Here is a 60,948-nt window from a genome sequence, read left to right on the forward strand (position 1 = left end):
CAGATCAGTGTCACACTGTCTCCTGTCAATATGTCTTTTTGGTCTGAACTCAGTGTGGCCTTTGGTTGATTAGCTGTTAGTGTTTAAATAGGTTTGAGTGGAAAACTCAATCATCACTATAAATGAAACAACAACAAAATGAAAAACAACCTTGTAATTTTAATAGTGAACTCACTAGTGACACTGATGTGGAGGGAAACACTGAGTTGTGACGACTGGGGACGATCTGTTCTTCTCCCCTGACACTGGTACTGACTCACCTGGTCAGACAGAGTGGTGATGGTTTTAGAAGGTGAACCAGGACTCAGTTGTTGTTTATTTCTGTACCAACAGGATGTCCAGTCTGTGTAGTCTGATATGTCACACTGCAGAGTAACAGTCTCTCCAGAATAGAGGAGACCATTAGGAGAGACACTCACTGAGGCCGTGGGCAGATCTATATAAAACAGTTAAATGAAGACAAATAAGCACAATACATCCATGTGATTATTTTCAAAAGAAAAAATGAAAAGACTGGAGACAGATTCTACAATAGGCTTACAATTTGAGTGGCACTGACTCACTGAAACAGCATTTTAAGCATTGCAAGTGTCATTGCCTGCTGTTCATTGAGAACCCCTAAATACAATCAGCTGTTTGATATTTAACCTTGGTGCTGTCAATAGCAGGATTCCTATTGTGCTCTGCCTCCCATCACATTGCACACAAAATGTTATTTTTTTTAATCAATTTTCTAGTTTTGCTGTTTGGGGGCATTTTCTTTTGAAGCACATTTGAAACAGGGAGTATGATGTCTACAATAACTTTGTTGATACTGAAGCATTGTAGGCTGCATTTACAACGACCATCACCAGTGTGATAAATCAACTATTTACCTGTGCCTGCCTCCTGATAAACGTTGGTTCCATCAACTGCTAAGGTCCTTATATTGAAGCTATACATAATAACATGCCCAGCTGTAGTTAAATGTTTTGATAATCAGTCCCGTTTTATCTAGAACAACAACTATAAGTTCCAAGCCATTTGCAAAGTCAGCTTTCCACTTTGATGAATGTATCAAAATCTGGAAACAAATGTATATGACAATTATCCACCATTGATATAATATGTATTCATTATTAGAGAATGGCTTGATTGGGGCTTTTGTTATGGGAATTTTATTGAACTGATGTATTAATGATTTGTACAAATGTATAGGGGAAGGGATTACTAGTTCAGAGTGTCTAACTGCACCCGGGTGAGAATAGCCACACAGCAGCTAATTGGCTATTTTCACCCATCTAAATAAATGACGTTATGTTTAACGGATGGCTATGTGCATCAATGGCTCCGTAACGTAATTCGATAGCTACGGCTGCAGACCCCAAAGGATACTTGTCACTCAGCTCTGGCAGCTGCCTTTTCAGCGCTGTAGGTAGGGCGCATAGACTGTTTATAAAATGGACGACGCCCTTTCGCTCTTTTCCATTGGTGAAAAATGAAGCCGCCAGTGTCCCGATACGGCGCTGACATCTTGGACTTGCGTCTGCGCAGATAGCGATCTTGGGACCAGTTCTGCGCAGTAGTTATGCGCAGTAGCGAGCAGGAAGTAAAGCCGTAAAGCCGCGAAATCAACGGCCCCTCCCCTGTGCCCCGCCCTCACTCTCCCTTGCAGAATGCGCATACCGTAATCAATCGCAAGTCCAAGTACAGTACAACCTTTGCTTGTTAAACCTAGACGATATGTTATAGCCTAACTTACATCATGTTTAACCTTAATTTAGAATAGGCCTAATACAAAAATAATTGGTAACTTCTAGCTAACGATCACCTGCTAGCTATTAACGAGGCTTGTTGTCTTTTAGCTAACGTTAGCTAGCCCATTACATTTATTTAATTAAATAGCTTATAAATTTAACTTACCGAAAAAAATTCAAAGATCGATTGGAAATGCCAGATCGGTTAGCACAATGTACTGCAGAACAACCCATTAAGTCCGTGTGAAATTATATCAATTATAGAAATTTAGAGATTAAATGTAAAGCTCCAATCTCCTCAGTCCTCCGAAGGAGGATGGCGCTTCAGTGGCTCCTTGGCTCAGATAGCTGTCAATCAAAGCTGTGAATCACGACGTCACACCACCGTTTTTAGAGCATTAAATAACTAACTAAAAACCAACTTATTTTAAAAACAAACTCTTGAATTTACATTAGCGTGATACAAACTACAATAAATGACAGAAAAAAGATAATTGAAGGGTAATTTAATTGTTTAGTTGGTCTCGCGTCCCATTGAATAACATGGGGAGGGCGGGGTTTATGACCTATACTGGGACCACTCACCAGGGGGCGATCGAGACGTTTTGGCTTCACTTTTCAGGGCTTGTGCGGCACGCTTGGTAGGGCGTCAATCTCATATTCTCAATGCTGTGAGTTCGATCTTCACAGGAGGAACGACTTTTACTGCATTTCGTTGTACTGTACTTGTACTTGTTTAATGACAATACAGTTGAATCTAATCTAATCCCAAAAAAAAGAAAAGTTGATAGCTTCGTGCCTCAACGTTTAGAGGTGCCAAAGGAGGATTCAATTAAAAACTTAGGCTACGTTAAACACAAAATATAATCTTTTCAACAACATTGTGTTTTCTCAATGTTTGTATAATTAAACAAAAATTATCCAATGTGCAAACTACTATGGTTAGCTATGCCCAGCAAATTTTGTAAATGTTACATGTTAGCCATGTAATTTAACAAACGTTAAACGTTAAAGGATGAAGGCATACAGTCATTTTGCTATCTAGTAGCATTAGTGCTAGCTAGCTAGTTAGTTCTTACTGGCTACTCCCGGACAACTGGATGCAAATAGTATCTGCCGTAAATTCCTCCTCGGCGGTAAATAGATACTTGGGCTACTCCACCCCTGATGCCAATATCATTGTTGGCTACGGGCACCTGGGTGCAAATAGCATCTGCCTTATTAGCTTAAGTATTGAGTTTAATGGGAAAGTACTGAGTCATGGTGTTTAGACAATAAGAGGAATGTCAAATGTGCTGACAGAGTTGCAAATGTGGGATAGAAAGAACATAATGTGTTGATGTAACCCATTTAGCGGACGGAGGTAAGGATATATCTATGTATTTTATGATAGGATCGGGGAAGACACACACAAGAAGATATAAGGAAGGGATAAGGAACGTGTTGTTTTTACCAGATACCTATGAAAACTCGTACTCCCACCCAGTCTTGTATAAGTAGTGAATGTACAATTAGTGCTGGAAATAATTGGACACTGCCACAAGTTTTTTTTTTATTGTGGCTGTTTGCCAAAATATATTCAAGTTACAGTTAAATAATAAATATGGGCTTAAAGTGCAGTCACTCTGCTATAATTTAAGGTATTCACATCCAAATTGGAAGAAGGATTTAGGAATTACAGCTTTTTAATATGTAGCATCCATGGAAGACAACTGGACATCCAGGGAAGACAACTGTGGTGGATGATGATAGGATCCTTTCCTTGGTTAAGAAAATTCCTTCACAGCATCAAGTGAAGAACACTCGCCAGGAGGTAAGCATTCATTATCCATGTCTACCGTGAAGAGAAGACTTCACTAGAGCAAATACAGAGGGTTCGCCACAAGGTGCAAACCATTAATACGCCGCAAGAATAGAAAGGCCAGATTAGACTTTGCCACAAAACATGTAAAAAAGCCAGTCCAGTGCTGGAATAGTATTAATTGGACAGAGGAAAGTAAGATCAGCCTGAAAGAGAATGATGGGAAGAAAAAAGTACGGAGAAGGCTTGGATTGGCTCATGATCCGAAGCATACCACATCATCTGTAAAACATGGTAGGGGCGGTGTGGTGGCATGGACATGCATGGCTTCCATTGGCACTGGGTCACTAGTGATTATTGATGATGTGACAGAAGACAGAAGCAGCCAGATTAATTCTGAAGTGAATAGGGATATATTGTCTGCTCAGATTCAGCCAAATTCAGCAAAGTTGATTGGATAGCTCTTCACTTCACAAAGACACAAGGACCCATAAACAAACAACAACTGAAGACAGCTGCAGTAAAGGCCTGGCAAAGCATCACAAAGGAGGAAACACAGTCATTGCATGCAAAGGATTCTCAAGAAAGTATTAAATATGTACATTTTATTTGTTAATTTGTACATTACAATTGAGCCCCTGAAATAAGAGGACTGTGTATGGAAATGGTTGCAATTCCTAAACGTTTCGTATTATATTTTTGTTCAACCCCCTGATTTAAAGCTGAAAGTCTGCACTTCAGTAGCAAGTCGGTTGTTTAATTTCAAATACAATGTGGTGGCATACAGAGCCAAAATTAGGAAAATTGGGTCAGCGTCCAAATATCTCTGTACCTACCTTTTTAACGGTTTTATTAGATGGAATTGCCATCACAGCTTTACAATTTTATTTGTTATAAAACATAAAAAATATATACTGTCGTGGCCAAATGTTTTGAGATAGACACAAATATTTATTTTCACATATTCTACTGCTTCAGTGTCTTTAGAATTTTTTTGTCAGATGTTACTATGGTATACTGAAGTATAATTACAAGCATTTCATTAGTGTCAAAGGCTTTTATTGAAAATTACATGAAGTTTATGCAAAGAGTACATTTTTGCAGTGTTGACCCTCTGTAATCCGCCCTGCCATGCTGTCAATTAATTCTGGGCCACATTCTGGCAGATGGCAAGCCATTCCTGCATAATCAATGCTTGGAGTTTGTCAGAATTTGTGGGTTTTTGATTGTCCACCTGCCTCTTGAGGATTGACCACAAGTTCTCAATGGGATTAAGGTCTGGGGAGTTTCCTTGCCATGGACCCAAACTTTCAATGTTATCTTATTCATGGCTTAGTTCTTAGGAAAAATTGTGAGTGAGCCCACTCCCTTGGCTTAAAAGGGATCTTGAGACCATCCCCATACAGAGATGGTCTCAAGATGCTTTACTGTTGGCATGACACAGGACTGATGGTAGCGCTCACCTTGTCTTCTCCGGACAAGCTTTTTTCCGGATGCCCCAAATAAATCAGAAAAGGGATTCATCAGAGAAAATGGCTTTACCCCAGTCCTCAGCAGTCCAATCCCTGTACCTTTTGCAAAATATCAGTCTGTCCCTGATGTTTTTCCTGGAGATAAGTGGCTTCTTTGTTGCCCTTCTTGACACCAGTACATCCTCCAAAAGTCTTCGCCTCACTGAATCAACGTGCTTGCTGGACTTTCTTGGGCGCCCTGAAGCCTTCTTCACAACAATTTAACCTCTCTCCTTGAAGTTTTTGATGATTTGATGAATGATTGATTTAGGTGCATCTTACTAGCAGCAATTTCCTCCCTGTGAAGCCATTTTGTGCAAAGGGAACATGTTTCCTTGCATTTTACCATGATTAACAGAGGAAGAACAATGATTCCAAGCACCACCTTCCTTTTAAAGCTTCCAATCCCTTATTTTAACTCAATCAGCATGACAGAGTGATCTCCAGCCTTGTCCTCGTCAACACTCTCACCTGTGTTAACGAGAGAATCACTTTTGTGATTCCTTTTGTGGCAGGGCTGAAATGCAGTGGAAATGCTTTTTTGGGATTAAGTTCATTTTCATGGCAAAGAGGGACTGATCACTCTTCATAACATTCTGGATTTTATTCAAATTGCTATCATAAAAACTGAGGCAGCAGACTTTGTGAAAATGTATATTTGTGTCATTCTCAAAATCTTTTGCCACGACTGTATACCTGCTTTCTGGCATCCCTGTGAAAATCCCTTTATTAGTTGAACTAAAGATTCTACCTAGTTTACACCAGATGTGTTTGACATATAAGGGACATATAACTTACCTAGAACAGTGAGAGTAATGGCAGTACTTGGTTGTGAAGATGTGGGTCTAGACACTCTGTGTCCTTCACACCAGTACTGGCCCTGGTCAGACACAGATGTTATACTGATGGTGTACGAGGCTCCAGGGTTACTGGAACCAGACTGTGATACTACATTATCATTCCTGTCTTTGTACCACTTATATCTCCAGTCAGTGTAAGACCCAACTGAACAGGTCAGAGTGACTGTCTCTCCAGGATACACTGGGTTCAGATTGATAGTCAGTGTAGCTTTGGGCAGAGCTATAAAAACATACCACAGGTTATCTTACCTAGAGACATGATCAATTCAAAATTAAAGACAGTTTCACTAAGATTTACATATGGTCAGTTAGTGACACTCACCCGTGACACTGACGTGGAGAATGTTACTCTGTTTTAACCACTGGGGTCGACCTTTTTTCCAACCAGCACACTGGTACTGACCAGCTTGAGCAGGGAGAGATATAGTGATGGTTGCACTTGTCTGCCTGGGAAGCGGTTGGTTTTCTCTAAACCAGTAGTACCTCCAGTCTGAAATTTCAGGTATATGACACTGAAGCCTTACTGTCTCACCAGGGAAGAAAGGAGGTTGAGGAGAGGCAATCACTAAGGTTCTGTGGATAGCTGTGGAAATAGTTGATTCAAACACAAGATCACATTCATAAACTACACAGAAGTACATTTACATTTTACATTAGTAAAATACAAAGACAGACACTAAAACGTACTTTCTTTTGATTACTGTGAAGGCTTAGCTATGTGAAAGCTTACATATTTGTTGCTCATCTTGGTAGAGGAAATCAAATGATAATTTTTGATCAATATAACCTGTGCACATCTCCAAGTCTACGTTTAATTGTTTGATCACTTGAAGACAGTTCAGAGCAGTGCACAAACATTTCCAGTCACACTTGATTTAAAGTTACAATTCCAAAATATTCATGATTTTATCTTTATGGGCTTTAGTACATAGTGTCTTTGAAGATTTGTCCCAATTGCCTTGTGACACATTTATTGCAGATATGTGGGGGGTTCCTTGTGACACCCCACACACACACGCGCAGGCACACACACACCCTGATTAATCATTAATTAATTATCAGGACTTTTCCCCCCTCTAGCCTCTCTCTTTGGGCTTATTTACATTATGAGAGAGAAAATAAAACACTAACTAGACTTATCTTAGTGTGTGTAACCATTTCCATAGCATTTTAATATAAAATGTTATGTTCGAGACGTACAATGAAGGATTGTAAACATTAATCACAGGAAAGTCGAGCACTGCATGCGCAATGAAACTTGTCATCACATTTGCAAACCTCCAGGGCTCAATCAAAAATGTGGCGCATGCTACCTCGGAAGGTGGCTTTTCGAGCTATTGATATCTGCAAGTTTACACAACAAAATAGTCTAGTGTCTTGAGTCTTCAGTGATATGTCAGGGAAAATGTATTGTAATGTAAACAAGCCCGTTCTCTTGTCACAGGAAAAGAATGTGGTCAACGATGACATCACACACTGTGTTGTACGTCTACATTACCTCAAATAATGATATTTTAACACTGTCTAAATATCGGTTGGGAATCAGTATCAGATCACTTGTTTTGTAAAATGTAACGTAAAAAGCACAAAAAAGCATTGTCAGAGATGGAGGCATGATTATATTAATAAATATATACTATTACCTTGAGAGTGACCACAGTAGATGAGGGTATTCAGTACTACAACAAAGACAAAATAAGTAATTACATAACAGTAGTAATGCAGTAATGTTAAACTGTGTTGTAGTAAAAGAGTACTAATATTAACCTATAAAAATAGAAACTCAGTACTCACAGAGTAGAACAGAGAGCCAGGTGAGATCCATTCTGTCTTAGCGAAGAGTAACTCTCTGAACAATAGTTCTTACAAACCACACTGCTTCCTTTATGATGAGAGTACAACTAGAGTATGCCTTTTTACTTTCACAGAGACAGAGAGAAAATATACAAACTGGCAAAAAAGTTAATTAGCTAGAAGCTTTTGACCTGTAATTAAATCATCATCAAAAAGGATGATATCAAAACTTTCTCATCCACCATGCATTATATACAGTAGATGTAGATTTTATTAAGCTGTTCATTGCACCTTTGCTAAAATGTTCAGCGGTTGCAAGCTTAGCCAGCTAACCTGAGTTTACCCACAAAGGAAATTGACATATACAGCATCCCCCTCCCATCACACCCACACACACACACTAATGTGCACAAAAAAACATATCTCCAGATATCCATATACAGTATCTCACAGAAGTGAGTACGCCCCTCACATTTTTTAAATATTTGATTATATCTTTTCATGTGACAACATTGAAGAAATGACACTGTAAAGTAATTAATTAGTGAGTGTACAGCTTGTATAACAGTGTAATTGTGCTGTCCCCTCAAAATAACACAACACACAGCCATTAATGTCTAAACCGCTGGCAACAAAAGTGAGTACACCCCTAAGTGAAAATTTCCAAATTGGGCCCAAAGTGTCAATATTTTGTGTGGCCACCATTATTTTCAAGCACTGCCTCAACCCTCTTGGGCATGGAGTTCACCAGAGCTTCACAGGTTGCCACTGGAGTCCTCTTCCACTCCTCCATGACAACATCATGGAGCTGGTGGATGTTAGAGACCTTGCGCTCCTCCCCCTTCCGTTTGAGGATGCCCACAGATGCTCAATAGGGTTTTGGTCTGGAGACATGCTTGGCCAGTCCATCACCTTTACCCTCAGCTTCTTTAGCAAGGCAGTGGTCGTCTTGGGGGTGTGTTTGGGGTCATTATCATGTTGGAATACTGCCCTGCGGCCCAGTCTCCGAAGGGAGGGGATCATGCTCTGCTTCAGTATGTCACAGTACATGTTGGCCCCATTTTAGTTTACATTTAGTGCAAAATTGGAACAGATATTAGGCTTAAAACCGGGCAAAAGGTGGTACGCCCCGTGGTACACCGCATTCCCCCCAGATATTCTGGCAGGGTTTAACACCCTATACATCTAAACAGATATCATTGATTATCAAAGAGTTGGGGACAGTCATGTCCTGCTGTTGAGAACTGTACATAATACAGGGGGGAAAAAAGAAGTTGTCATAGTGACGTACGACAAGCCACACTGTGTGCCTCTTAGAAAGAGTCAGTTTGATGAGATCTGTATTGAAGTAAAATCTGACTAGAATCAGTTGGTTTCATTCGTAGTGGGAAAGGTGATTGCAAAATTACACTTCAGACCCATCAAACAATCTTTTAGACTATAAGATGCAGCAGCCTCAGAAACTCTACAAAGATCCTCAAAGTTATGTTGAATACTACATAACACAGGCCGGTAATGGTTTACCAGGGTATCATGGTAGCGCTGCAATCTATGGGGCTGGTCTAGGGGGCCTTTTCTGAGGGCTTTTCCGGATGGCCATACCTTTGTTGAAGCATGGTTTCTGAATTGCAAAACCACATTTGAAAAATGCAGCGTGGTATATAGTTGGCGATGTCATCAGCAACGTCATGGCTCGTCAAACAAAACAGCAGGATAGATCTGGATTGATGGTTGTGACTCCAGGTGTTAGAAAGAGACCACCTGGTAGGAGGAGCCTACCAAAGAGTAAAAAACACAAAATTGGGACAAAAAATAGAGACAGTGTTAAAAGAAAATATCAGGCGCAGCCCTTCTGGAGTTCTGTGTTGCTGGAAATTACATTGATCTGAACAACACAAGATTACATTGATCTGAACAACACTTTGCTGTACCTACGCTACGTGTAAAAGTCACTAAACCAGTCGGAAACTAATATTCATAACGGAGCATGTGTTGGTGTTCTCAATTACCCGGTAGCCACCAGAGTGGATGTCTCCTTGGGTGATCGTTTAATTAGTCAGAGTAGCAACACTTGGACATGCTCAAGCGTTATTTTCAACCAATGCAAAGTACCGATTTGAAAAGGTGTTTATCAAGACTTTTAGTTTGGAAGTGTTTGGAACCAGGAAAACCTATTTTTAGGACCACTACCAAAATGTCATTGGGATTGGTGGACAATGACAGTTTTACAGATATGCCAAAAATCTATTTAATTTCAAACATTATAATTTGGAGTTCATGACTCTGTGGAGAGTCAACAATTTCCTAGCAAACCATTTCAACCAGATTATACATCGGGATCAGCAGTGTGTGAATTTTACCAATTGGCCTTAGCTTCAGGAAAACACCAAAAGGACCAAGCCTTGGCTATTGACAGGTCGGACTTCTTACACGGCTATGCCCTTTATGCATTCAACTGTGCACCGGACGAGGAATGTGGTCAGCACCTATCCTTGATCAAGTCAGGTAATGTACGACTTGAGATGAGGTTCAGTCAACCACTACCCCACACAATTAATTTGGTTGTTTATTACATTTTTGACTCCATTATCGAAGTGTCCAACCGGAGGCAAGTCATGGTTGACTACTATTAGGAAACATTACCCAAACAGATGAGAAAAGAATACCGCAGAGTTGACTGGCATGGTGAACCAATTTTCATGAATGATGAAGCATCAATGATGATTGTTAATGCGGAAACCCCTCAGATTTGATGTATTTTCCCAAGTCAATCAAGGCTTTTCTAAAAACCTGGGAGAGTGTGGAATACAACTCAAAACAAGTCCAGGATGTCAGGGAATTTCGACTACTTGTGGACAACATTGTGTGTTCTTTATAAAATGACAAGAGGTCTGAGTTACAAAGATGTCATGTCTTTTTACACTGATGATTTGCAAAAATATAATGTCTCCACGTTTGTATCTAAGATGTATCAGAGTATATCTATAAGCATGATAGACAAAGGTTTCATTGTATACAGCATGTTTTTAAAGACAGTTTAAAGTGTCTTATACCTTTTTTATTTTTCAAAAATAAAGGAAATCGTAAAACAACATTGATTTTTACATAGTATTATTCATAAAACAAATAGTCAATGCAAACACATACTTTGACAATGAATCACAAGTTATTAAAAAAACTGAAAAGAAACCAGGCAAGCCTAGTTCAGCCGCCACATAATCAAAATGAATACACATTGTTACCTTCACAGGATTTGAACCGAGTTCTCCCACATTAGAGGTACTGTCTTTAACCACTATACCACAGCACTACTTGTTTGGTCAGTGGCTAGACACCATGAAGCATTGTGTTAAACTGACTAACATTTACCTACACCACAAATAGTGTCTATGTATTATATGGCTTCTGCCACTTGCCAATGTATGTTTTTCTTTCATTTGTGAATGACATTGATACAATAACTATCAATAAAGGTGATGATAACTAACTTTTTCATCATGTTATCCACCAGAAATAGTTGCAATACTGTATAACTGTAAATAGTTTTAGTTTAGGCTTACTATAACGTAGCTACTGAATGTTGTAGCCGGATGCACGGATGCATACTTCAAAAGAAATAGACGCACTATAACCGTAAACAGTTTTATTGTGGCCTGCAATTAAAATCAATAAATATCATGGTCCTCACTGGATTCAAACCTAGTCTCCACATGAGAGGCACTGTCTTTAACCACTACACCACAGCACCACATGATCCACCACTTGCTAGACACCATTCAGCAGAGTTAAACTGACTAATGTTTCTTATTGAGTTTACCTCCACCACAAATAGAATCTATGAACTATGGATTCTGCCACTGGCCGTTTTAACAGCTTATTAGCCAGTAATAGGCTTTACCAGTACCTGCTAATTCACTGGAATAGTCACAAGAATTGAGCAATTTCTAGCAAGACTGAAGATGTAATTGCACAAAAACATTAGTTTTTCCTTCATTCATGAATGAAATTGATACAACAACTACAGGTGACGATAATTGACTATGTCATCAAGTGAAAAGACGAGAGAATTGTGGAAACCCCAACTCTTTTACTACCCAAGGGATTTTGATGAAGCCTATATTATTACCCCCAAAAGCATGCACAGATGTGTACCACCAGAAACTGTCGCAATATAACCATGAACAGTTTTATTTTAGGCTTACTATAATGTAGATACAAAAGCCAGTAAAGTTTTCAGCCAGTAAAGTTTTGGTCTATCCGGAACAAATACAAATGCAAACCTTGTTTTGACTGTGAAGATTCAATTGCGGGACCTATAGCTTGCAGGTTTGCTTCTCTAACCACTACACTATTTAACAAGGTACGACATTCAGTCAGTCAGTCACTCAGTAAGAGACATTCACTCTTCTTAGCCCGGCTCCGCTTACGCGGACCGGCAATAAAACATTTTGTGGGGTCTGTGGTAGGGGACACAAAGAAAGCTTTGGTTGGTTGATAACCAGTTGCGGGGGGATTGGTACTAGAAGTAGGTGCCGGGGCTGTGGCTAAATAATCCAGTGTGTCACCAGGCATTTATTTACACAAATGTATTTTACGCCTTACAAGCTCATTTGGAATAGTTGTAAAAGGCATGTTGAGACATGCCATGGCCTCTAAGAACTCCCCCCACCCCAAAAGCCTTCTAGTATCAGCAATTTTGTTGGTTGCTGTCACACTTTTAACTAGATGGTTAACATTTCGATCAGCAGTATGATTAGTCTCAGATGTTTACAAAATCAGTCCCAGTCTCACCCTGTCTAACAACAGTCAAGAATCTTTGTAAAATGGCAGAGTATCTTTTAGATTTTTCAGTCTTCATCAGTATATTGCTTATTGATGCGTCCATCTCATTTTCAACAGATTGTCTTTCATCAGTGCTAGTCGTTTTGGATTCTTGCAGTTTTCATAACTGATTTTGTGGCACCAGAATAGAATAGAATAGGAATAGAACTGCTACACTTAGTAAAGGTAGGAGAAAACCTCCAGATTGGTTGATTGTTTTTCTTTTCTTTGGTATTGAAGTGTTCTTTCTAGAAATGTATAAAATGTTGGATTTTTCTCTCTTCACTTTATGCAGCTACGATTCTGTCAAAGGCATATTAACGCACCTTAGATTAAGAGCAATTTCACAGAGTGATATAATGAGGTCTGTGGAAGCGGTTTCTAAAATAACTTTTTGTTGACTCGGCAGTGCCTTAAACAGCATCTTCAACAGTGGTAGATTTCTACGAATGCGTTTAGACATTATCAACATTTCTTAGGAATGTACACAACAAGGCAATCCCCGGAAAACAATCCTTTTCTCAAACGGTAGTCTTCCTCTGTTGTAGCCTTAAAGTCTTTATGTAAAAATGACCAAAGGGTGGGTGGGTTGCATCTTTAAAACTGTCATGGTGCGGTGAGCAGCAGCGCCACCGTGCCATATTTCCACAAGTTCCCATATTCTCACGAACACATCCCGGACTGTCACATGTTTCCCATCTTCCACACCAGGTCCCAATCTAGCTCGTTTGTATGTGTATATATGTTTCCCCTCTGCTCCCCACATTGTGGATCATTGTTGCTGTCGCTGTCATTGTTGCTGTGTGTGTGTGTGTGTGTGTGTGTGTGTGTGTGTGTGTGTGTGTGTGTGTGTGTGTGTGTGTGTGTGTGTGTGTGTGTGTGTGTGTGTGTGTGTGTGTGTGTGTGTGTGTGTGTGTGTGTGTGTGTGTGTGTGTGTGTGTGTGTGTGTGTGTGTGTGTGTGTGTGTGTGCGTGCGCGCGTGCGTGCGTGCGCATTTAATCGGTGAGTGTTATTGAATGTACTGTTTGAATGTTAATTGTTAAGACGCATGTTGCGCACTTTTATTTCATTCAGTCATTAGTATTGTTTTTCCGTTCGTGTTTGGTTTGTTTGTTGTTTTAATAAATCCCACGAACGAGAGTACTGCCTGCGCCTGGTTCCCTCCAACACTACACCTTGACAAGTTGTTACAGAATGATCCACCAAACCTGGAACCAGCAGGCAGTCCCTCCAGAGAGGGTATATACCTGGAGGGGCGATTGGGGGTCTGACTCCCTCTCCTCAGATGACGACGAAGCGGTCTATGAGAGAGTGGAGGAGGATCCCCTTGGGGAGCAGTGCTGGGGGTTGCCCCAAGATGGGTTCGGGGTGCCGCTGTGGGGCATGGACCAGTATGGAGTGGTCAAGCCCCTCACCAAAGAGCAAGGGGAGCTGGTGAAGGGTCTCCTGCAGGACATGCAGGAGGCAGGAAGGACAGGACGCAGGCGAGGCCGGAGGAAGAAGAGGGTGAGGTGCCCAACGCTTGGTCCGAGGTCCCCCCAGGAACATTTTAGGGGGGGGCTGAGTGGGTGCCCGGGGGAAGTCCCGACGGCGCCCCCTCTATGTCCGGTGCCTCCTCGACCCTGTGCAGGCTGGTCAGGCTGTAGGCTGGCAATTAGGCGCACACCGCTTCCTGCTCCGCGGCCTTCCGCCGCCCCTGTCCCTGCGCCACGGCGCCGATTGCCCACTGCTGCTTTGGAGCAGCAGCCAGCGCCTCCTACCTGCCAGCAGCGGCAGTCAGCGCCCCTTGCTGCATTGGAGCAGCAGCCAGCGCCTCCTACCTGCCAGCAGCGGCAGTCAGCGCCCCCTGCTGCATTGGAGCAGCAGCCAGCGCCTCCTACCTGCCAGCAGCGGCAGTCAGCGCCCGCTGCTGCATTGGAGCAGCAGCCAGCGCCTCCTACCTGCCAGCAGCGGCAGTCAGCGCCCCCTGCTGCTTTGGAGCAGCAGCCAGCGCCTCCTACCTGCCAGCAGCGGCAGTCAGCGCCCCCTGCTGCATTGGAGCAGCAGCCAGCGCCTCCTACCTGCCAGCAGCGGCAGTCAGCGCCCCCTGCTGCATTGGAGCAGCAGCCAGCGCCTCCTTCCTGCCAGTGGCAGCAGCCAGCGCCTCCTGAGGCCGAGGAGGAGTGGCCTGCACCGCCTGAGGCCGAGGAGGAGTGGCCTGCACCGCCTGAGGCCGAGGAGGAGTGGCCTGCACCGCCTGAGGCCGAGGAGGAGTGGCCTGCACCGCCTGAGGCCGAGGAGGAGTGGCCTGCACCGCCTGAGGCCGAGGAGGAGTGGCCTGCACCGCCTGAGGCCGAGGAGGAGTGGCCTGCACCGCCTGAGGCCGAGGAGGAGTGGCCTGCACCGCCTGAGCTTGCCGGGGTTTGGCTGCCACCGCCCTCTCCTGTCCCGGCCGCCCCGGCGCCTCCTTCGGCTCTTCCGGCTACCGACCCTCCTTCGGCTCTCCCGGCTACCGACCCTCCTTCGGCTCTCCCGGCTACCGACCCTCCTTCGGCTCTCCCGGCTACCGACCCTCCTTCGGCTCTCCCGGCTACCGACCCTCCGCCGGCCACCGACCCTCCGTCGGCTCTCCCGGCCTCTGACCCTCCGCCGGCCACCGACCCTCCGTCGGCTCTCCCGGCCTCTGACCCTCCGCCGGCCACCGACCCTCCGTCGGCTCTCCCGGCTCCTGACCCTCCGCCGGCTCCTGATCTTCGGCCGGTTCTGCCTCCCCGGCCTGTCCTGACGGCTCCGCCACCCTGGTTAGTCTCGGCTGTTCCGCCCCCTCGGTGGGTTTGTGCCGATGGGGGTACTGTGCTGCCCCGCCCCCCCTCCCTTGGGCTGGGGTTCGTCTTGGCCCGTCCGGTGGCCGGGCCTTTGGGGGGGGGTACTGTCATGGTGCGGTGAGCAGCAGCGCCACCGTGCCATATTTCCACAAGTTCCCATATTCTCACGAACACATCCCGGACTGTCACATGTTTCCCATCTTCCACACCAGGTCCCAATCTAGCTCGTTTGTATGTGTATATATGTTTCCCCTCTGCTCCCCACATTGTGGATCATTGTCGCTGTCATTGTTGCTGTGCGCGCGCGCATTTAATCGGTGAGTGTTATTGAATGTACTGTTTGAATGTTAATTGTTAAGACGCATGTTGCGCACTTTTATTTCATTCAGTCATTAGTATTGTTTTTCCGTTCGAGTTTGGTTTGTTTGTTGTTTTAATAAATCCCACGAACGAGAGTACTGCCTGCGCCTGGTTCCCTCCAACACTACACCTTGACAAGTTGTTACAAAAACTCTCCATGATGAACCCAAGAAAGGCTGGGGTATATTTGTCTTCCTAAAATACTAATCTGCTGATAGTCGTGTGGGTTTTTAAACAAGATGAGAATTTGTGTTCAAAGTTAATAGATCTACTAGATTTACCTTTATTAATAAACATGTTTTGGACAAGGTAGATGACACTCAGGTTATGGTGGTGTGAATATTCTGTGAAAACTCTCTCCATTTCCAAACTCTTTGATGCACTTTTAACTCGTCAATAATTAAAAGGTTGTTTTTCTGAATCGGTAACAGATTGTGATCACACAACGTTGTTGGTAAACCCCCTATAAAAATAATTTCTCTCAAATTCAACATTTCATCATACAACGATTGCCAACACAAATAAACCCAGACTATATTCTGAATTTCTTTGTAGAAAACAACATCAGCATTATCCAGCAACATTTTCACAAAATATGTTTTAGCTGAGTTACTGGGTCCCATAATGACACAGCTGAATGGTCGTGTAGTCATGGGTCGTGGGTCAAGACCGCTAAGATCACTATCCATCCTAGAATGTGATTTAGTACCCGTAAGGCCTTGTGCTGTTATCAGGGAGCAGTACACGCTTGTTGTACACAACTCTGAAGTGCTTGGACACTACTCTGTTTTTCAATGTGAATTCTCTTATCTCTAGCAACTGTGTCTGCATTAGCAATGACATGATCATAACACCTTCGCATTGTAAAAAGTTATAAACCAGTCTTGTTAGCATTTCCAAATTTACAGTACCCAAGTTGTAACTGTTGAGTGTAATGCCTTTTGCTTTGAGACAGGTAAGACATTTAACGGTTTTGTAACCATATGTCTTTGGGCCACCACTAACAAATTCTATTTCACTGAAAAAAAAGTTAGTGGCTAAACTCCTCCGGATCTGTAATTAACATTGTGTTCATAAGGTTAGTCCGCTCACCCATCTTATCCAAAAGACTATTCATTGCCAATTTAGCCAAAGACCACCCAGCACCGTTTTCTTTGTCAAGCTGCACACCCTCCTTTTCATGATATTCACAAATATACTGTTCTTTAGCATCATCATCAACCACTGATGGTGGAAAGCCACTAGCTTCCTGTGTGTGCTTCAGGAATGTTCTCATGTAATCTGCAAAAATATTATCTGATGGTCTGGTGAAATTAGCCATTTGTAACACAAATAAAGAGGAAATAGTAAGGTTGCTGATAATAGGGGTCATTTTTTTAGCCACGTCGATAACCAACTACAACTAGCTGAAAATAGTACATTTCAGAAATTATAATTAATGACATGCTAGTTAACATTTGTATGTCTCTAATAATCACTAAACATTAACAACTTGATCAAATGATAACCCAGTACAAGATATTTTTAAAAACTGCTGTTGGCTACGCCGACTGTGCTTGTGGATTAATTTATTGTGGCGTGCTTTGGTGTTATTTTTAGTCTTAGGAAAGAGGAAAAGACACATAATTCCTTAATGTGCTGAGGGCCATCCTGCAGCAGGACCAGTATATAAAGCTGCTATACTGAGGAGAGACATGTAAAGAGCGATAAGGAGGCGAGAGTTGGCATTCCTTGCGTCTCAGGCAGAAGAAACCATGTTATGTATATTAACCATGTACAGTGTTATGTATATTAACCATGTACAGTGTTATGTATATTAACCATGTACAGTGTTATGTATATTAACCATGTACAGTGTTATGTATATTATAGCTTTTTTGTCTTGCTATATTTATTAAATTGAAGTGTGCTATTCCACCATTCATAAGCATATTACACTCATGTATCTGTAATATTGAATAATAATTCTACCAATTGCTGCTAATTTACACTGTTATATTATTGCAGTATCTAAATGTTCAATAATACTACCCAGATTGCTGCTAGTTTACAGTACTCTTTGTATTTTGCACCTATATTTTTTCAGTTTAATAAATAGTTGTGGAACCAAATACGTGTGTATAGTGGCTGTGTAAATCTGAAAACAGAAGAACTCCCACACACTGTCTTGCTCACTGCTGAAATATTTATTAAATCACAACAGATAAAGAACAAAAATGTAAAACCCGGTGTACTGTAGAGGCCGAGGGGCTCGACACACGTACAGGTCTAATGATGTACTTCTGCTCTGTAAGCAGTATCCTGACACTTTCACAATGTGTTCAGAAGCTTCATTAGAGTTACTCTGAGTTGGTCGCAGGTTTCCACAGTGCAATGGCGATCCTTTTTTTGAATGGGTACACAACAGCGGTGTTATGGTTGCAATCAACGGCACAGGTACAGAAACGTGTCCTTAAATTCTTTATCCACTGGACCTCTGTGAAAGTTGGAACCACGGTTTCCCAGGAAGCACGACGCATTGGAGAAACACAACACATTCTGTAGTTCTGACATATCTGAAACACACAAAAAAGTGCCAAAAATAAGTTGATGTAGTTAACAATAACATTATTCCCAATTGTGATTTACTTAAACGTACACTGAACAAAATAATAAACGCAACACTTTTGTTTTTGCCCCCATTTATCATGAGCTGAACTCAAAGATCTAAGACTTTTTCTATGTACACAAAAGGCCTATTTCTCTCAAATATTGTTCACAAATCTGTCTAAATCTGTGTTAGTGAGCACTTCTCATTTGCCAAGATAATCCATTCACCTCACAGGTATGGCATATCAAGATGCTGATTAGACAGCATGATTATTGCACAGGTGTGCCTTAGGCTGGCCACAATAAAAGGCCACTCTAAAATGTGCAGTTTCATCACACAGCACAATGCCACAGATGTCGCAAGTGTTGAGGGAGCGTGCAATTGGCATGCTGACTGCAGGAATTTCCACCAGAGATGTTGCCCGTGAATTGAATGTTCATTTCTCAACCATAAGCTGTCTCCAAAGGCTTTTCAGAGAATTTGTCAGTACATCCAACCGGCCTCACAACCGCGCCTTTTGTGTACATAGAAAAAGTATAATATCTTTGAGTTCAGCTCATGATAAATGGTGCAAAAACAAAAGTGTTGCGTTTATAATTGTGTTTGGTGTATATAGGCCTACTAAAAAAATCTTACCATTCTTGTTCTTTGTGCGCAACAGCGCAAATCTGTTTCAGTCATCTCATGGTCAATCCCAACAATAACTCGTAAAATCCATTCACTTTATTTGTATTGCAACTCATCTAGCATTTGGGGCATTTCAAATTCGCTTTGCTACTACAGCTCATCAGAACATACAGAACATACGTCAGAATGAGAACATACGTCAGAATGAGAACATACATCAGATTGAGAACATACGTCAGAGTGAGAACATACGTCAGAGTGAGAACATACGTCAGAGTGAGAACATACGTCAGAGGGAGAACATACATCAGTGGACTAAATTGCCTAATCTTCACAGGTATTTAGACCGTGGTGGAAACGCACACAACATTGGACTGAAGGAACCCTTTAGTTCCTTTAATAGCAGTTCCTGGGACTCAAAGTTCTGGGTATTATTGGTGGAAACATGGCTTAAGAATCTCAAGTCATTTACTTCAGTTGAAAGTGTCTGTTGCAACTGTGACAAACATAGTGGCTATTGTAACTGTAAAATAAATAATAACGCAATGTTAAATAGTGACAACATTAATGTGCCACTAGACTTTTAAGTTGACTTACAGTTTTACGTGACTACCTACGCAACCACACTACTGGTCAAATGTTTTTCAAGTTTTATTGCAATTCACACAGTTTAATGTCTTGATGTACTCTGACATTAGAGCATTGAACAAATAAGAAATCATGGAGTCATTTTGTTTAACAAAATATCATAGCTGCCACCTTTGGTAGCCATAACACACTCGTGGCATTTTTTCTTCAATGGAAATCTAATATTGTTTGGAAGATTCTTCCCAACACTGTTGCAGATCCCTTCTGCCCAGTTCATCCCAAACTAGCTCGATGGGGTTTAAGTCTGGAGACTGTGCTGGCCATTCCATAATTTGAAGCCTACCGCCTTGTTCATTTGTTACAAGGTAGTTCTGGAATAGCCTGGAGGGATGTTTTGGGTCATTATCTTGCTGGTGGATGAACCCCTGATAATAAGCACACACTAGAGGGTATTGCATGGCGCTGAGGTAGCCATTTTGTCGAATCGGCCCTATTGGCATAGACATTCTCCTCCGCAGCATCACCATCCAGCCAGAGCATCAGTTAATCTACTGGGTACCAAACTATATAGAAAAGAAAAATTATGAATTATATGTTTTGTTTGTTCAACATGGTTAATGATTTCAAGAATACAAGAATGCGTTTGCAATGAAGGTCTTATCATATGGAAAAATAAAGATCACGAAAAGAAAACAAAGAAAAATTATTTTTAAGAACACAGGCATTAGCAGTTTCATTAGTTTATGTACAAAAGGAAAATTACACAGACAATCTATAGGTGACATGAATTGTGTATAGGTTTCAGCGCCAATGCATAGCTCTATTCTCCTAGATTACTGACATACAGTGGGGAGAACAAGTATTTGATACACTGCCAATTTTGCAGGTTTTCCCACTAACAAAGCGTATAGAAGTCTGTAATTTTTATCATAAGTACTCTTCAACTGTGAATGGCGGAATCTAAATAAAAAATCCAGAAAATCACATTGTATGATTTTTAAGTAATTAATTTGCATTTTATTGCATGACATAAGTATTTGATACATCAGAAAAGCAGAACTTAATATTTGGCTCAGAAACCTTTGTTTGCAATTACAGAGATCATACGTTTCCTGTAGTTCTTGACCAGGTTTGCACACACTGCAGCAGGGATTTTGTCATGCTGGAAGACCCAGCCATGACCCATCTTCAATGCTCTAACTGAGGGAAGGAGGTTGTTGGCCAAGATCTCACGATACATGGCCCCATCCATCCTCCCCTCAATACGGTGCAGTCGTCCTGTCCCCTTTGCAGAAAAGCATCCCCAAAGATTTATGTTTCCACCTCCATGCTTCACGGTTGGGATGGTGTTCTTGGGGTTGTACTCATCCTTCTTCTTCCTCCAAACACGGCAAGTGGAGTTTAGACCACATGACCTTCTCCCATTCCTCCTCTGGATCATCCAGATAGTCATTGGCAAACTTCAGACAGGCCTGGACATGCGTTGGCTTGAGCAGGGGGACCTTGCGTGCTCTGCAGGTTTGTAATCCATGACGGCGTAGTGTCTTACTAATGGTTGTCTTTGAGACTGTGGTCCCAGCTTTTTTCAGGTCATTGACCAGGTCCTGCCGTGTAGTTCTGGGCTGATCCCTCACCTTCCTCATGATCATTGATGCCCCACGAGGTGAGTTCTTGCATGGAGCCCCAGACCGAGGGAGATTGACCGTCATCTTGAACTTCTTCCATTTTCTAATAATTGCGGCAGCAGTTGTTGCCTTCTCACCAAGCTGCTTGCCTATTGTCCTGTAGCCCATCCCAGCCTTGTGCAGGTCTACAATTTTATCCCTGATGTCCTTACACAGCTCTCTGGTCTTGGCCATTTTGGAGAGGTTGGAGTATGTCTGATTGATTTGGTGGACAGGTGTCTTTTATACAGGTAACAGGTTCAAACAGGTGCAGTTAATACAGGTAATGAGTGGAGAACAGGAGGGCTTCTTAAAGACAAACTAACAGGTCTGTGAGAGCCGGAATTCTTACTGGTTGGTAGGTGATCAAATACTTACGTCATGCAATAAAATGCAAATTAATTATTTAAAAATCATACAATGTGATTTTCTGGATTTTTGTTTAAGATTCCGTCTCTCACAGTTGAAGAGTACCTATGATAAAAATTACAGACCTCTACATGCTTTGTAAGTAGGAAAACCTGCAAAATCGGCATTGTATCGACAGCAATTGTGATGCTGTTTAGCCTTCCCAACCTAATTAAACACCTTTCAGTGGCTACATGCAACATATATTTAAGTAGTAAATACAATTTTCTTAGCAAAAAATAGGTACAATTCTCGAAAAAAGTACAATTCTTTGTTGGCCTGTCTGCACATTAATGCTGTGGAAAGACTTCCTATTCACATAATCTACTTAATTTACTGAAGGAGCTGTGATAGGAGAATGAATGACATCTATGCAGCCAATCACCCTGGGAAACCTTAAAATAATAACTGATTTGTGCTTCATGTTTCAAAGCTTCATACTAAATAAACTGATTATGGCTTAGACTGATACCTACAATTCTGTGGATTTCTTTTTTGATGAGTCTTGTGTGTCTGTGACTTAGGAACACTACTAAAGTGTACAGAAAATGTTTCAGTCCTGACAGCCCGACAGAGACTGTTGCCTTGGACATATGCTCAGTGTCACCAATGTAATACAGCAAACAGCAACACAAAGAATTTGTTCTGAACTGAGAGCACGTCCACCATGTATCATAGGAACGACATTAACATTAACACATAATTCCATGTTATGTATTCCCAAGCCCTAAACCTATTCCTTGCACTAACCAAATCACTTGTCCATAACCTAACCTTAATCTCAAAAACTAACCTTTACGCTTGAGATTTAAACTTTACATGTAAACTTAACACTTTACGCTCCCTAACGCCCTTTACTATACAGCTTGCACACATTGTACTTAAATATGGACACACACATATTATTTTCACCTAAAATGATGACACCTGAGGAGGTGCAAAATAAAGACACTGAAATGTCTTACATGAAATGTGTCTGTGATTCTGTTTCATGCTCCTCTGTTTTCCCCTTTGTTGATATAATTGTAACCCAACATCAACCTCTAGTGGTGATTTGGAATAACTTTTCTGTGAAGAGGTCTCAGTACATGTGGCTACAGAAATGATTATAAACCTTCAATGACTGTGTACAGAATGTATGCTCTTCTACAGAAGTGTGTACTTCCAAAATCCCTATGTGAAAACACAAGTTTGGCTGAAGGGAATTTCCAGTATATTCCTTTCATCAATCTTTTCTTTTTTAAATCCATAAAGGGGAGTGTCTAAATGCATACTTCACAAGAAAGTTAAAGAACTGGAAGGCAGCCAATGAGATATGCCTATAAGTCTGCTGACACTTGACTATATCAAGGTGAGTTGAAGCTTTCAATTGTATGTAGCGTAGTGGACAAATTCAAATGCAGGAGGTGAAAATCTTTCAATATTAATCCACCATTGCTCAACTTAGACGGAAAAGTGTGTTTATCTAACTCAGGAGTGTGTTCGTGTGTGACAATCAGGCTCATTCAGGTAGAGATCCTGTTTCCTGGGAGTCAGGCAAGCTAAATGCTCCGCATAATACTGTGTTAAGACCACAGTATTATGTAAGTTATGGAGCCAAATTGAGCTAACATTTATTGACTGTAAGAAAAGAAAAACGTAACTGAAATATTTTACAGTAAGAAAAAACGTAATTTTATCGTATGAAAAAAATAGATACAAGCGTGGAAAAAGTGTACGCTAAAATTATTTAGTGGATTTTCGCGTCCGATCTTTATGTCTTCGTTCAAACACGTTTTTTCCACGTTTGCTTCTTCTTACGATTACAATTTCTTCCCACCTTCCACCTTAAAATTCTCTCCGCAGGTTGCATTGGGAAAGCAGTGCATGGAAAGGCCATAATTTTCACCTTAAAATGGTGTGATTCATGGCAAATCGGGTGCGAGAATTCAATGCCCCGATAAAGCCCCGCCTCCATGCCAATGGAGGCTCAAAACTAGGTTTCGATTAAACGAAGGTGGGAAGAAATTGTAATGTAAGAATCGAAAGTGGAAAAAACGTGTTTGAACGAAGACATTTTAAGATCGGACGCGAAAATCCATTAAATGATTTTAGCATGCACTTTTTCCACGCATGATTATATTTTGTTCATACTATGAAATATTTCAGTTACATTTTTATTTTCTTACAGTCAATACATTTGAGCTCAATTTGGCTCCACTAGTTCAATTTTAGTTGTTTAACTTGTTATTCATATGTTGACATGACACAACGCCCTATTATAATTATAAATATTATTGTCTTGTACATATAAATATTTGACAGTTGAAATATGACATTTAAGTTTAATGGTTAACATATTCCAGTGAAAAACTAAAATGGGAAAAACCCAGAGTGTCTTTGAGGAGAAAGGATACACTATCCAGAAGGAGATAGAGAATGGTGTCATTGCTACTAACAAAGATGGTGACCCGTTTGTTATCAAAGAAATCAAGCTTGAGGTGAGTGGGCACTCTTAATTTTTTCCGGAGCTGTATATAATCTTTATAAAATATATTACATTGTATATTTAAAAAAAATAATATGTGGGCACTGGTCACCAATGTATTTATTTGGTTGATTAAATATTATTTTTGTTTGTTTTGTAACTGATTTATCAGAGTAAAGACGGCATTAATGACCAGATTAATACACCGGTCATGTTAAGTGGCACAGTTCGGGTTTAAATCATGCCTTTAGGTTCATTAATTGCTTAATCAATATTGTATTTATTTATTTTACTGCATGACGATCTTTCTAAAGTGTTCTCTTTCACACTTTGGCACTAGTGTGCCTGCTCTGTGTAAATAACATTTCTTTTGCCACACTTAAGGCCCCCTACAAATTCCCATTTTATTGTTATACTTCATTAAAATGAAGTAACATTTCATTTGGAGTTACAAAACAATTGATTTGGTGATTGAGTTGTAAATATTTTTGTTTACAACTGTATCCTGATGCCTTTTGATTTGTAAGGTTATCAATTACATATTCTTAAAAAAAAAGTGTACAGTCAAAAGGTAATTGGTAAGAAACTTCCCATTGACTTAAAGGGAACACAAATAGGTCATATGTGGGATTATTGACGTGCTTTGCACTGCCTGCTGCTGGCTACTCTATATAAACTAATTGGTCAAATTCTACATTGAGTTTACCAACGCAATATTTTTTTATCTGTTGACCTCATACCCAACTTTTTTACACCGGGACTCTTTTTGGACATAATTAACGGATCTACTCACCCCTGAACACCTGACGCTAAGTATCATTGCTATGCCTTATCACTGTAATTGTTGTAATTAAAACACGGAGAACTATCGTCTTCAGGTAAAGATCGCAGAGAAATGTCAGGCAAGGAATATGTTAGTGTAGAAATGAGAAACTGCGTCTGTGCCGCCAAGACGAAACAATACTGTTGTTAGCCCCCCAGCACAGCTCCTGCAGCCGGGCAAGAACTTTCTCTTGGTCTCTGGCATAGACTGTATATATAATGGACGACGCCCTTTCGCTCTTTTCCATTGGTGAAAAATGAAGCCACCAGTGTCCTGATACGGCGCTGACATCTTGGACTTGCGTCTGCGCAGATAGCGATCTTGGGACCAGTTCTGCGCAGTAGTTATGCGCAGTAGCGAGAAGGAAGTAAAGCCCTAAAGCCGCGAAATCAACGGCCCCACCCCTGTGCCCCGCCCTCACTCTCCCTCGCAGAATGCGCATACCGTAATCAATCGCAAGTCCAAGTACAGTACAACCTTTGCTTGTTAAACCTAGACGATATGTTATAGCCTAACTTACATCATGTTTAACCTTAATTTAGAATAGGCATAATACAAAAATAATTGGTAACTTCTAGCTAACGATCACCTGCTAGCTATTAACATGGCTATTAACAAGGCTTGTTGTCTTTTAGCTAACGTTAGCTAGCCCATTACATTTATTTACTAATTAAATAGCTTATACATTTAACTTACCGAAAAAAATTCAAAGATCGATTGGAAATGCCAGATCGGTTAGCACAATGTACTGCAGAACAACCCATTATGTCCGTGTGAAATTATAGAAATTTAGAGATTAAATGTAAAGTTCCAATCTCCTCAGTCCTCCGAAGATTCAGTGGCTCCTCGGCTCAGATAGCTGTCAATCACAGCTGTGAATCACGACGTCACACCACCGTTTTTAGAGCATTAAATAACTAACTAAAAACAAACTTATTTTAAAAACAAACTCTTGAATTTACATTAGGGTGATACAAACTACAGTAAATGACAGAAACCAGCTTCGGAAAAAATAAATTTGAAGGGTAATTTAATTGTTTAGTTGGTCTCGCGTCCCATTGAATAACATGGGGAGGGCGGGATTTATGACCTATACTGGGACCACTCACCAGGGGGCGATCGAGACGTTTTGGCTTCACTTTTCAGGGCTTGTGCGGCACGCTTGGTCTCTGGGAAGAAATGCCGTTGACCAGTTAAACACTGGTCGCTGCTAGAGCCAACTGCGATTTTCAACATGTTTTCCCTACTGGAGTCGGAGTCAAGGCCCGAGCCGTCTTCGGGGGGTCTTTGCAGGCCTGTTCTACCAGTGGCCTGGAAATACTGCAAACTTTAGTCGTCGCCGATTCCGTTACCCGCAGTAATTAGACTCAATAATCAGCCAGCGATCGTACACTGTTTACCGGGGGGCAGAGCCACCGACATAGCCGCAAATCTGGGGTTGGTGTGAGCGAAGTCTTAAACTGGTACAGAAATTGTTATTCACGTTGGCACCAACGACGTTAGGATGAAACAGTCAGAGGTTACGAAGCAGAACATAGGATTAGCGTGTAAACTAGCTAGAAAGTGTAGCCAGAGTAGTTAGTACAGCTTTACCTATTGCCACTGTGTCTCGTTCCAGGCTGAGAAAAGTTAAACAAGATAGTGCTTACAAAAACAACCTTATATAAAGCCTTCCTCCAACTCGGTCACAAATAAAAATGACTATCACCTCGCATCTCAAAATGGGAATCCTAATTGTTATACCCCTTTCTCCAAAGGCAGTTTCAGTAAATTAATTATCTCTGATCATAAACGAGATGTTATTGGTTTATGTAAAACGTGGCTAAAGCCTGATGAATTCACTGCCCTAAATGAGGCCTCTCCTGGCTATACTAGTTATCATATCCCTCATGCATCCCGGAAAGGAGGGGGTGTTGCTAATATTTATGACAGTAAATATATATTTACTGTCAAACACATCACTGTTTTTCATTCTTTTGAAGTTTTACTCATGAAAGTTAACCAGGCCGATAAATATTTTTACATAGCTACTATTTACAGCCCCCCCGGGCCATACACAATGTTCCTCAATGAGTTTCCAGAATTCTTGTCTAACCTTGTAGTCATGGCAGATAGTATTCTAATTCTTGGCAATTTCAATATTAATTGAATGCTCGGCCCTCATTCAGGGTGGTTGCGGTTGGTGGGTGTCCCTTTGGTTGATGCTTGGCAATATGGGTGGATTGATTTCCTGCCTGTTGGGCCCTGTCCGGGGCCTCCCCCGGATAGGGCCACAGTGTCACCTTTGTCTATCTGGTCATGCTTCTGACCTGGTCTAAGTTTAAATAGAATCTGGACTGAGCCCACATGCATTTATTAATTATTACAATTGGACTCTTAATATTTCACCCGGCACAGCCAGAAGAGGACTGGTCACCCCTTTGAGCCTGGTTCCTCTCTAGGTTTCTTCCTAAATTTTGGCCTTCTTAGGGATTTTCCTAGCTACTGAAATTCAACAATTCTGTTGTTTGCTCCTTGGGGTTTAAGGCTGGGTGATTTTGTAAAGGACTTTGTGACAACTGCTGATGTAAAAAGGGGTTTATAAATACATTTGATTGATATGTAAAAAAATCTCTATGCCCTCTAATGTCCAGTATTTATCTATTTAGTAGTTTATTTTTTTTCCTTCAACAGACATATTTGACATCTGATGCTGAATACATATTCTCTGAAATGGGAAGTCTACTGCAAATAAGTCACCCTCATATTGCAAACTATCAAAACTCTTTTCAAGGTAAATAATATTTCTAGGTTCTTTTTAAAATATTCTGAAATGGTTTGGATGGGTTTCCACAGATTCAACTATTATGTAGTCTGCATTTCTCACAAACTATGCATTTTTGAAGATGGGAAAAGTTACTATGTAGTTATGGACCATTGTGAGGGTGGAGATCTCTCACAGAAGATAAGAGACAGGATGGTGACTGGGGATCCTTTCTCAGAAGAACAGGTATTTCAGATTAATATCATATTAGTTGTGTTCCTGGCTGACTGTTTTACTGATGTTGTTTGCATAACAGGTTGCATTTCAAGTCATCAACTGTGCAGTCTGGTTTTACATTGGTTTATCACTGCTGATATGTTCATCTGACCAGGCATTTTATTAAATATGACAAGTTCTTCTGCAACTGGTCAGCCTGGAACACAGCCATTTTCATTTATAACACTGCATCCAAATTGTTACTCCATGTTAAACCAAAGTTATTAATTGTATTTCATCCCAGATCATGGACTGGCTTGTTGAGATCTGTATGGCCATTAAGTGTGTCCATGACAAGGGCCTTCTTCACAGAGACCTGAGACCACAGGTAAACTCTGCCCTCTCAAAAATAAAAAATATATATTTCAGTATGTCTTCATGATGTATAAATTTGGGAACAATACGATTGGGAACATCGTAGGTTTTCCATGTATTTGATCTGCTCCAGAAATAGCACCTGATTCAAATGTTCAACCAATCATTATGCTTTTGATTGTGAGGTTTGAGAAGTTAGCAGATTAACTTCATCCATTCAACTGAAGATAATTTGGTATGTCAAAAGCGGCTTACAAAGTTTGGGAAAAATTACAAAATCCAATTACAAAATACTCTAAAACCTTAATTAAAATGTTGAGTCATAAAATTCATGCAAAGTATTTTATTTTGAGTAAAAATATAATTATCTTGAGATATCTGAACACAATAATGGCAAGTAGACTACCTCAGCAACATTCTCAGAAATTGTTTAAGTATAAAATATTTGGTATTTACTTGTTTCTTGTCTGTGACCAGAGGCGGTTTTGAATGTACATGCGGACAATTTCTATTTAACATGAGTTTTAATATGATTGGTCATTTCTGAACACAGCCACATCCCTAGTTATAAGAGGGAGTTCACACTTACGCAACCAGGTTATTTTAAGGTTTTTCATGTTTCCCCCTCGAAGATTTGTTTGTTTTTCAATTGAATTGTTCACATTATAAGTGGAAAAAGTTCTGACATGATTTATCTTAGTCTCATTCTTTTACATCACAAAAACCTGGCATTTTAACAGGGGTGAGTAGACTTTATATCCACTTTATATGTTACTATTGCATTTTTGGGGATAACTATGTAGGTCTTGATGTACACATAAAATCACTAAATGATCCATAGTCTGCCCATCTTAAGACAATTCCACATGTTAACTCAGCACAAGTCCATCTCAGATTATTTTATTGGACCTCAAGCTGTAATCAGAACCGTGCGTTCTCATCCTGTTCTGGAAATCTTAAAGGGAAAACAGCCAAGAGTTCCCTAAAGCTTCCAACAGCCAAGTGATCCCTGTCAGCTTTTCAATTATATGAGATACTTAGAATTTTCGAAATTGTGTGGTCCCCAAACCTGACACCCTCCGGCCCCTGGCTGCGCCTAGAAATTCTGTCCATAAAAATTACGAACAGAACTGGTGACAAAGGGCAGCCCTGCAGGAGTCCAACATGCACTGGGAACAAGTCTGACTTACTGCCGGCAATGCGGACCAAGCTCCTGCTTCGGTTGTACAGGGACCTGACAGCCCTTAGCAAAGGACCCAGGACCCCATATTCCCCAAGCACCCTCCACAAGATGCCGCGAGGGACACAGTCGAATGCCTTCTCCAAATCCACAAAATTTCATCTCTGCTCTTTGCAGATGATGTTGTCGTGTTGGCCCCTTCTAACCAGGACCTTCAGCATGCGCTGGGACGGTTTGCAGCCGAGTGTGAAGCGGTGGGGATGAAAATCAGTACCTCCAAATCCGAGGCCATGGTCCTCAGTCGGAAAAGGGTGTCTTGCCCACTTCAGGTTGGTGGAGAGTGCCTGCCTCAAGTGGAGGAGTTTAAGTATCTAGGGGTCTTGTTCACGAGTGAGGGAAGGATGGAACGGGAGATTGACAGACGGATCGGTGCAGCTTCTGCAGTAATGCAGTCGATGTATCGGTGGTGTCGTGGTGAAGAAAGAGCTGAGCCGCAAGGCGAAGCTCTCGATTTACCAGTCAATCTACGTTCCTACTCTCACCTATGGTCATGAGCTTTGGGTCATGACCGAAAGGACAAGATCCCGGATACAGGCGGCCGAAATGAGCTTTCTCCGCAGGGTGGCCGGGCGATCCCTTAGAGATAGGGTGAGAAGCTCGGTCACCCGGGAGGAGCTCAGAGTAGAGCCGCTGCTCCTCCACATCGAGAGGGGTCAGCTGAGGTGGCTTGAGCATCTTTTTCGGATGTCTCCGGAACGCCTTCCTGGGAAGGTGTTCCGGTCCCGTCCCACCGGGAGGAGACCCCGGGGAAGACCTAGGACACGCTGGAGGGACTATGTCTCCCAGCTGGCCTGGGAACGCCTCGGTGTCCCCCCGGAAGAGCTAGAGGAAGTGTCTGGGGAGAGGGAAGTCTGGGCATCCCTGCTTAGACTGCTGCCCCCGCGACCCGGCCCCGGAGGAAGCGGAAGAAGATGATGATGATGACTTAGAATTTTCTATATTCACTGCAATCCTATATTCCTGTTTAGTCTGATTTCTTTTTTTAAAACTGATAGATTTGCCACAACATGTTTTGTGTAGTTGGGTTATTGATCCTAATGTGAATCTGGAGAGATTTTCACTTGTAATATGGTATTAGATTATTAGATTCAACTTTATTGTGATTGAACAAGTACAGTACAACAAAATGCAGTTAGCATCAAACCAGAAGTGCAAATACAATAGGGCAGAAGATTTACATGTATTAAATATATGTATTTTACAAGTGGAATATATAGATGTGCAATGAAGGCAAATGCAGTACGAATGAGAATACTAAATGTGCAATTAAGGCCAATTCTTGTAATTTCTTTTTACAATAATTAGTATAGGCGTATGTTTCAAGTGGAATAAACCGTTGTGCAGGTTCAAAAGGCAATTCTAAATGGCATTCTAAATCTGCAATTGAGTCAAAGTCAAGATGTAAGGTAGCTTGTGCAACTGAAATGCAGGGAGAGCATCAGTGAGGTTCCTGAGGTAGACATGTGCTTATAACATCTGAGAACATATTTTTTGACTGTTGTATGGGAAACATCTAATCTGAAAATGAAATGTTGTAGTGTTCAGAAAATAGTTGTATGCGCTTTAAACGTTTCTGGTGTCTAAACTTTATTTCGCAGTGTTGGAACTGAATTAAGAGGCTCACCATCAAAGGCATTTCTCTTTTCTTTCAAACCCTTCTCCTACAGTGGTCCAACATTAAATTAAAATGAGTTTCAACATTGTGGTCACATCCAATCACAAAATCCATTTAAAGATACAAACAATATCAAAGTAAATCACCATCTGGGCAGATCTGGCCTCTCCTTTCTTCTTTTAATTTACTTTAATACATTTAGGGACGTGATGACAACTGGCCTGATGATGAGCTTGAAGATAATTGTTTTCCCAGAATTCAACTCCAATCAGTGCAAGGGTTAGGAAGGAGAAACCCAGTTTATGTATATTTGGGACACAATACAGTGGATTAGGGTGTGTTCCCTCTACTTACTAAGGTCAACTGTCATCTCCTTTGTTCTGCTGATGTTAAGGGCGAGGTTGCTTTCTTGGCCCCACAATGCCAGTTACCTCCTCCCTGTCGACTGACTCTTATTGGTTTGTTGTTGTATGAGGCCTAAAACCTTGGTATAATCAGTAGAGTTGATTATGGTCTTTGTCATGTGTGAGTCACACTCATGAATAAACCATCTGATCTTGTCTCACTAACTAGCAATAGAAAGTGTTGATCGTGGCTGGCCTCTTGAGATTCGAACCCAGGTCACCCACGGGAAAGGCTGTGTCTTTACCCCCTACGCCACAGAACCAACCTGAGTAACCTTTATTAAGTTAACCTCCACCACAAATAGTATCTATGAACTGCATAACTTTTGCCACTAGCCGTTTTAGTCCGCTTGGCCTGTCGGTACCCGTCAGCTGCCTCAGGAGTCCCACAAGCCAACCAGGCCTGAAAGAACTCCTTCTTCAGCTTGACGGCATCCCTTACTTCCGGTGTCCACCACCGGGTTCGGGGATTGCCGCCTTGACAGGCACCGGAGACCTTACGGCCACAGCTCCGAGCAGCTGCTTCGACAATGGCGGTGGAGAACATGGTCCACTCGGACTCAATATCTCCAACCTCCCTCGGGATCCAGTCGAAGCTCTGCCGGAGGTTGGAGTTAAAGATCTCTCTGACAGGAGACTCGGCCAGACGTTCCCAGCAGACACTTACAGTACTCTTGGGCCTGCAGAGTCTGTCCAGCTTCCTCCCCCGCCATCGGATCCAACTCACCACCAGGTGGTGATCAGTTGACAGCTCCGCCCCTCTCTTCACCCGTGTGTCCAAGACATACGGCCGCAGGTCAGATGAAACGACAACAATGTTGATCATCGACCTGCGGCCTAGGGTGTCCTGGTGCCACGTGCACTGATGGACACCCTTATGCTTGAACATGGTGTTAGTTATGGACAAACTGTGACTAGCGCAGAAGTCCAATAACTGAACACCGCTCGGGTTCAGATCAGGGGGGCCGTTCCTCCCAGTCACGCCCCTCCAGGTGTCACTGCCGTTGCCCATGTGGGCGTTGAAGTCCCCCAGTAGAACGATAGAGTCCCCAGTCGGAGCACTTTCCAGCACCCGTCTGCACTGCCGTCCAACCCGTAGGCACAAACAAAAGTGAGAGACCATGGGGAAAGGCCCGGCCACCAGGCGCTCGCGTACGAGCCCCAACCCCGGGCCTGGCTCCGCCATACCGGGCGAAAAGTGAAACTTGTATATTATATTTATTCATTACACACAGACTGATATATTTCCAATGTTTATTTCTTTTAATTGTGATGATTATAACTGACAACTAATGAAAATCCCAAATTCAGTATCTCAGAAAATTTGAATATTACTTAAGACCAATACAATAAAAGGATTTTTAGAAATGTTGGCCAACTGAAAAGTGTGAACATGAAAAGTATGAGCATGTACAGCACTCAATACTTAGTTGGGGCTCCTTTTGCCGGAATTACTGCAGCAATGCGGCTTGGCATGGAGTCAATCAGTCTGTGGCACTGCTCAGGTGTTATGAGAGCCCAGGTTGCTCTGATTGTGGCCTTCAGCTCTTCTGCATTGTTGGGTCTGGCGTATCGAATCTTCCTCTTCACAATACCCCATAGATTTTCTATAGGGTTAAGGTCAGGCGAGTTTGCTGGCCAATTAAGAACAGGGATACCATGGTCCTTAAACCAGGTACTGGTAGCTTTGGCACTGTGTGCAGGTGCCAAGTCCTGTTGGAAAATGAAATCTGCATCACCATGAAGTTGGTCAGCAGCAGGAAGCATGAAGTGCTCTAAAACTTCCTGGTAGACGACTGCGTTGACCTTGGACCTCAGAAAACACAGTGGACCAACACCAGCAGATGACATGGCACCCCAAACCATCACTGACTGTGGAAACTTTACACTGGACTTCAAGCAATGTGGATTCTGTGCCTCACCTCTCTTACTCCAGACACTGGGACCTTAATTTCCAAAGGAAATGCTAAATTGACTTTCATCAGAGAACATAACTCAGCAGCAGTCCAGTCCTTTTTGTCTTTAGCCCAGGCGAGACGCTTCTGACGCTGCATCTTGTTCAAGAGTGGCTTGACACAAGAAATGCGACAGCTGAAACCCATATCTTGCATACGTCTGTGCGTGGTGGTTCTTGAAGCACTGACTCCAGCTGCAGTCCACTCTTTGTGAATCTCCCCCACATTTTTGAATGGGTTTTGTTTCACAATCCTCTCCAGGGTGCGGTTATCCCTATTGCTTGTACACTTTTTTTCTACCACATCTTTTCCTTCCCTTCGCCTCTCTATTAATGTGCTTGGATACAGAGCTCTGTGAACAGCCAGCCTCTTTAGCTATGACCTTTTGTGTCTTGCCCTCCATGTGCAAGGTGTCAATGGTTGTCTTTTGGACAGCTGTCAAGTCAGCAGTCTTCCCCATGATTGTGTTGCCTATAGAACTAGACTGAGAGACCATTTAAAGGCCTTTGCAGGTGTTTTGGGTTAATTAGCTGATTAGAGTGTGGCACCAGGTGTCTTCAATATTGAACCTTTGCACAATATTCTAATTTTCTGAGATACTGAATTTGGGGTTTTCATTAGTTGTCAGTTATAATCATCACATTAAAAGAAATAAACACTTGAAATATATCAGTCTGTGTGGAATTAATGTATACATTATACAAGTTTCACTTTTTGAATGGAATTACTGAAATCAACTTTTTGATGATATTCTAGTTTTATGACGTGTGTGTGTGTGTGTGTGTGTGTACACTAACCTAAAGGATTATTAGGAACACCTGTTCAATTTCTCATTAATGCAATTTTCTAATCAACCAATCACATGGCAGTTGCTTCAATGCATTTAGGGGTGTTGTCCTGGTCAAGACAATCTCCTTAACTTCAAACTGAATGTCAGAATGGGAAAGAAAGGTGATTGAAGCAATTTTGAACATGGCATGGTTGTTGGTGCCAGACGGGCCGGTCTGAGTATTTCACAATCTGCTCAGTTACTGGGATTTTCACGCACAACCATTTCTAGGGTTTACAAAGAATGGTGTGAAAAGGGAAAAACATCCAGTATGCGGCAGTCCTGTGGGCAAAAATGCCTTGTTGATACTAGAGGTCAGAGGAGAATAGGCCGACTGATTCAAGCTGATAGAAGAGCTACTTTGACTGAAATAACTACTCGTTACAACCGAGGTATGCAGCAAAGCATTTGTGAAGCCACAACACGCACAACCTTGAGGCGGATGGGCTACAACAGCAGAAGACCCCACCGGGTACCACTCATCTCCACTACAAATAGGAAAAAGAGACTACAATTTGCACGAGCTCACCAAATTTGGAGAGTTGAAGACTGGAAGAATGTTGCCTGGTCTGATGAGTCTCGATTTCTGTTGAGACATTCAGATGGTAGAGTCAGAATTTGGCATAAACAGAATGAGAACATGGATCCATCATGCCTTGTTACCACTGTGGTGGTGGTGTAATGGTGTGGGGGATGTTTTCTTGGCACACTTTAGGCCCTTTAGTGCCAATTGGGCATCGTTTAAATACCACGGCCTACCTGAGCATTGTTTCTGACCATGTCCATCCCTTTATGACCACCATGTACCCATCCTCTGATGGCTACTTCCAGCAGGATAATGCACCATGTCACAAAGCTCGAATAATTTCAAATTGGTTTCTTGAACATGACAGTGACTTCACTGTACTGAAATGGCCCCCACAGTCACCAGATCTCAACCCAATAGAGCATCTTTGGGATGTGGTGGAACGGGAGCTTCGTGCCCTGTATGTGCATCCCACAAATCTCTGTCAACTGCAAGATGCTATCCTATCAATATGGGCCAACATTTCTAAAGAATGCTTTCAGCACATTGTTGAATCAATGCCACATAGAATTAAGGCAGTTCTGAAGGCGAAAGGGGGTCAAACATAGTATTAGTATGGTGTTCCTAATAATCCTTTAGGTGAGTATACTTGACCTTGTTCTTATGAACCACTTTGAAATTTTCAGGATCGAAGCAACTTGACGCTGACTAAATCCCTCTGCCAGTTGAACCAGAATTTAACCTTTCTTTTCCTTACTCAAAGCTTTTCCTAACTATTTTGTCATGCTGAATTATATTTTTTTTAATTCAAATTACCTTTGAGGTAATACTTGCACTGTTTTTGCCATCCAGCTGGTCCTATTGCAAGAGGATAGTGATGACCACAGCAGTGGTTTTTATACCTTTCCTCATTAAATTAGATTTGGTTCAGGTAATCACCTAATAAGTACCTCATTAAGTAAAATGAGGTGTGCTTGTGTTGGAATTTAACCGACACTGGAATGGAATGGCTCCCATACATGTAGCGATGCTGATTTAAGAAAAAATAGGAGTGGTCTCTTAATTTTGTCCAGAGCTGTATATACAGGGTTGGGTAGATATTCAGTAATTATAATTAATCCAATAACCTTTGATCTTCCCGAATCTGGCTTTTTTTTTTATCTGAACAGAACCCAAAATCTATGTATGTGTTAGCCTATTCGGTTCTGTGTTTTATTAATGTTTTTTATTGCTTCAAAACATCGTTGGAAAAAATATGTCAATTATTCGAAAAGGTAAATGATTGTGTATATACATCAGTACTTTTTCACGTGTTCACTAAATCTGCAGTAGTCTAATGTTTTGCTCCACAACCACCAACACTGTCGAAACGTTGCAGAAACCCCAGGCACGCGAAAATATGTATGCCATCGTGAACACCCGAAAACAAGTTTTACATGCGCGACCGAAACAGGCTAAAACTAGGGCTGTCAGCAATGGATTATCAAATCGCAAATTATAGAAATGAATTGTGATTATACATCAGCACTCTTAGCTTGAAGTCAATGTTGTCAGGAGCCAGAGACAACCAAAGAACATACTTTTCTGAGATGCAAATCATGCAGAATCAAATGAAGGATTTGTGGTGGCTACATCAAATGCAAATCATCCTGTGACAGAGGACTTCCCGAGACACCATTTCTCTTCGAATATTGTGATAAATTCCATATAATGTTTTATCTTGAAGGCAGTGCCATGTTACAGCTGTCTTAACAAATAGTTGGCTGATCTTTTGAACAATTCCTGTCTGAGAAAGATACAGCACCAGGTAGGTCAAACGTCTGTCATTGTTCTGAGAACGATGCATCAATAGTAGATAACTAAATCACATTTTATATGGGTCGGCTAATATTATCATAGATATACAGTTTTTACCTGCCATCCAACCAACCAAACTGGACAAAATTAAACTAGCGCTTCATCGGTCTCTAATCTGGTTATGCGCGCCCACCTTTGCATGCATGATCACACACACAACGCAACTTGTCATCCTTATTTCGCTTCACTTTTTCAATTGAAGTAATCCAAGAAGTAATCATTAAAAAAAAAAAGTATCTGTAATCCGATAACAATATATTAATTGGTAATGTTACGGATTACAGTGGTGATCAGTTACTTCCCAACTGTGTGTACACACACACACATACTGTACAACCTAATTGTCAGTCAATCCTTGTTGAGTACTGTTTTGTAAGTACATGTAGGTAGCCTACCTTTTTTGTTCCCATAGTGCTCGCTGGCGGAAGTTCCGACAGTTACAAGCCTATTCTAATTAATGTCAGGCAGACAAGCAATGTCTACCATTGTATTGTAATAACAAATTGATTTGATGAAACTAAGGGTCCACTGGATTACAGGATAGCGTGGAAGCTGCCACCACCTTTATTTTAGCCGGTCTGGTCCGGCAGTCAGAGGTCCAAAACACACCATGTGATTTAGCAAACACTTTAAAGCACTTTTTTTTAATCAGATTTCATACAGCAGTGGGGCTATCAGGCTCTACTGCAGTTCCAGTTAGAGATTCACACTGCACACTTAATAGTCCCCCCTCACAGCAGTCTTAATGGCACACTAACACAGCACACTTGATCGGCACACCTGCACAGTACAGTTGTTAACACACCTAAACAGAAATTGTAATAATACATTAGCACAGTACACTAATCAGCACAGTTTATTAGGAGGTCAGTATTTAACTATTATGCCCCCCACACCATCATGGTTTAAATATAAATTCCCCTCCCACTGGCACTATCCTCACCCTCGTCATACACTTAGTTTCACCCATTTCTGTCGCCCCACAGATTTAAATAACACACTAACACTCACAAATAACACAAAACAGAAAAAACTTCAAACTTAAGGGTTGAACATACCATACAGTTAATCAGTTCAGTATAACAACTAATTGTTGATTACGCTAATTAACTGGGAAATTAATTTAATTTTTTATTCTAATCTATACAGCCTTTAGACAGGACAATTAACTGTATTATTTAATGTGATATAAAGTGTCATGTTCCATTTAGTTTTGAGTGAACAATCCACAATTCTTTTCTCAACAGAATATCTTCCTCACTCAATTTGGGACACTTTGTTTGGGAAATTTTGGAAGACTCACTGAAATGTATGGTAACATTTTGATGATCATTTCTTGTAATAATTCCATTACAGCAGAGTTTTACCCTGTTTGATGATTAACTGCTGTGTTTCTGTCCTACCAGTATTAAAAGATCTTCAGAGAATGCAGCATTGGCCTATTTAGGTCCAGAAACTCTGAATAGTGAAATCTGTAACACCAAAAGGTAATTTCTAAATGTTCTCTCCCCCATTTGCAACTATAACAGCCACCACTTTCTTTTTGAATCTCTCAAAGGCCTGGCATGCAATTGCCATTCCAATACATCCCATAGATGTTCAGTGGGGTTGAGTTCAAGGCTCTGGCAGGCCACTCAGGTTGCTCCATACCAACCTCATCAAACCTTGTCTTTATGGAGCCCGAACAGGAAAGGGCCTTCCCCAAACTGTTGCCACAAAGTTAGAAGCACCTAATCGTCTAAAAAAAAATTCGTATCCTGTAGCACATTTCCACATCTCCAGTGGCGGCTTGTTTTACATCACTCCAGACGATGCTTAGCATTGCGCATGTTGATGTGAGGCTTGCGTACAGCTGCTCGGCCGTGGAAACCCATTTTGTGAAGCTCGACATACTTTTGGCCATATAGAGTATGAATGGCTGAAGTAAAGAAAATTAATGCAAAGGTCATTGCCCGAAAGAAACTTGGCTATGTTCAAGAGGATCACAATGCCAAGTGATACAATGGCTGTGTGAATTTATCATAAATACCTGCTCATAGTTGTTTTATTAATGATATTAGTTATCCATGATACATTGTGGTTTTGTTTCTCTCGAAATGTAATGTATAATGTCTATATTAAATAGTGTATTTTAGCGGTGAGAGAACATTTGTTTTGCTCCACAAAATGTTTAATTCCACATATGTTTATTGTAAGTATAGAGAAAACTTGAACTTCCATCTTCTCACGCCTTTGGTACAATGTAGGCATTCAATGCAATCACTGGCCATTAAAGAGAATTTAGTAAAATCTCTACCTCCATCCATTGCTATTGAGGAAAATATTAAATACACAAATATTTCAATAATATTTTATATTTGACCCTATTTGCAGTGATATATGGTCCCTGGGGTGTGTGCTGTATGAGATGTGCATGCTTCAGTCTGCAGTAAGTTCTACTTCCATCTCAAGGTTGGCCACTTGATAATGCAAAATGCTGCGTAATAGTAACAGTTATTTCCTAACAGTTCACTGCAGAGAACAGAAAGATGAAAATATTAGGGGGTCCTTACCCATCTCTCCCAGAGAGCTTCTCACCTGAGCTCCGTGACCTGCTGTGTGACATCTTCCAACAAGACCCATCCATTAGGCCTTCAGCTGGAGAAATCCTGGCAAAACCCTTCATTATTAGTTTCCTCACAAAAAAGGTTTGCAATAGAAGACAATATTGTGTCATTTATTTGTTTATTTAATTGTTCATTCATGTTCATTCATAATTCATAGAAAGAAATGATCAGTCTGAATTCATTTGTTTGTAGAGTGAGAAAACTGTGCAGGGACTCCAGACAAATTTGGACAACCTGAGAGCGTTGGCAGACGGCTTGGAGCGTGTGCACCAGGGAACCACAATAGGCAGTCTGACAGGAGGTGTTATTGGGGCCGCTGGAGGAATCACCTCCATAGTGGGACTCATCCTAGCTCCCTTCACTCTGGGCGCCTCCCTGATCGTCACTGGGGTTGGTGTTGGGGTGGCTGTCGCTGGTGGAGCCACAGCCGGAGTATCCAACATAACAAACATGGTTAATCAGTCTACAAACCGAAAAGCCATCAAGAACATCATCAAGGAGTTCCAGGAGAAGATTAACTCTGTGGTGGTTTCTCTAACAGACATCGCTGAGGGTTTAGAGATGCTAAGTGTGAGTGGCTCCTTTGACGCAGGAAGAGACAACTTGCTGCCAAGGGCTGGAGTACGAGTTGGGAGGGGCCTCGGGGCCATTCCAGAGCTCATCCGATTGGTCCAAGTGGCCAACATCGGGAGGGTTGCGGCCCAAGCTGCCAGGGCAGTGCGTGTGGCAGAAGTGGCAACAGGAGTTTTCTCTGCTTTTTTTGTAGCAGTGGATCTGTACTTCATCGCCATGGATGCCAAAGAGATCCACAACATCCGACAGGCAAAGGCGAACAGGCAGTCTGTTGACACCAGTCGTTTAGAAGTGATGGACACTGACTCGACCACAGGGCTGAACCCTGAAGGTGAAGAACCTGTTCCTGAACCCAAGCCTGAGGTCAAATCGGAGACCATGAACTTCATCCAGACGATCAGACAGACAGCTGATCAGCTACAGGAGAGCCTGAACGAACTGAGTGATGTCATTTCATTTATTCCAAAGATAGACGACTATTACTCTGACAATTAAGACTGTACTTGGTCGAAGTGTTTTTAAATTATGTAGAAACAAGACAGATTTAATAACTCAGTTAGGGGTGATGTGATGTGAATAATTTTGAATTTTCTTTAGCTCTCAAATTCATGCTCAAATCCACTTTGATTATCAGGCTGTAGAGATCTGTTTTTTTCCTAGAATGCTCTACTCCTGAACTTTTAGTTTTTAATATTTGTATATTCGAATGTAACTGTATATCTTTTTTTACATTCCAAACAATACATATAAATGTCCTCTATATTATGCATTTAGTTACATTCCAGTTTACTCAGAGTTTCACACCTCTCCAGGTGAGCTCAGTAGGGTGGGGCTGATGGCCCACACCTTGTGTTCAGGATCTTTAGAGAAGCAACTGTTATGTAGGACACCTGATTAATATCACCAAGAGTCTGTTGGAGACTTGGATGAGACATTTCTCATTGCACTACACTGGCGAAAATGTGTTTAGTACTTTAAAGTACTTTAAATGGTTCTTCAAGTGCACAAAAACAAGCAAGCACTATGACAAAACTGGTTCTCATGAGGACTGCCACAGGAAAGGAAGAGACAGAGCTACCTCTGCTGCTGAGGATAAATTAATTAGAGTTACCAGTGTAGATGTATTGATTGTATAAGTTAGTGAACTGTTGTTAGAAATGAAACAAAATATTAATTGTTTGTAACTGTGTTGAAACTGAAGGAGCAAGTAGGAGAATAGGAAACCCTGTTCAAGCGGTTGCCGGGGAGAGAAAGATTTAGTATGTCTGTCTTGTGAGAAACAGGACACAGGTTAGAGACACACACACATAGTCGGACAGACAACACAGAAACCACAAGGGGGGCAAGGGGATACTTGCATTTATCCTTATAAGGAATAGAACTGGAACTGGACTAATGGCACACTTGCTTTGTGAACTTAACGCCTCTGTCTTTTGGGCGTAGTTGAAGTATAAAATGATGTTTTGACTGTTGGTCCTTAGAAATTGTGCGGCGACACCTTGTCTCCAAAAGCTTTTGTAATAAACGGAATATGCGGTACGGTAATTGACCTGACTCCTGGTGTTTTATTCTCCTTCACAACAAACCAACTCGGGGAAGTGTTAGACTTCAACACCAGCCTCACAAGTCTGCAGTTAACTACAGACCAAATAAATGCTTTGTAGTGTTCAAGTTACAAACTCATCTCAATGTCAACTTTTCACCGGTGACTGCATAAATCAGGCCATTATGATCGAATTGCTGCAAAGAAACTGCTACTGAACGACACCAATAAGAACAGACTTGCTTGGGCCAGGAAGCATAAATATTAGGCCGGTAGAAATCTGTCCTTTGGTGTAATGAGTCTAAATTTGTTTGTGAGACACAAAGTAGGTGAAATGATCTCTGCATGTATGGTTCCCACAATGAAGCATGGAGGAGAAGCTGCGATGGTGTCTGTGTGCTTTGCCTGTGACACTGTCAGTGATTTATTTAGAATTCAAGGTGCACTCAACCAGCATGGCTACAACAGCATTCTGAATCAAAATTGATATGCGATATTTCGATATATTTGCAACTATTGTGGCTATCATTCAAAAGGACAATGATGCAAAGCACATTTACAAGCTGTGTAAGGACTATTTTGCCAAAAAGGAGAGTGATGGAGTGCTGCTTCAGATGACCTTGTCTCCACAATCACCCAACCTCAACTCAATTAAGGTTCGGGATGAGTTGGACCACAGAGGTCATGGATGTTGAAATGACTTGTGTGAATTAAATCATTCATGATTTTATGCTAAAGTAACTCATGTAATAGTCACCTTCTGGTCCTTAAAACACCGGAATAATTATTTTGAAATATGTCTCAGTTTTTTTCTAGTTCATTGCCCCTTATGGAGAAACTGTGGAAAATGTATTAAACTAATGAACATTTATTTCAGGACTATGATTAGTCCTTCAGAGTTATTTTGTTTACTTAATGCACTATGAATGACAATTGTAGCATCCAGTCAATATTGAGAAGGCCAGAACTGATGGTTAGATGACTTTTATTTCCGTCCGTGTCAATAGCCAACGTAAGAGCTGGGTAAAACAAATAAACCATGCATTACTATCACATTTCAACCGCTACACAGCACCTTGCCTTAGTTTCAATCCGTTAACATTACCAAATTATACATTTTACGATCAACACTTTAAATAACTCAGACATATTTCTCATTGACTCTACAAACCTTGTTCCCCTAAATGACCGAAGCTAAACCTTGTAGTTTTAAATGTTTTTCCATGGCCTTTTAACTATTTTTGACCGCGAATCCTTACAGACCTTTCTCTCGTCTTTTCCACCGTTCTTCGAAAACTGATTTCCGTTCTCATGCTTCCGGTTTCTGTGGTTACCAAAATAAAAGCTTGATGCCGTAATAATAAAACATTGTACCGTAGCTATAATCAAAATAGCAATCAACTACTCTGTTGGTCTTTACACTCCCACCAAATTATTTACTGTTACACACATACAAACACAAATAATTTCTTCAAGTTACTTAAACCAAAATATAAAAATAAATAACTTTGTAAACGTGTAACTTTCACATTTCAATACACTTAAGCATTGTACATTTACTTTTCACAATCTTCTAGTAGCAGAACTAACTTGTGAACTGGGCGTTCTACTACGGACATTTTGTTCACACGTTGACCTTTTGGTAAGATTTCTGTCTGCAAAGCCTATTTTGACCTTTCTGACAAGTCCATCTGTATCTTTCACAGTGTCCAATATTCGTCCGAGTTTCCACTGGGATCGTGGTTGCATTTCATCCGTGTCCATTACTATGTCGCCTATTTGCATGTTTCTTTTAGGCTTGTGTCATCTTTGTCTGACCATTATATTCTGCAGGTACTCCCTTTTCCATCTGCTCCAAGTACTGTACTTGACGCAATCGCTTTTGTGCAAACAAGTCCTCCTTAACGAACTGTCCTGGAGGGGGCAGAGGAGTTGAGGTTTTCATTGTGACAAGATGATTTGGAGTCAACGGCTCCAAACTGTTTGGATCATTGAGGCTGTCTGTTGTGAGGGGACGGCTGTTGACTATAGCAGCTGCTTCATACAAGAAGGTTTTGAGTGAAGAGTCGGTGAGTCGACCTGGTGTGAGAGCCAGTGTTGCATTAAGAACGTTTCTCACAGTCCGTATCTGTCGTTCCCATACTCCACCTGCGTGACTAGCATGAGTCATGAGTCCAATGATCGCACTTTATTTGTCTGACAGAGCCTCTTAAAGCATCTGAGTCCATTATGTATGTAAAGGGCGGACAGTGTTCAATTCTTTTAGTGGGTAAGTCTCTCATTTTTTTTGTCCTTCTACAGATCTCCTTTGTTTCCGACAAAACACACACTGGCGAATGTAGGATGCCACCGTTTGACTCAACTTTGGAATCCAATAGCCATTGGATTGTATCTCGTTCATTGTGAAGCCCTTTCCCTGATGATTGACCCTTTCGTGACAGTGAGCAATTATCAGTTTTGTGACGTGATGTTCTCTGGGAATGATTGTTGGATGTTTAAATGAGCTGGGAAGAGATGAGTGATGGAGCCTTCCTCCCACTTTGAGCACGTTGTCCTTGTCCAAAAAGACATCCAAGTTGTACATATTGTTGTTTTTTGAAAGTTGTTTGCCTTTGCTTAATGTCTCTTTCTTTTTGATACGCTTGTCCTTGTAAATCTTTGATAATCGCAGTTTCAGTTTTTTGTCTTTCAGTTACATTTGTGAGTGTCTTTGATTTGTCTTTGAGCACATATCGTCTGAGACGTGCGACTGCGCTCACTGCACGGGACCAGGATGAGAACTTTGTGAGCCGGTCACAAAGGCTTGTATGTTCAACTGTTTCTGTGTTTAGTGTCTATACCTTTCTCACCTCTGGGTCTCCTATTGGAAGTACGACGGTCTCCTTTGTTGGAAGCTGCATTTTGTTTCTCCACAGGAAGTGAGGGCCTGTGAACCAATTAGATGAAAGCAGTTTATTTACAGATGTGCCCCTGGATGCCATGTCTGCTGGGTTTTCGCTGGTAGGCACATAAAACCATTGTTGCAGTCAGGTACTGTTGCGGATTTTCTGCACTCTATTTGCGACAAACGTGTGAAACTGTCTTGCATCGTTGTTTATGTATCCTAGAGTGACCTTTGAGTCTGTCCAGAAGAACTCCTCAACATCGTCATAGAGCAGTTCCTCTCTTAGCATGTTACTTACAGCGACTGATGCTGCGGCTGCGGTAAGTTCTAACCTTGGGATTGTGGTGACTTTTATTGGAGAGACGCGTGCTTTGCCCATGATGAAGGTACAGTGGACGTCTTCCCTTTTGTTAATGAGCCTGAGATAAGAACACTGTCCATATCCTGTGGTGCTTGCATCAGAAAAGTGGTGCATTTCTCGTTTTACCACTTCTCCAAAGTCGGTAGGAACATAACACCTGCTGATTTACACATGTTTTAGATTGTGTAGATCTCTTTTCCAGCACTCCCAGGTGTTCAGGTAACGGGTCATCCTAGTCTGTTCCTTGACGACACATTTCTTAGAGAATCCCTTTTCCCTAGAGCACGTAGGGAGCAATGAAGCCAAGGGGGTCGTATATTGCTGCAACTGTGGACAAGATGCCACGCCTGGTTGGTTGTTGATCCTTTAGTGTGATGTTGAATGTAAAGCAATCCTTTTTCACATTCCAATAAATGCCAAGTGCTCTTTCTGTCTGTGTTTCATTAAAAGTCCTTTGGTTTTGTGTCTGTTGCATGCTCTGAAGCTGGAATACTTTTTAAAACTTCAGAGTTGTTGGACACGAATTTATGCATCCTTAATCCACCCTTTGCACATAGTTCACATGCTTCTCTTGCCAGTTGTATAGCATCTTTTACTGTCTCTGCACTGATGACTCCATCGTCTACATAGAAGTCTCTCGCTATGAACTGTGAGCCAATTGGATATGCAGAACTGTTCTCTTTGGCTAAATGTTTGAGTCCATAGTTTGCACCACCGGGTGATGAAACGGTGCCAAAGTGATGTACCATCATCCTTGTACGCTTGTGGTTGGCTGTTCATGTCTCCATCTTTCCACCATACGAAGCGCAAGTAGCTGCGATCATTTTCCTTTACTTGGAACTGGTGAAAAAAAAATTCTGTCGCACATGACAGCTACTTGGTGCTGTCTGAAGTGCACAAGCACACCAGTTAAGTTGTTGATCATGTCAGGACCGTTCAGCAAATGCTCGTTAAGACAGGTACCTTTGTGCTTTGCAGAGCAGTCGAAGACCACGCGCAACCTCTCAGGTTTCTTTGGGTGATAGATGCCGTGGTGCGGTATGTACCATGTCTCTCCGGGTGGTTCATTATCATCTGTCTCTTCGGCATCGCCTCTTTTGATGATGTCGCTCATGTATTCCATGTAGTCCCTTTTGTATTTTTCATCTTTCATGAATTTGCGTTTGAGCTGGTTTAGTCTGGTTTCAGCGAGTTGTCTGTTATCTGGCATTTGTGGTCTTTCTTTAAAAGATATTGGCATTTCAAAATGTCCATTTTCAGTCTGTGTTATGCCATGCTCGAGTTTCTGAAGGAATACCAAATCATCTTGCGACACAGTTTTTTCGTTTCCGTCAGTCTCTCTGAAATATTTTTCCAAAGCACGTGTTGCATCGGCTGGTGTGGAGGGAGGGATTTCTTTAACAGTGACTCGGTGACACAGACTGCTCTGTTTCGTTGCATGGTGTCGAGTTGCCAACTATGCTCCATCCCAAGTCAGTGTGAATGGCATAGGGCTCATTTTCTTTGCCTAAGATTACTTGTTTGGGTGCGAGAGCTCTAGGACAAGTATAACCTATGAGGAGACTTACTTCACAACTGAGGAGTGGAGGGACCTTGTTTACAATCGGTAGCAAGTGACTCCACTGTTTGGCTGTTTCACAGGTAGGTATGTGTTCTCTGTTAGCCGGTATGTAATCCTTTGTATATGCAGTGGGGAGTTTTATAACTGTGGCTGAGTTATAACCTCTTACTAAGAGATTAGACACCTTTCCACTGCTTACAACTGCGTTTCTACCCATCATAGTAGTTAGCTTCAGCTTTAATGGACAAACAACCGCCTGCAGCTCGTATGTGACATCCTGATCAATTAATACAATGTAACTCTGTGTGTCTAATAACGCATAGACCAGTTTTTCCTTAAGTGGGTTAGTGGTAGTTGACAGCCACACTGGAACTATCATTGAGGTGCTGACTGACTGTTCAGATCTGGCAACATTAAGTGACATGGCTGTTGTTGTTTCGGGTGGGTTACTTTGAGCTGCGTTGTTTGTGCTAACATGTGTCACTCTTTGCGGACAGTACCTGTAATTTTCATCATGAAGACGTGTTGGGTGTCACTTTGTGCAAGTTTCATAAGTGAGGCGGCGATTGCAATCCTTATTACTGTGTCCTTGTTTTAGACAGTCATAACAAAGTCTATTGTCTTTCACATGTTTCTTTCTGTTTTCTAGGGACATTTTCAAGAGATCAGGGCACTTGTGAAGTTGATGGATGCCTTGGCACATTGTGCATGGAGAGCCATTAGGTGTTTTTGTCATCGTCCTTTTATCACTTTATGCGGTTGCATTGGTGTTAAATACACTTGCCTTGTTTCCTTTGATTTCCTTTGTGTTCCTTTTGTCGCTGTTTGTTTCGGAGCAGCGAAGTGCATGAATGGAGGTGACTGGGTTGCAGGCGACTTCAGCTTCTAATGAGAGGAAGGAGGTAAAAGCATTAAAACTTGGAAACTCACTGCCCTCCATTAAAGTCTTTGTTACCTGCCTGTTCAATCTCGCGTTTATCCAGTCTGGTAGTTTGTGCAACAATTTTTGGTTTTCTTCGCTGTCACTGAGTATTTGTAGCCCCTTTACATGAGGCATTGCAAGCAAGCATGCATTTATGAAATCTGCAAATGCGCTTAGTCTGTCAGCATCTCTAGACTGCACCTTAGGCCAGTTTGATAGCCTTTCTCTGAATGCTTTCTGTATCACGAAAGGTTGGCCGTACCTTTGATTTAGTTTGTCCCGAGCATCTTTGTATGCCTCCTCATCATTTCTAAAGAAAGTCCCTTCAAGGCATTTTCGAGCTGGGCCCGTTACATATCTTTTCAAATAGTGCAACTTATCTGCAGCTGAGATGCCCCTTTGCTCAATCAGTGATATGAACGTAGATTTCCATTCAATAAAGCTTATTGGTTCGCCACTGAACACTGTTGGTTCTGCCGTGGGAAGTCTGTTCAGTTTAATGCTGTCCTGCACTGCTTGAGCTAGTTGAGTGACACTAGGGGGAGTTGTTTGCACAGAAATGAAAGAAAGTGCTGTTTGGGTGTGAAGTATGCGCTCACCTGTTCACCTTTTATTGACTGTACATCATCCACCTGTGATAACTCTCTGTTGTATGCTTCGAACCATGCTCAAGCTGCTTTCACGGCCTTCTGTGCTTTCAACTCTGATGTTTCAGCTGCCATTTGTTTCTTGTGCTCCTCTTCAAGAGCTTTTATCTTTTCCCGTTGACTTAGTTCCTCTAGTACAGTCTCATATTCAGCCTCTTTTGCAGCTAGCTCTGCCGCTGCGTCTGCTCGTTTTGCTGTGAGCTGTGAAGCCGAGGACCGCTGGCTGCGATTTGATGCTGCGGTTGAGCCGTATATGGACTGGACGTAGTCATGTTTTAAAAGTCCATGTAAACAAGTTATTTTGCGCTCTTCATCAAAATCCTCATCAACACCGCTTAATCTTTCCAGAATGATCCTTACAATATCATGAGTTATTGCATCACATGCATCGATCTTTCTCCTTAAGTCAGATGATGGTGCCATTTGGTTTCTTATCTCTGAATATAACTTTAATACATCATCTCTCTTTTGCTCTATTATGTCTGCCATTTCTGACATCTCCTTGTCTGTGATGTCTAACTTTAACCTTTCTCTTGTTTCTCGCGTACCTGTGTTTTCCATTGTTCATAAAGAGTTATTAGTCTTTTTCCCCTTTTACTAATTTCTTCCTTTTGAAATGTTATCATCTTTTCCGTTTGTATTTTAACTCTTTCAGAACGTCTCGGCAACTCTGAGATGCTTTGAGCGTTGTCTTGAAGCTCTGTTAAGATTTGTTCTTTGCATGTGATTGAATCTTTAATGTTTTGTCTATCCTCACCTTCAGCTTTAAGTGAGTCCCTTAAATCTTGAATTTCTTGTTGTAAACTTGTGATATGTTCATTTATGTCCAATTGACTTACTGAAGCAGCCTGTGATTCTTCCATTTTGAGCACTTTTCTTTGAACTGTTTTATATTCTGACCATATCTGCCATCTGCTGGACGTCACAGGTATTGCCGTTGGATCGTGCTGTTGGATTTTGTAGTCACGTTGTGCAGCATGTGTCGGTGGTCAAGCTCTTACTGTAGCATCCAGTCAATATTGAGAAGGCCAGAACTGATGGTTAGATGACTTCTATTTCCGTCCGTGTCAATAGCCAACGTAAGATCTGGGCAAAACAAATAAACAATGCATTACTATCACATTTCAACCGCTACACAGCACCTTGCCTTAGTTTCAATCCGTTTCAAACCAAATTATACATTTTACGATAAACACTTTAAATAACTCAGACATATTTCAGTGGGTTGGCCCGGAGTGGGCTGGCCCAAACTCATTGACTCTACAAATCTTGTTCCCCTAAATGACCGAAGCTAAACCTTGCAGTTTTAAATGTTTTTCCGTGGCCTTTTAACAATTTTTGACCGCGAATCCTTTCAGACCTTTCTCTCGTCTTTTCCGCCGTTCTTCGAAAACTGATTTCCGTTCTCATGCTTCCGGTTTCTGTGGTTACCAAAGCTTGATACCGTAATAATAAAACATTGTACCGTAGCTATAATCAAAATAGCGATCAGCTACTCTGTTGGTCTTTACAACAATAGCTATGTCTTCCATGGTCCATGACCTTCCCCTCTGTGTATACAGGCATACTGTAATGAATGGAATGTCAGCTGAGAAGGGACAGACTTTGTTCTGTATGTGTGGAAGACTAGGCCTTGGGCCTAGCTGAAACCACTAGGGGGAACATCCTAATAGCAGCATGGGGCTCCTGTTCCTTGTCTTGTAAAGGTGAACAGGACTCTATTCCTTATTGGGAGAGCTGAATTAATAAACCACCAATAGTAACATGCCCCAGCTGTCGTTCGTGAGTTTTCACCAAGTTGTCTGAGCAGCCAACATTCTATAATTATCTATGTCTTCTGGATCTATGTCTGTATGAAACCCACATTCTATGATTATCTATATATCCTGGATCTATGTCTGTATGCAACCTCACTTTCTCTAGGTTACACCATGGTGGTAACTATTCCTTGCATTCAGCAAGAACTAGTGGTGTCATCTGTGCAGTTGGGAAGGAAGTTTGAACCTTGACAATGTGAAATTGGAACAACTGTCATGACACTACTCTGTTGGTCTCTGTACTTAAACAGTACTCTTTTTGTCATGATACTTCCCGTATATACGATTAAACCTTAAATAATTAACTGTAATGTGAACAACTGCAGAGCTTTTACATGATAAATTGCAAACACTTCCATCTTCCACAAGGAAAAGCAGCCAACAAGTGCTCAGCATAAGTGGGAACTCCTTCAAGACGATTGGAAATGCATTCTAGCTGACTACCTCAAAATCCTTATAATGAGATGGCTAAGAGTTCGCAAAGCTGTCATCAAGGCAAAGGGTGGCTACTTTGAACAATCCAAAATATACATGTTTTTTAGAACTTAACATAGAATTTAAAAATGTTGTTACTACTGTACTATTCCATTTGTGTTATTTCATATTTGTGACGTCTTCACCATCATGTGAGGAAATCTCGTCGGCGTACTAATCGTCGTCAGGAGATGGTAGCAGCGCACCCCATGGACCCACCTGGTCCTCGTCACTCAATTATGTTGTCTACTGTGTATGTATGCCTTGTTTTCACCTGCACCTAACTGATTAGTGTGTTCCTACCACTGGGGATTTCTTTAAGACTGCAAGGGAAGCTCGGCATCCCCAATAATGTCAAAAAAAAATAATGGTCAAATATGTACTATTGTGTAAACATTTTATTGACAAAAAATGCGTTAAAACAAGTTCATCTCTAAAACTAGTTAGTTCAGAATCAGCTACAGGTCGGCTGACTAAAGTTTCTTCTCATACAATCCCGCAGCGTCACAGTGCATTTCCCTGTTGAAGCCGAGCGTCCATTGACTTCAATGGGGCTGCTTAGAACAGTTTTTTTCAGTGCTCCGGATGCAGACTGTTATTGGATAAATGCTGCGATTATGTCCCGCCCACAGACGCTCAGCGTCTCTGAGGGTGAAAGAGGAGTGAACTGGCCCGGACTCCTGGCTTCCGCGTGATGATTGGAGGATCTGACGATCTGTCAAACTGCATATCCTTTTGACTGACAGCGGTCTGTACTATAAGAAGTCACTGAAGCTATTTCGCCGCCAGTCGCATCGCAGATTTCTCAAGTGTATTCAAAAAACAAACTGCTGCAATATTTCTTGATATTTGTTTGGTGAAATTGCTAGCCGATTCGCATTATACATTTCACACAATTATAGGCTACACCACAATCCTTGTTTCAGTTTTACAAAGTTTCATATATATTTTTTAGATAGTTCATTCATTCATATACAGTAGTAGGCTAGGCTAGTGTCGTACACGGGGGAAACTGCGCATGATGGCAGACAGTGCTAATATTGTCGACCTGATTTTAGCGAAGCCATTAATAAACAGAGTAAAATTATAGTTGTAAAAAATAAATAAAAAATGGTTCTGTTACTAAATTAAATGTTATTGTTTGGGTTCCAAAAGACACCAGAGACCCCGAGTGTCACTACAAATGAAGACCATCAGAGGGCTATAATGTAGGCCGAATTAATGCAGGTGGTATAGCTGCCCATTCGTCTTGGCAAAATGTCTCCAGGTCATGCAAAGTCTTTGGTGGTCTTGTATGAACTGCATGTTTGAGATCTCACCAGAGTGGCTCGATGATATTAAGGTCAGGAGACTGTGATGGCCACTCCAGAACATTCACCTTTTTCTGTTGTAACCACTGGATGGTCAACTTGGCCTTGTGCTTTAGGGTCACTGAAGTGCTGGAAAGTCCAAGAGCAAGCAATGCACAGCTTTCGTGCAGAATAATGCAAATTCTCTGCCAGTATTTTCTGAAAACATAATTTTTCACAAGGTTTCCCTTTGCCTTTAGAGCTCACACACATTTTGGTCTCTGTACTCAAAATTATAGTGTGCAAGAAGCTGTTGGGCTTGTCAAAGTGTTGTGTGGCTATTGTAACCAGGCTTTTTTTTTGGGTATCTTTTTATTTCATTTTCCATCTTTATAAAGTTCCATTACCTTGTTACACAGGTCTTTTGAAAGTTCTTTTCTGCTCCTGATGGCTCAGAATCTAGCCTGCTTGGAGCATTCACATGAGAGCAAACAAACTCATTGACTATTTATACACAAACACTAATTGCAAATTCACCTTTAATTGCCATTTTTTTACCTGTGTGTGTGTCACCTTGTGTGTCTGTAACAAAGCCAAACATTCAAGGTAAACTTTTGATCAGGGCCATTTGGGTGATTTCTGTTATCATTATGATTTAAAAAGGAGCCAAACAACTGTGATAATAAATGGCTTCATATGATAACTATCCTTAAATTAAAGACAGTTTTTTTTTGCATGATCAGTCCTATTTTCAAAATCAATGCCAGATTTCTGCCAGGGTATGCATATTTAAGAGAACAATTGTATCATGGCGATCAGCATTCAAGATTCAAACTACCCTGTATAAATATATTTTCTAAATTTGTACACACCCTTCACCTACCCCACTCATACAGTGGGGAGAACAAATATCCTAGATACACTTCAACTGTGAGCGACGGAATCTAAAACAAAATTCCAGAAAATCTAATTGTATGATTTTTAAATATGTAATTGCATTTTATTGCATGACATAAGTATTTGATCACCTACCAACATGTAAGAATTCTGGCTCTCACAGACCTGTTAGTTTTTCTTTAAGAAACCCTCCTGTTCTCCACTCATTACCTGTATTAACTGCACCTGTTTGAACTCATTACCTGTATAAAAGACAACTGTCCACACACTCAATCAAACAGACTCCAATTTCTTCCCATGGCCAAGACCAGAGAGCTGTGTAAGGACATCAGGAATAAAACTGTAGACCTGCACAAGGGTGGGATGGGCTACAGGACAATAGGCAAGCAGCTTGGTGAGAAGGCAACGACTGTTGGCGCAATTATTAGAAAATGGAAGAAGTTCAAGATGACGGTCAATCTCCCTCGGTCTGGGGTTCCATGCAAGATCTCACCTCGTGGGGCATCAATGATCATGAGGAAGGTAAGGGATCAGCCCAGAACTACATGGCAGGACCTGGTCAATGACCTGAAGAGAGCTGGGACCACAGTCTCAAAGAAAACCATTAGTAACACACTACGCCATCATGGAAATAAAATCCTACAGCGCATGCAAGGTCCCCCTGCTCAATCCAGCGCATGTCCAGGCCCGTCTGAAGTATGATCCAGAGGAATGGGAGAAGGTCATGTGGTCTGATGAGACAAAAATAGAGCTTTTTGGTCTAAACTCCACTCGCCGTGTTTGGAGGAAGAAGAAGGAAGTGTACAACCCCAAGAACACCATCCCAACCGTGAACCATGGAGGTGGAAAAATCATTCTTTGGGGATGCTTTTCTGCAAATGGGACAGGACGACTACGTATTGAGGGGTGGATGGATGGGGCCATGTATCGCAAGATCTTGGCCAACAACCTCCTTCCCTCAGTAAGAGCATTGAAGATGGGTCGTGGCTGGGTCTTCCAGCTTGACAACCCCAGGATCCACAGCCCCGAAAATAGAACAGTATGTAAATGAGTGGTTTACAAAACCCAAGTTTGTGTAGAAGCCTGCAGAAATAAGTTTTCTCTTATCATCTACATCTTCTGTTGGCCATGCACAAACTCGCAGAGCAGAGTTCTTCATTATTAGTTATTTTCAGTTCATTTTCTTCCCAGAGCACACTGTACCAGTCTGTGTATGTATGCATGTACATACAGCTCTGTTAAAAAAAAGTATGCAAACCCTACTGGGATAGTCATTAGTTTTATATAACATAAACCCCTCCTTGAACTGCCACCTTAACATGGTGGAGGGGTTTGAGTACCCGAGTGACCCTAGGAGCTATGTTGTCTGGGGCTATATGCCCCTGGTAGGGTCTCCCAGGGCAAACAGGTCCTCGGCGACGGGTCAGACTAAGAGCGGTTCAAAACACCCCTTAATGATGAAAATGTTCTTGAGTTCCGTAACGTCGCCCGGTATGGCGCAGCCGGGGCCCCACCCTGGAGCCAGGCCCGGGGTTGGGGCTCGTACACGAGCGCCTGGTGGCCGGGCCTTTCCCCATGGGGCCCGGCCGGACTCAGCCCGAACGAGCGACGTGGGGCCGCCTTCCCGTGGGCTCACCACCCACAGGAGGGACCATAAGGGGTCGGTGCAGAGAGGATCGGGTGGCAGTCGAAGGTGGGGGCCTAGACAACCCGATCCCTGGACACGGAAACTAGCTCTAGGGACGTGGAACGTCACCTCGCTGGCGGGGAAGGAGCCTGAGATCGTGCGTGAGTTTGAGAGGTTCCGACTAGAGGTAGTCGGGATCATCTCTATGCACGGCTTGGGCTCTGGAACCACACTCCTTGAGAGAGGATGGACTCTTCACCACTCTGGAGTTGCCCATGGTGAGAGGCGGCGGGCTGGTGTGGGTTTGCTTATAGTTCCCCAGCTCTGCCGCCATGTGTTGGAGTTTACCCCGGTGAACGAGAGGGTAGTTTCCCTGCGCCTACGGGTTGGGGATAGGTCTCTCACTGTTGTTTGTGCCTACGGGCCGAACCGCATTGCAGAGTACCCGACCTTCTTGGAGTCTCTGGGAGGGGTGCTGGAAAGTGCTCCGACTGGGGACTCTATCGTTCTACTGGGGGACTTCAACGCCCACGTGGGCAACGACAGTGACACCTGGAGGGGCGTGATTGGGAGGAACGGCCCCCCTGATCTGAACCCGAGCGGTGTTCAGTTCTTGGACTTCTGTGCTAGTCACAGTTTGTCCATAACGAACACCATGTTCAAGCATAAAGGTTTCCATCAGTGCACATGGCACCAGGACACCCTAGGCCGCAGGTCGATGATCGACTTTGTTGTCGTTTCATCTGACCTGCGGCCATATGTCTTGGACATTCGGGTGAAGAGAGGGGCGGAGCTGTCAACTGATCACCACCTGGCGGTGAGTTGGATCCGATGGCGGGGGAGGAAGCTGGACAGACTCGGCAGGCCCAAGCGTACTGTAAGGGTCTGCTGGGAACGTCTGGCCAAGTCTCCTGTCAGAGAGATCTTTAACTCCCACCTCCGGCAGAGCTTCAACTGGATCCCGAGGGAGGCTGGAGATATTGAGTCCGAGTGGACCATGTTCTCCACCGCCATTGTCGAAGCGGCCGCTCTGAGCTGTGGCCGCAAGGTCTCCGGTGCCTGTCGAAGCGGCAATCCCCGAACCCGGTGGTGGACACCGGAAGTAAGGGATGCCGTCAACTGAAGAAGGAGTCCTATCAGGCCTGGTTGGCTTGTGGGACTCCTGAGGCGGCTGACGGGTACCGACAGGCCAAGCGGACTGCAGCCCGGGTGGTTGTGGAGGCAAAAACTCGGGCCTTGGAGGAGTTCGGTGAGGCCATGGAGAAGGACTATCGGCTGGCCTCGAAGAGATTCTGGCAAACCATCCGGCGCCTCAGGAGAGGGAAACAGTGCCCTACCAACGCTGTTTACAGTAGAGGTGGGCAGCTGTTGACCTCAACTGGGGATGTCGTTGGGCGGTGGAAGGAGTACTTTGAGGATCTCCTCAATCCCGCAGTCACGTCTTCCATTGAGGAAGCAGAGGATGAGGGCTCAGAGGTGGACGAGTCCATCACCCGGGCTGAAGTCACAGAGGTAGTCAAGAAACTCCTCGGTGGCAAGGCACCGGGAGTGGATGAGATCCGCCCTGAGTACCTCAAGTCTCTGGATGTTGTGGGGCTGTCTTGGTTGACACGCCTGTGCAACATCGCGTGGCGGTGGGGGACAGTGCCTTTGGGATGGCAGACCGGGGTGGTGGTCCCTCTTTTTAAGAAGGGGGACCGGAGGGTGTGTTCCAACTATAGGGGGATCACACTTCTCAGCCTCCCCGGGAAAGTCTATGCCAGGGTTCTGGAGAGGAGAATACGGCCGATAGTAGAACTTCGGATTCAGGAGGAACAGTGTGGTTTTCGTCCGGGCCGTGGAACACTGGACCAGCTCTATACCCTCTACGGGGTTTGCCCAACCAGTCCACATGTGTTTTGTGGATTTGGAGAAGGCATTCGACTGTGTCCCTCGCGGCGTCCTGTGGAGGGTGCTTCGGGAATATTGGGTCCTTTGCTAAGGGCTGTCAGGTCCCTATACGACCGAAGCAGGAGCTTGGTCCGCATTGCCGGCAGTAAGTCAGACTTGTTCCCAGTGCATGTTGGACTCCGGCAGGGCTGCCCTTTGTCACCGGTTCTGTTCATAATTTTTATGGACAGAATTTCTAGGCGCAGCCAGGGGCCGGAGGGTGTCAGGTTTGGGGACCACACGATTTTGTCTTTGTTCTTTGCGGATGATGTTGTCGTGTTGGCCCCTTCAAACCAGGACCTTCAGCATGCGCTGGGACAGTTTGCAGCCGAGTGTGAAGCGGTGGGGATGAGAATCAGTACCTCCAAATCCGAGGCCATGGTTCTCAGTCGGAAAAGGGTGGCTTGCCCACTTCAGGTTGGTGGAGAGTGCTTGCCTCAAGTGGAGGAGTTTAAGTATCTAGGGATCTTGTTCACGAGTGAGGGAAGGATGGAACGGGAGATTGACAGACGGATCGGTGCAGCTTCTGCAGTAATGCGGTCGATGTATCGGTCTGTCGTGGTGAAGAAAGAGCTGAGCCTCAAGGCGAAGCTCTCAATTTACCGGTCAATCTACGTTCCTACTCTCACCTATGGTCATGAGCTTTGGGTCAATACCGAAAGGACAAGATCCCGGATACAGGCGGCCGAATTGAGCTTTCTCCGCAGGGTGGCTGGGCGATCCCTTAGAGATAGGGTGAGAAGCTCGGTCACCCGGGAGGAGCTTGGAGTAGAGCCGCTGCTCCTCCACATTGAGAGGGGTCAGCTGAGGTGGCTTGGGCATCTGTTTCGGATGCCTCCGGAACACCTTCCTGGGAAGGTGTTCCGGTCCCGTCCCACCGGGAGGAGACCCCGGGGAAGACCTAGGACACGCTGGAGGGACTATGTCTCCCGGCTGGCCTGGGAACGCCTCGGTGTCCCCCCGGAAGAGCTGGAGGAAGTGTCTGGGGAGAGGGAAGTCTGGGTATCTCTGCTTAGACTGCTGCCCCCGCGACCCGGCCCCGGATGAAGCGGAAGAAGATGAATGAATGAATGAATATCAAAATAAACTCAGAAAATCCTTATATGAACCCCAATTTATAATAAAGACATGTTATTGTTAAAGCATGCACAGTGAACTGGGATGCAGCAAGGGAGATGTTGTGTTTTGAGTAAAACAGTATTTCCAATTGACTGACTATGGCTTCTCAAGTCCCCTGATAGTACAGATTTCAGATACATCTGAAAATGAATACTATGCCATAGCAGTTATTTCTTGACCTGGGCCCAGAATGTAACCACATTAGGACAATCCTACATGAGAATAGAATATAATTTTATTGTCCATCCAGGATGGAACCTTTGTCTTTGGCACCAACACACATTGACACCACAAGTACATACCATACATTCCCACACATTCCTCAGAAACCAAAACAGTCCGTTCAGTTGAAGCCTGAAACTAAATTCCTTAGAAAACACAATCCTAACATTCAGTTAAAACATGAAGGACATACATATATTCTTTCACCACCGACCACTGCCCTCAACTGGATTGATAAAAACCTGGATTGAGATGTGTTCAGTAGACCCACTGCATATAAGGGATAAATTAATGTTTAAATATTTTATTCTCGGCCATGGACATTTTGCAGCGCCATCTAGAGGGAAGCTTTTTGAACTGGGAAATTGTGGGTGGGAGGGGTCATTAAGGATAGCTAGAGCCATTCTTTTTGTTGCCATTTAAAAAAGGCTACTCAACTGAGGGGTGCAGACATCCAATTATTTTACCGGCTGTGTTAACTATTCTGTTCAGTTTGCTTTTGCCTTTAATGCTCAGGTTTCCATACCAAACAGCCATGTTGAATGTCAGGATGCTTTCCCCCAAACTGGAGTTCACCCTTTTCAGAACCTCGTTGCTGACCCCAAACTTCTTAGGTTTGCTGATTGAAAAAACGACTTGCTTTTTTGAAGAGAGGGGATCTATAAATACCCCAACAGTCAACAGTTTTAGAACACCCCCATTTTCCCACTTTTCATAGAAATTGAAGTCTAAGTGTAGGGAATCAACTGAAATGGTATTTCTATGCTTCAATTTCAGAGTACATTAAGACATTAAACTGTGTGAAATTGTGAGGTGTATTTACATACCATATACTGTGTTTAAAGCCAGAAAAAGACATTACTTTTCATATCAGGCTGTGAGGCAACAATAGGAGGTGAAAGGAGGTGGTGACTTTATATACTCACTGTATTTGTTGACCTTTGCAAAGTTTTTCACTGGAACAATCCAGTTCAGCAACAAGTCATTCAACATATTTTGAAATGATTATCCATTTGATAATCAGAAACAGGAAGAAATGTAAACAAAGTAAGTGTGATCAGCATGGAAATCTTCACCCATCTACCCATTGACTGAATGGACAGGCTGTTATTTTGGTTTCATAATGAATGTTGTTTTGGTTTCATAATGAAGAGGTTTGTCACGTTCTGGCACGACAGTAAGAGGTCAATAAAAGGTCAATGTAATACAATGGAAAAAATTTGTTTTTTTTAAGGACACCATCATACAGTACTCGTACTAAAATACCATGTTAATTTTGGAATTGTACTATGTTCCTTTTATGTTATATATATTTATACAGAGAAATCAAACTGAGATCTATGTCTCTTTTACAGTTGAGCTTTAAGAATATTTAATTATGGTTAATCAGCTTCATCTTACACTAAAAGAAAAACAAATTAATCTAACCGTAATTGTCTTAAAGGTTTTCAAAACAGGAAAATAATGTCCCCAAAGTATTATTTCATACACAAACACACGTGCCACAATGTTTGGCACTCCCGAAGAATATCATGAATTAAATAAAATGTATGTATATTCCAAGATTTTAAACCCTTTGGCAACCATTAAGTTGTCCTACATTACACCCTGTTTCATTGGGGAATACATATGAGGCAACACACAGAGGCTAAACTCCCTCAGTCATCTATCAACATGGGAAATAAAACAAAAAATAAAATAAGACAAAAGGTTGTCTACCTTTACCACATACCTAGGAATGATTATAAAAAGATAGCTACAACCTTGAAAATACTGATCTCCACATAGACGGACAATAATTAGGAAATGTAAAACAGTTGGAGCTATGACGAACCTGCCTGGAAGAGGAAACGTATTTTGCCCCCAAACACAGTGAGACAAGTAGCAAAAAAGATCTCTAATGATTAAATATGGGAATTGGTTATATTCAGGGGTCAACAAGTTTCCAAAACTCCAGTTAGACATCACCTTCATGCCAACATGTTATTTGGAAGGGTTGCTGGAAGAAAGTCTCTCCTGTTTCAAACCACAAACCTAGGTTTTGTGTATTGTCATGTAGAAAACCCCATACTGTAACCCTACACTGAATTATGGTGGTGGATCTGTGATATTGTGGGGATGTTTTAGGAGGGGCCAAGAAACCATGTTAGGATACATGGCAACATCAAGTGCCAGAATATATTAGGTGAAAACCTGTCTCCCCTAAAACTGGGTCGTCAGTGGATCTTCCAGCAGGACCACAATCCACAACACACCACTAAATCTACAAGAAAATGGTTTAGTGATCAGAGTCAAGCTTTTGCAATGATCCTCACAGTTCCCTAAACTAAATCCTATTTAAAACCTATGATAAGGAAATGAGGAGAGTCCCTAAGCAAGGAACAAGTACTGAAGAATCTAGAGGTTCGGTATGGAGGAATTGTCTCACATCCCATGCTGTGTTTTCCCACGTAAACATTATAGGGGACTTCTCTGTTATCTTGGCAAATGGAGGAACTACATGATTGTGTTTTCAAAAACGAGACATCATTTATATACCTAACAATAGTGACTAGAAGCAATTTCAAATAATGTAGAAATGGGAAAGTGGACAGAATGAATAGAAATATTATATACCATCTTCTTCCGCTTATCCGGGGCCGGGTCGCGGGGGCAGCAGTCTAAGCAGGGATGCCCAGACTTCACTCTCCCCAGACACTTCCTCCAGCTCTTCCGGGGGGACACCGAGGCGTTCCCAGGCCAGCCGGGAGACATGGTCCCTCCAGCGTGTCCTAGGTCTTCCCCGGGGTCTCCTCCCGGTGGGACGGGACCGGAACACCTTCCCAGGAAGGTGTTCCGGAGGCATCCGAAAAAGATGCCCAAGCCACCTCAGCTGACCCCTCTCGATGTGGAGGAGCAGCGGCTCTACTCTGAGCTCCTCCCGGGTGACCGAGCTTCTCACCCTATCTCTAAGGGATCGCCCGGCCACCCTGCGGAGAAAGCTCAATTCGGCCGCCTGTATCCGGGATCTTGTCCTTTCGGTATTGACCCAAAGCTCATGACCATAGGTGAGAGTAAGAACGTAGATTGACCGGTAAATCGAGAGCTTCGCCTTGAGGCTCAGCTCTTTCTTCACCACGACAGACCGATACATCGACCGCATTACTGCAGAAGCTGCACCGATCCGTCTGTCAATCTCCCGTTCCATCCTTCCCTCACTCGTGAACAAGATCCCTAGATACTTAAACTCCTCCACTTGAGGCAGGCACTCTCCACCAACCTGAAGTGGGCAAGCCACCCTTTTCCGACTGAGGACCATGGCCTCGGATTTGGAGGTACTGATTTTCATCCCCACCGCTTCACACTCGGCTGCAAACCGTCCCAGCGCATGCTGAAGGTCCTGGTTAGAAGGGGCCAACACGACAACATCATCTGCAAAGAGCAGAGACGAAATTGTGTGGTCCCCAAACCTGACACCCTCCGGCCCCTGGCTGCGCCTAGAAATTCTGTCCATAAAAATTACGAACAGAACCGGTGACAAAGGGCAGCCCTGCCGGAGTCCAACATGCACTGGGAACAAGTCTGACTTACTGCCGGCAATGCGGACCAAGCTCCTGCTTCGGTTGTACAGGGACCTGACAGCCCTTAGCAAAGGACCCAGGACCCCATATTCCCCAAGCACCTTCCACAAGATGCCGCGAGGGACACAGTCGAATGCCTTCTCCAAATCCACAAAACACATGTGGATTGGTTGGGCAAACTCCCATGAACCCTCCAACACCCTGTAGAGGGTATAGAGCTGGTCCAGTGTTCCACGGCCCGGACGAAAACCACACTGTTCCTCCTGAATCCGAGGTTCTACTATTGGCCGTATTCTCCTCTCC

At 42.5% G+C, this 60,948-nt stretch overlaps 1 protein-coding gene across 3 annotated transcripts; it reads left to right on the forward strand.

Moving 5' to 3' along the window:
• The first annotated feature begins 22,844 nt into the window (after positions 1 to 22,844).
• Positions 22,845 to 40,996, forward strand: LOC106023792 (probable serine/threonine-protein kinase DDB_G0284251). Of its 3 annotated transcripts, XM_013131606.4 has the most exons (10): positions 22,845 to 22,915; positions 23,910 to 24,044; positions 27,528 to 27,627; positions 27,740 to 27,843; positions 28,118 to 28,201; positions 37,862 to 37,923; positions 38,021 to 38,101; positions 38,988 to 39,042; positions 39,122 to 39,301; positions 39,413 to 40,996. In XM_013131606.4, exons 2-10 carry the CDS (start codon positions 23,922 to 23,924, stop codon positions 40,286 to 40,288), a joined length of 1,665 nt encoding a protein of 554 aa, XP_012987060.4. In that variant the 5' UTR covers positions 22,845 to 22,915; positions 23,910 to 23,921; the 3' UTR covers positions 40,289 to 40,996. The 3 variants fall into 3 exon arrangements, with proteins under 3 accessions (XP_012987060.4, XP_034146584.1, XP_034146583.1); XM_034290692.1 differs by lacking the exon at positions 22,845 to 22,915 and having other exon boundaries at positions 23,861 to 24,044; XM_034290693.1 differs by lacking the exons at positions 27,528 to 27,627; positions 27,740 to 27,843; positions 28,118 to 28,201.
• The last annotated feature ends 19,952 nt before the right edge of the window (positions 40,997 to 60,948 follow it).

Source organism: Esox lucius, chromosome 24, assembly GCF_011004845.1.
Source record: "Esox lucius isolate fEsoLuc1 chromosome 24, fEsoLuc1.pri, whole genome shotgun sequence".
Classification (NCBI taxonomy): Eukaryota; Metazoa; Chordata; class Actinopteri; order Esociformes; family Esocidae; genus Esox; species Esox lucius.

Coding starts and splice junctions, on each gene's coding strand:
- LOC106023792 (XM_013131606.4), top strand. CDS start 23,922: ATGGGAAAAACCCAGAGTGTCTTTGAGGAGAAAGGATACACTATCCAG. Junction 38,102..38,987: donor GAAATCTGTAACACCAAAAG/GTAATTTCTAAA, acceptor CCCTATTTGCAG/TGATATATGGTCCCTGGGGT. Junction 39,302..39,412: donor TTAGTTTCCTCACAAAAAAG/GTTTGCAATAGA, acceptor ATTTGTTTGTAG/AGTGAGAAAACTGTGCAGGG.